The 72,089-nt window shown below is 45.4% G+C and overlaps 1 protein-coding gene across 1 annotated transcript; it reads right to left on the bottom strand.

Moving 5' to 3' along the window:
- Positions 1–34,984: 34,984 nt before the first annotated feature.
- LOC128424373 (uncharacterized) lies at positions 34,985–48,212 on the bottom strand. Its single transcript, XM_053410450.1, has 3 exons — positions 48,142–48,212; positions 40,434–40,546; positions 34,985–36,365 (listed from the first exon to the last, which is right to left on the bottom strand). Exon 3 carries the CDS (start codon positions 36,348–36,350, stop codon positions 35,343–35,345), a length of 1,008 nt encoding a protein of 335 aa, XP_053266425.1. The 5' UTR covers positions 36,351–36,365; positions 40,434–40,546; positions 48,142–48,212; the 3' UTR covers positions 34,985–35,342.
- Between the last annotated feature and the right edge of the window lie 23,877 nt (positions 48,213–72,089).

Below are 72,089 nucleotides of genomic sequence, written 5' to 3'. Positions count from 1 at the left end.
ATGAGCATGATCTCTTACAAGCAGACACCAATATTAGTCTTAGAGGACAGAAAAGTAAATGTTTTGGATTGAAATGGTGTGGTTTCGTTAGAGGGCAGAAGAAACTCTCAGCCAACCTAACTCTATGGAAAGGAAAAGGAAATTCTCATCAAATGCACTAAGCCAAGCATTCCTTAAAACATAATGAAATAATATTTCTTCATTAGTGTCATCACTATATAATATACAACTGTGGGGCAAAAATAAAAACAAAATAAAATAATGGCTTCTTGTTTTAAAAAAGGTATCCAGTAAGAAGTGGGTTTGCACACACTAAGATAAAGGAAATCACGGTGTTTTCCTAAAAAGAGAGAGGGGGGAAGGGAGGAAGGGAAGGGAAGCAAATGATTGATTGCTAAAGCTGTAATTCAATCACAGGATAATCTGATGGTATCTCAACCTGCACAAGATTTCCTCTGGAAGTTTATGATATTATCGGTATCCTTCAGCTGAATAATAGCTTGGTCATTAATCTCTTCTACCCATTATTCTCCACCGATATAATGACAAATGCATAGCCCCCTTGACAAGTTACTTGTGTGAAGGGGCATTGTGTGATTAAAGGGGCTGTGGGGCTGTGCCTCTGCACCCACCTCTGACATGGGGCTTTCCTACACAGACACCCTCCCATCACCCATGCATCAGCACGATTGTCTGGGGCAGGGAATCCAATGAGTGAAGAATACTCCAGATCATGGAATTGTGGCTGTGCAAGGTTCAAGGATGCAGGAAAGCCAATGAAGTTAGGTTTGCCCATCTCAGATGTCTAAACTAATGTCTGGACAGAGGAAACAAAGACAAAAGCTCATCACCACATCCCCTTTTGTTCTGCAATGCCCCTTCACATCAATACCGCAGCTCCCAGTCTCTGGTGAGATTCCACAGTCTTTCTCTTGTCTTTCGGAGAGAAATTGAAATCTTTTTTTTTTTTTAATCTCAGCACGCTTTTAGCATGTAATTATGCTGCTGTTTTAGACGAATTCAATTGACTGCTGTTTTTGATTGCATTGCTTTTATTGGCATTGTTTTATAAATTCCTTGCTGCCGTTATTGCCATGTATATTTCTACTGATACAACAACTTCTGGGGAGAGAGAAAGAGGTGATGCTTTATGTCAGCTATCCCCATCTTGTGTCCTCCAAATACTATGGACTACAACTCCCATAAGCCCCTGGTAACATGGCCGGTGCCAAGGGACCATGGGAATTGGTGTGCAACAACATTCACAGAGAGCCAACTTGGGGGAGGCTCTTGTAAGTTGTTATTTTAAGACTCAGCTAGCTTCCAGGAGTTCAGAAATGGATGAATGAAATATGTGTGTACCTAGGTGAACCTTAGGTAAAGATTTCATTCACATTTAAAGCAAATGTCAAAGCAGGATATGCAATTAATGAGTGACTGCTTTCTCTTTCTTAGCTAATAAAACAGCAAACGTCAATGAACTGTTCCTATTGTGATGCATTTGTGGGTGCCAAACCTCTAATCCCTATAATCCTAGCAAGGGGCCATTAAGAGGCCGGAAGAAAGAGGGCTCTGTGCCAGAGGTCAAATGGTTGGAGGCCCTCCTTCAGCTCTCTAATGGTTAGAAGGACAAAACCTATGTTTTTAAGGGCAGAATTGGCTGTGATGTGAGCTAAAGGGAGAAGCTAAATGCTGGAAAGGAAGAGAAAAAAGCCATGGCTAATTTCTGCTTGAGTCCAAGGCTATGGGAGAAACAATACCCTTTTGAGGTGTTAATGCTGTGAACACCTTCATCATAAAGACACCACGGTCTCTGATGTGCCTCATTCCCAAAAGGAAACACAAACCCTGGGACCCCTGGAGTTTTGCAGCATTTGAAGATTATGGTGGCACTATATAACATTGATCACCCAAGCAGAACTTCTTTAATTTTCATTTTTAGAAAATACACTTCTTGTGGTGCCTTCCAAGTATTGTTGGAATACAAATCCCATCATCTTAGATTTTTGGCCATGTTGGCTGGGGCTGATAGGAAGAAGAATCTGTAGGGTACCACACTGGCTTACCTCTGCTGTATAAGGAAAATTGCTCCGCAAAAATGTGCATTTAGCAAAATTGCATACAAATGTGTATCGGGAGAAATTTGCACTAAAATGCTGGTGAATTTACACAAGAACTTTAAAAAAAATAAAGAATCACAAAAACATGCAGAAATGTAGAGAACTCTAACTTAAAATTGGAAAACTGGAAAACCAAAACGGACAGATTTGCCCATCCCTAGCTTAGAGTGTATATAAGTTTGAATTAAGCAGGCACCAAATGACCCTGGCACTAGTTTTCAGAGCCTGATTCTAGAGATCTGCACACACAGATGGCAATATGATTAATGCTGCGATGGTGTTCTAAAGTGCAATCTGGCAATGTGGTGCCACAACCACCCCTTTCCCATGTTTTGAACTGTGCTTAAAGCCACTCTGGTTTCAACCTGCCAGTATAGCAGGGTGCCTTATCACTTAGCCAAGACATGCATCTGTGGCTAGGCGAGAGAAACTGTACATAAAAACGAGCCCATCACAACAAATCTATATTCAGTAAAGTCAGAATTAATGAGGTTGCTAGGATGGCAGCACATGGGATAAGGGGGAAGAAAAGAGTCCAGCTAATGAACCCTTTCTGATATGTATATGTTTTTTAAAAAATCACAATTAAATATAACTCCACTGGGCAGACTCCCATTAATGTTTCACCTTCAAGACTTTCAATCCCTTCTAATTACTATTAACATTAAAAATTAATTAGATAAAGTCAGGAATATTAATGAAAGATTAAGTAGCTTTTCTTTTAACATAGATCTCCAAAAAGAAGAAAGAAAAAGAGATGGGGAACAATAACAAATGACTTCTCCTTGCAGCACTGTCAAATAGCTTCTTATAGCTGAGATAGCTCTGTCAGTAGAGCATGAAGCTCTTAATCTCAGGGTTGTGGGTTTGAGCTCCAACTTGGGCAAAAGATTCTCACATTACAGGGGGTTGGACTAGACAACCATAATGGTCCCTTCCTTCCATGAAAGTACCCACCTCAGAGCTTTCAAGAAAATTCACCTCACAGATGACGGCTTTTCTCACACTTTTTGATTAAAAACCTTAACTTTCAGTCATCTATACTTCACAAAGCCGGAGAAAAGAATGAGTGAAAAATTAGCACTGATCAGAATTTACATAATCAATTGGAAGGGCTCACTGGTAGAGCAGCTGCTTTGCATGCAGAAGGTCTCAGGATTAGGCCCAGCCCATTGATGATGCAGGGTCAGGTACCCCCATTCAGCAGTAGAAGCCCAAGAGGTGTCACCTACATCACCTGTGCTGCCTGCCCCCTGCCATTTCCAGCAGCATCAGTGAGATTTCAGTGAAATCTGACAAAATCTTGTGAGTTATCACCAGAACCGCTGCCACTACTAGCACTTCATGGACACCGATGCCAGTGCTTCGCAGGTGTTTCCACTGCCGCACAACACAGGTAAGAGAGGCACCAGAGGTGAAATAGCAGCAAGGGAGCAGGGCAGCAGTGGGGTGGAGCAAAACAGGCCACAACTCCCCTACTCAGGATCAATCCCTGGTCAGGGGAGGAGGAAGGGGTGTGGGGGGGCAGTCCGCCCTGGGTGTCACCACTGAGGGGGTGACAAAATGCCAGGCAGCATTCACCACAGGGCCTCCTGCGCGCCTGAGCCATGCGTCTCTCCTGAGAGTGACATGGTGGCTTGGGCGCCTGCAGGCTTCACGGTGCCCCAAACGGTCTGCCCGCCATCTCCCCTTAGCTGTAGGGTGACTGAGTGGGAGGAGGCAGGCAGGCTCCTCGGAGGCCCCGCAGAACGTCCTGCCCTGGCTGGCCCCATCCCTGGGCACAGGGCACACGTGCCACCCCAGGCGCCCGATCCCTTGTATCTCTCGGTAGGGCTGGAAATGTCCCTCATATGGAAACCCTTAAAAGTTGCTGTGGCTCAGTGTAGACAATGCTAAGTTGATGGAGCAGTGATCTGCCATGCCAAAGACTGACAGGAGACAGCAACAGAGGCAGGAAGCGCTCAGTTAGCACCATAGAAGCTGCAATGAGAAAGTTAAAACAGCAGAATTCAAACCTGGAGAAACAGCGACGTTAATTTAGATCTCCTGCAACAACTATGTAATGTCTGCACATTTTAAGACTAAAAATAATTCATCGCCAGCCCTCTTCCACCCCCAAGTCTCTGCAAGATAATCGTGCATGTTTTGAGACTTTCTTATTTTAAAGACATAACCATCTTCCTCCACTTAAAAAAAATAATGTTTTGCCTTCAGAAACATTATCTATCTTGTGATTCATGCCTTGCATTATATGACATTTAAAATCTGGCAGACATTTTTGGCATTTTAGAGGTGGCTGCAATTTTGCAGTTGCTCTATACTAAAGAGTGCAAGCAGTGTCGTGCAATAACCAAACAAACAGTGCCAAGGATGTGAACTCCAACTTCCCAATTCTTACCCTTTTGTCTTCCCACCACCCAAGAAGTACCTCCTAATGCCAAATTATTTTTGAAACATGCTAAGCCTGAACGCAGGAAAGACAGCAATTTCAAAGCATACCACCCAATGCTTAGACGCAAAGATTCTAATTGGCTTGGGTTGCTCACCTTTTCATTACCCAAATCCTTCAAATGCTCTTGGCAAACGTTTTTCTCCTTTGTCTTTAGCAAGTTCAGAAAACTGTCACAGCAGCAAAAGAGGGAACGAGAGGGCAGGGAGAGGCAGGAATGAAGTGTATGATCTCCCACATGGAAGGGAGGTATGTTTCCCTACTGCTGATCATATTTTCTTCAAATTCAGTTTAATCTCACGGGGTTGAAATTATAGGAGCGACTCAAGTTAATTGCACATGCTCATAAAACCACATAATCACAGAAATGCAGGAAGGTCATCCAGGTCACACTCTTTCCCTAGAGCAGGATCCGTCCCGCATCCCCATGCATCCCTAAAGGATAATTAATATTATGGTGCAATGTGACCTGTAATCAACCACAACACTGCCACAACCAGACAATTGCCTGGGTGTGAGGTCATACGAATGAGAAGCTGGGAGGGTGAAGGAAATCTTTCCTAATCCCAGTAAGTCACTGCCAAGCCACATCATACAACTGAGAATCGCATATGTACATGAGGGGAGGTGAACTTTTCACCTGGCTGGTACGTTTATTTGCCTAATACAGGGCTGCTGAAGTTGTGGCGCTCCCGTTGTTGTTGAACTACAATTCCCATCATCTGCAACCATTGCCCGTGCTGGCTGGGGCTGATGGGAGTTGGAGTCCACCAACATCTGGAGGAACACACCTTCCTCGCCCCTGGCCTAAACAGAGTTCCTGTCAAAGCTGGCCTATCCATGAGGCAAGGTGAGCTGCCTTGGGTGACAGGATGCACAGGGGCAGCAAAATCCAGCCTCCAGGGAATACAGCACCCCCCTGCCACTGCTACTGTGGCAGTGACAGCAGTGGCACTCTCTTTGGAGGCCAGATCTGCTGCCTCATTGGTGGTCCCTCTCCCTGCAATGCCACCTGTACTATGGGCTCTTGGCAAATGGAAAGGCCTTCTGATTTTCTCCCACCCTTGTTCCTGATATAGATATTTATTTCCCCCTTCTTCCCCATGTATGTCTTCACTCACTCCTTCTTTCCTGGTGAGAGAGGGACAGGCAGCACAATTCTGTGGTTCACCTCAGGTGTCAAAATGTACTGGGACAGCACCAGTCCCTGCCCATTAAGCTGTACATGTGGGAGCTATGTCCAGGCGTTCAATGAATGTACTATATGGACTGAGGCCTGCTGCCTCACTGCTGTGTTCATTGCATGTACTTCTGGACATCTGAAAAGTCTTCGGCATTTTAAGCAAAATATATTCCCCTGGTAAAGCCACACCAATGTCATCACACACACAACAAAATCACTAAAGGCAGCCCATCGCCTCCAAGTGTTCGTACATCCTCATAAAATCAAATGATGGAACCACACTAAATAGTCTACCCCTGCCCCTTTCTAGACTTCTGTCGTCTATGCTCTGGTAACCTCTAGGTTAGATTACTGCAATGTGCTATACATAGGGCTGCCTCTGAAGATGGTTTAGAAACTTCAGCTGCTGCAGAATTCAATGGCCAGGTAGCTCACCCGGACAAGATGATTTGAGCATATATAATACCAATCCTGGCCTGACTGCAGTGGCTGCCTATGAGTTTCCAGCCCCTATTCAAAGTGCTGGTTTTGACCTAGAAAGCTTATTGTGCCCCAGAACCACAATCCCTCAAGGACCACCTCTCCCCATATGAACCAACCTTGTGATCATCACCATATGAACCAACCTTGTGAACATCACCTTTTCTGCAGTGGCTCCCCAGTTGTGGAATGGTCTCCCCAGGGAGGTTCTCCTGGTGCCTTCATTACATATCTTTAGGTGCCAGATGAAAACATTCCTCTTCAACCAGGCCTTCAGCTATTAATCAATCTATGGTATTTTAAACCGGGGGTGGAGGGGATTATCTTTTTCCAGTTTTACTGTTATTGTATTTTGTGTCTTATGTTGTAAAGCACCCTGTGGTCTCTTGATGAAGGGCAGTATATACATTTAATAAATAATAATTGTCATCTGTTCAGTGTACATGCGTTCAGTGTATTTACTCATGCGATCAGTCCATTTAATTATGCCTGCTGGTGTAAGTTAGCTTTTGGATGGGATCCCACTTGGCAGCACAAAGAGGATGATGTAGGTAACAGACCTGGAGAAACTCATCTTGAACTGCTAAAGATCAGCAACATGTGCTGGGTAGAGAAATTGCACTACTCCACACTGACACCTTTACAAAAGGTTGGAGGACCACTTTGTACACGTAGTCACCAAGAAATCAACTACTCACACAGTAATATGTCAGGGTTGCCATAATTCTGGAATTTCCTGGACACAGCCAGAATACGGCAGTTGGAAGCAGGGTCTGGGTGGAAAACACTGAGATGTCCGGAAAAATCTGGACATATGGCAACCCATGTTGGAAGTCTAGATTTTGCTGACAAAGAGCTCAACAACTTTGTGCAAAACTAAAAGAAGCTCAACAGCTTTGGGGGAGTGACCCCCACAACAACTTTCACTTTTTGAAATACGGGAACTCTATGAAATGTGCTTACAATGAACATTTGCACAGGTAAAATGCATGATTGTCAGGCCAACTTTACTGGGGTTCTTCTGTGCGCATGCACTCACTCTGATGCACACTTGCACACAAATAGCATGAACATCTATGAATAGCTGGAACAGGCAGGGTGGAAGGCAGAAAGGAGGTGGAGCCAGAGCCTAAGGCAGGAAACTCCAATGAATTCTGGCTTTGCCCCTATCCTCCCACCTCTTGAGTTCCACAAGAGCAATCCTGAGACTGAGGAGGAGGAAAATGACAGGCTGTTCTACCTCCTAGGACAGATGTCAGTAAGGAGGCTAGCAGGTGGAGGCTGACTGAGGACAGACTTTGGCTGATGGGGCAGAGTCCCCTTTGCCTTAATGGACCAGCCTCCATCTACCCAGGATAGAATTTACCATCAGTGGTATATGCATGAACCTCATGAAGCTTGAGCTTTGGGACCCTGAAAACATAAGTCCGCCACTGGATATATGTATTAGGCTGTGGTTCTTGTGGGAGCACAAAAGAGGCAAGGAATGTTGTGTTGGTCATGGAATTCAGCTTCCTGAAAATGTCAGGTTTTATTAGAAAAGGCAGATCTCTTCCGATCTTGGTTAAAATTCCAAGATAGATTCCAATGTGTACAATGGTGTGGTTGAAAGCACATGGGAAATGACTTCTGGAACCTAAGGGAGAAATGGATTGTAAGCCAAGGCACCCAAGGTGATTTACAATTTTAAAACAGTACAACCAATGAATGCTACAGAATGTAGAACAACAGAGGCTATTGAGGGCCAGTTGAGGAGATGATGTTATCTGTTCCCTGACCTGGGCTTCTCCTGTTCTTGATATAAGAACTTTGAGTCTTTCCCCTTTCCTAGGATTAGCAAAATGAAAATAAATTAGACAAATGAATTGCAAAATCACAGAAGGCTTTATACTACTTTAGGATGAAGGCATACAGACAATAGGAAGTGCAATATACATTGTTTCAACCAATTAATTTTGGTGAATGGCTTTCCATCACATTTACACTGCATGCCTATATGCATGTTTTTTTGTGTTATGTACTGAGTTGAATAGGATCCAAACTGCAGCAGTCTGATTGGTCCTAGAACAATAGGATCCAAAAGGCAGCAGTCTGATTGGTCCTAGAACAATAGGATTCAGAATGCAGCAGTCTGATTGGTCCTAGAACAATGCAGCAGTATGATTGGTTGGCAGGAACTACCCAATCATGCTCCAGATAGAAGTGAATCCACAACCTGATTGGCTTACAGTAGAATTCCGGAATTAGCCAATCATGTGTAGCCCATTGTGTAAATAATGTATATAAAGCAGATACTTTGAGGGGACTCTCATTCATTCCTCCTCACCACTATGAGCTGAATAAAGAGCATGAAATCACCTTGCGACTCTGAGTATATTTCACTGGCGACGAAGGTGGGATCCCGCTGAGCTGACTGCCACACACAGCACCGCAGCACCGCCACTTGCCGCACCGCTGCCTCGCACCGTGTATCCAGGCTTCAGCTCCGGGACACAAGGAACTCAGAATGGCAACCGACAACAGCTTCTCGCCGTTCAACCCAGCATCGGGAGACTGGGAAGCGTACGCCTCCCGTTTCACCTTCCTCCTAGAAGCCAAAGGGGTCACCGACGAAGAAGACGCCAAGAAGAGGGCGATATTCTTCAGCGTCTGCGGAGAGGAGACGTTTGAAATCGCCCGGGCTCTCCTTGCGCCTGAAGACGTCGCTACTGTTCCATACAAAACAATAATGGAACAGCTGAAGGGGCACTTTTCGCCGCAGCCCTCAGTGGTGGCTCGTCGAAATGCCTTCTACGCAAAGCGGCAAGCCCCTGGGGAAACCATAACTGGGTTTGTGACCTCTCTCCGCCAAGCCGCCCGGTTCTGCAACTTCTCAGAGCTGGAGAACATGCTTCGTGACCGCCTCGTCGGTGGCCTGAAGGATGAGAAGCTGCAACGATGCCTCTACGCTAAGAAGGACCTAACGTTCCAGGTCGCTCTGGAGGAGGCCCTGGCAACGGAAGCTGCCGAGAGGTCGACGCAAGAGGCACGGCCGAGCCAGCTGTCCCAACCGAGGGTCCACCACGAAGACCTCACCGACGACTCAGGATCCGACAGGGAGGAGGTGCACCGAGTACAGCAGCGCACTCAAGCAGCCCACATACCACAGCTGCCTCGACGAGAAGGAGGGAGCTGCGCAAGCTGTGGAGAAAGTCACGAGAGGAGGACCTGCCGTTTCCGCAACGCAGAGTGCAGGCAGTGCAGAAAATTGGGACACATCGCCCGGGTGTGTCGGGCTCGGCCCACCCGACGCCAGGCATCAGATGACCAATCCAAGAGCCCCAGGTCCCGGGGCCCAACGCACCAAGGCAACTCGACAGAGCTCACGGACTTCCAGGTATACCAGTTGCCCCACCCCAACGTAGAGAAAATTTATGTTGACGTACAGATAGAGGGGGCCCCATGCCGCATGGAGCTTGACACGGGTTCAACTCTATCCATAATCTCGGCAAGGACCTTAAGGAAACTGTGTCCTACTGGGGGTCCCAAACTCAGGCCGGCCCCATTCACCCTCCGGGACTTCCAAAAACGTAAGGTCCCCACAATGGGGGTGGGGACCTTCAGGGTGCAATACCGAGGGCGGACGCGGCAACTGGACTTGCTTGTGGTCAAGGGCCCCTACATTAGCTTACTGGGATTGGCATGGTTTGGACCACTGGGGCTAGCCGTCACCGGGGTGAACCACACTAGCTTACAAGAGGACGTGGACGCCATATGCAAGGAATTTCCGGGGGTTTTCGATGGGAAATTGGGACAGTATACGGGCCCCCCCATTGCTCTACAGCTTGACCCCGCAGTACGACCAGTCAGGCTCAAGGCCCGCCGGGTCCCGTTCGCCCTGAAACCCCGTATAGACGAGGAATTGGACCGGCTCGTGGAGCAAGGAGTGCTGGAGCCGGTGCCTAATGCCCCCTGGGAAACCCCAATCGTCACGCCCGTCAAGCCTAATGGTTCAGTCCGCATCTGCGCAGACTACAAATGTACCATAAACAAGGCCCTCACGGCCCATGCATACCCAGTGCCAGTGGTCAGCCATGTTCTTGCCACCCTGGCTGGGTCGAAAATTTTTGGCAAGCTGGACTTGGCCCAAGCATATCAACAGCTGCCAGTAGATGAGGCCACAGCAGAGGCACAGACGATTGTGACGCACAGAGGAGCATTCAGGGTAAAGCGGCTGCAATTCGGTGTCAGCGTGGCACCAGGCATATTCCAGAATCTAATGGACTCTCTACTTAAAGGGATTCCTGGCGTCACCCCCTTCTTCGATGATGTGTTGATTGCCGGGCCCACACCAAAGGAGTTTGAGGACCGCCTCCGCACCGTTCTGCACCGTTTCCAGACGGCGGGTCTCAAGGTGAAGCGGGAAAAATGTCTACTAGGAGTGCCTCAGGTGGACTTTCTGGGATTTATGGTGGACGCAGAAGGGGTCCACCCGACTGGGGACAAGGTACGGGCCATTTGTGATGCCCCAGCGCCCAAGAACAAGACTGAACTTCAGGCCTTCTTGGGACTATTGAACTTTTACCATTCCTTCCTTCCCCACAAGGCGGCGGTAGCAGAGCCCCTACACAGACTCCTGGACAAGCGGGCCCCTTGGGTGTGGGGCCAGCGCCAGGAGGCCGCATTCCAGGCAGTCAAGGACTTGCTTGTCTCAAACTCGGTCTTGGCACACTTCGACGAGAGGCTGCCGGTGGTGCTAGCATGCGATGCCTCGCCCTATGGAATTGGCGCTGTCCTGGGACACCAACTCCCGGATGGAAGAGAGGTACCGGTGGCATACTTTTCCCAGACACTCAACGCAACCGAGCGGAACTACTCGCAAATCGACAAGGAGGGTCTGGCAATTGTGAAGGGAGTAAAAAAATTCCATGATTTCTTGTACGGGCGGCCCTTCACCGTGGTGACTGACCACAAGCCGTTGCTTGGCTTATTTGCCCCTGAAAAGCAGACCCCCCAAGTGCTGTCTCCTCGCGTCCTCAGGTGGTCAATTTTCCTTGCCAGCTACCAGTATGCACTGATTCACCGTCCGGGAAAGGCGATGGGCCATGCGGATGCCCTCAGCAGGCTACCACTACCGGAAACAGGCCCCGACCCAGCACCTGCACAAGAGGTTATGAGCCTGGAGCTGCTTCCCGACCGCCCCATTCAGGCACAAGAAGTTGCACACCATTCCAAGAAAGATAGGGTCATCTCCCGGGTCCTGGACTGGGTGTGGAGGGGATGGCCCAGCAGCAGCCCCGGGCCAGAATTCGCCGGCTACACAACCCGCAAACATGAACTGTCGGCCCACAAGGGGTGCCTGTTATGGGGAAGCAGGGTCGTTGTTCCCCAGCCCCTCCGCAAAAGGGTCCTCACAGCCCTACACGAGACACACCCAGGGGTAGTAAGAATGAAGGCCCTTGCCAGGAGTTATGTGTGGTGGCCGGGGATCGACGGAGAGATAGAGGCCTGGGTCAAACACTGCCAGGCCTGCCAAGAATCCCGCCCAGATCCCCCAAGGGCCCCAGTCCAGTCCTGGGAGTCCGCCCGAGCACCATGGTCACGCCTGCATGTGGACTTCGCTGGCCCCTTTCAGGGGAAAACATTCTTCATAGTGGTGGACTCCTACACCAAATGGCTGGAAGTCGCACTGGTACCGTCCACTTCTACGTCCGCAGCCATCCGGGTACTACGCAGGCTGTTTGCAACCCACGGGCTCCCTGACACTCTCGTCTCAGACAACGGGACTGCATTTACGTCAGGAGAATTCCAAACCTTCACAGCGCAGAACGCCATCCGCCACATCCGTTCGGCACCATTCCATCCTGCCACCAATGGCCAAGCAGAACGCATGGTGCGGACCACCAAGGACACCCTTCGCCGCATGACGCAAGGGGATTGGGAGTACCGCCTTGCCACATTCCTTCTAGCACAGCACAGCACCCCCAGCTCAACGACTGGCCGGAGCCCCGCTGAACTACTAATGGGTCGGCGCCTTGCAATCAGATTGGACCGCCTTCACCCCGATAGAGCTCAGGATGAGGTAGTGGTGGGGGAAGGCAGGAACCCCCGGACCTTCGAGGCCCAGGACCCAGTGTACGCAAAGAATTTTGGGGCAGGCCCAGCATGGGTACCCGCCACAGTCACCAGGGTCACTGGCCCCGTGTCGTATGAGGTGCTAACAGATGGGGGGCAATGCTGGCGCCGCCACTGCGACCAGATACGGCGACGATTCCCGGGAGAAAACCAGGAGGAGGAAAGGTCAGAGGAGTCCCAAGGGAACAGAGGGGCAGTGAGGCCCATAGAGCACGAGGGGCCAGCAGGAGAGGCAGAATCAGTAAATACAGAGAGGACCTGCGAGGCCGAAAGGACACCGGAACCAGAACCACGACTGAGCGAGCCGGTTGCGCCAGACCAAATAGCCCCATCACAGCCAGCATCCTTGGAACACGAGCCAGAACCTGAACCCCGGACCAGGGAACACCCCAGGCCGCAACGCACACGTAGGCCGCCAGCGTACCTCGAGGACTATGAATGCGACCTCCCGGGCAGGACTGGAACTTAGAGGGGAGGGGTGTTATGTACTGAGTTGAATAGGATCCAAACTGCAGCAGTCTGATTGGTCCTAGAACAATAGGATCCAAAAGGCAGCAGTCTGATTGGTCCTAGAACAATAGGATTCAGAATGCAGCAGTCTGATTGGTCCTAGAACAATGCAGCAGTATGATTGGTTGGCAGGAACTACCCAATCATGCTCCAGATAGAAGTGAATCCACAACCTGATTGGCTTACAGTAGAATTCCGGAATTAGCCAATCATGTGTAGCCCATTGTGTAAATAATGTATATAAAGCAGATACTTTGAGGGGACTCTCATTCATTCCTCCTCACCACTATGAGCTGAATAAAGAGCATGAAATCACCTTGCGACTCTGAGTATATTTCATTTTGTCTAAGCACAAATCAGCCAGCATAGTGTAGTGGTTAGAGTGTTGGATTAGGACCTGGGAGACCAGGGTTCTAATCCTTGGGAAACTCACTGGGTGACCTTGGGTTGCTGCCTCTCAGCCTATCTCACAGGGTTGCGGTGAGGATTAAATGTGCCACCTTGAGCTCCTTGGAGAAAAAGGCAGGGTATAAAAGCAATTTTAAAATATATACACAGTCTCAAGTGCATGCAGGGAATGTGCATAGAACAAAACAGGACTGTGGCAGCAAACTTCCATTTAACCATCAATATGTTCTCTTTGTTGGTACAAAATGTTCTGTGTATAAGGTCTCTTTGTGCAGTCCCAAGCCTGGTGAAAGCACTGCCCACAACTGTAGGTACAGCAGCCATGTGGGGCTAAACAGCATCTACAAGGCCACAGCTTTGGGTGGAATTTGTTACCTAGGTGCAGAATCCTATTTGGTTTGTTTGTTAACTCAGTGTACACACAAGGTTGATTCCTGTTTGTTGTTTTCTCTTATTCTCAAGACTATGACAAACCTTAATCTTTGGAAGGCAATTTGGAAATTTTTGCAAAGGGCAGAAGGAGACAAGAGAATTCTCTAACATTTGGGGCTATTGCACCCTCTGTTCTAATGCCTACACACCCAGTACTTTTTGTTTGCTGAGAGCAGGAACTAAATCCATCTGTGCATGCCCACGGGGAGTTAGTTGCTGGCTCTTTTTCATGGAGCACAAAAGAGCAGAAAGCTCACAGCTCCTCCGCTAGATAAAAGAGATGGGCTGAATTGCAAAAAAAAAAAAAGTGGGGGAAATGACCAGTTTCAGATCTTGTGTGCCACTGTGACGCGTTCATCTTCTCCTCCAGAACAAGTGGTAGACAAAGGACCTTTAAATATGTAACTGGTTAACAAGACTGTTAATGTAGAACAACAACCTGTTAATGAAAAATATTCCCCCTTCCCTTTCTCCAGAGTGGTCTCAGGCGCCATCTTTATTAACAAAGTACTGTACTTCTTCCAGGAGCTCAAGACATGCTCCTTCTGAATATCTCTGGTTCAGCTGCAATAAAATGCATATAGATATTGATCAAAATAAATCAATAGGCCTGCACAACCAAGTTTTACACATTCTGTAAAAAATATGTATCTTCCTCTGATTTCAGTGGAGCAATGACTTTGGGGAGTTATTGTGAGGATTAACTGGGATAACCCCATTTGCACCACACTGATCTAACACTGCTGTTTGAGGTGGGATTTCGCTTCCTCTCCAGATTTTCCCAGTCCTGCTGTTCATGGCAGGATTTCTGTAGCTAAAACATAGTGTCTTGTTCCTCCCCTTCTTCCAGATTCCCCCCCCCCTTTGTATCATGTCACTTAAACAGTGGACCTGAAGGCAGGGACTGTATTTTACCTGAAATAAGCATCTTTGGGAGCCCTTATCAGCTGAAGAGCAGGATAAAAATGCCAACATTTACTCACATTTATCTCCTCTTACTCTCAATTAGGGATGGCCAAATCTGTCAATTTCAGGTTCTCTCAGTTTCTCACATGTCCAGGGACATGCTATTTTACTAGAAAAAGAGGTGCCAGAACTCACCTGGGAGACGCCCACCTGAGAGGTGCTGGAACTGAGTTCCGGCGAGTTCCAGATGAAAGAAACACCCTGTGTCCAGCCTTAAGTTTAATTTGCTATTCCTCTCCCAGAGCTACAATTTCCCAGAGTGGTTTAACAATCAGTCCCGCTTCACAGAGAACTCAAGGAATTGTACCTCTGGGGGGAAGAATTGGAGTCTCCTAACAACTCGTAGCACTTTTATCAAACTACAGCTACCAGAATTCTGTGGGGGAAGCCATGACAGTTTAAAATGGTATTGCAGCATTTTAAATATATGGTGTGAACGAGTCCAGCAACGTCAGAAAGGTCAACCAAGGGTACACCATCCCTGACACAGGGCTTTTGCTGCTTATTATCCTTGCCTCCTCCTTCCTCCCCTTCTGCTTCTCAAATACATTTCTGCATCTTTTCCCAACGTCATTTTATGAAGCTGCACAATTATGGTCCTACATAACTTTTTTCCTTTCATGAAATTATCAAATTGTATTGCTTGGTTCTTTTGTCTCTGGTTTAATAGAATTAAAAGTGTTGGATAGCTACAACTAAAATTAAATGAAAAACAAGAGGGGAAGCTAAGAGCTGCCCCAAGAGAACTGGCTGTACAGTGCAGCCTTTTCCTGTCTGGAAAATCAAAAGATTTTCAGTAAACTGTTTGTGTGCTCAGCGTTTTGGCAAGTTTGCCAATAAAAGCAGGGAGTCAACATGTATCATCAGCAGGTCTTTCCCCCCTCCTGTGTGGCTTTTAGCAAATGTAATTGCCTTCAGACAGCTCAGGGGTCAGATAACTCCATACCCTCCAAAATTTCTCCAATGAAAATAGAGACATCCTAATGAAAAGTGGGACATTCTGGGTTCAAACAAGAAATTGGGATGGCTTCTCTAAATCAGGGACATCCCTGGAAAATAGGGAAACTTGCACGGTCTGGAATAAGGGTGCCTTTTCCTAAATAGGCTGTGTTGTTGTTTTTTAAGTTGACAAAATTGCCTGTAGTGACTGGTGCTCATTGGAACTTGGTAGGGCAGAAGACAGGAAGACCAACAGTAGGTGGCACCAGAGACAGGTGTCCCCATCCTCCTTACAAGGAGCAACTCTGAGATTAAAGGAGGAGGAATCTGATAGGCAGGCCATCCTCTGATCTGGTTGTAAGTAAAAAGGCAGGCAGGTGTGGTCACTGTCCCACAACACAACGCACTTGACCAAACAAAGCAAATATGTGTACAAATTCCAAGCAGCTTCTACAGAAGACACACAGACAGGGTATAATATCCTCCGTTTTGATGCAGCCAGCTACACAAATCCCTCGATGACAAACTACTATCTCTCAACCTAATATACAGTTTAAAAAATTGCTGAATGAATAACAAGGGATAACCTAGTCAGCCTTTCTCAACCTGTGGGTCCCCAGATGTTGTTGGACTACAACTCCCATCACCCCTAGCTAGCAAGGCCAGAGCTGAGGGATGATGGGAGTTGTAGTCCAACAACATCTGGGGACCCACAGGTTGAGAACCACATCCTAGCTGAAATGGGGAGCACCTGCATCTCACTGAGAGAACATCTGCTTTGTATGCCTGACATCTCCAGGAAATACTAGGAACATTCCCTGGGTGTCTGGTTGGGCAACCCAATGCGTTGCCCGATGAGGCTTGTCGCCACTGCAGGAGAGCGCAGCAGGCCCCAACAGTTCCCGTTGCACCATGTGATGTCATGCTCACACTGCGTTGGGTTGCATTGCGCCATGTGACATCATGCATGTGGTGCACGTGACGTCACACGTGTGCCAAGCACACCCAATGTGAGGCAGAAACTAGTACACCTGATCCAGTCAGTGTAGACAATATTAAGCAGGAGTGACCAGTGTTCTGGCCCAGAATAAGGCCCGCTTCCTGTGTTCCCATAACGTGATAGACGTTGCCGTGAGTTTAAAAACAAACTGGCTCTTCTTCCCTGCTAGTTGCAATTCCTGCCAGCTCCTTTTGTCCACATGCAGCCTCCAAGGAGGTCGGGGAATTACAGATAGTCTAATGGAGCCAAGCATTCAAAGAGATGGTATACTTTCCAGGGGCAGAATAAGGGGCATTATATCACCCAGGAATTGGCGGGGAAAACCACTTGAACAGTTTTAGCACAGAGAGCTCTTTTCCACGACTCACAGGTGAAAGGACAATGTGAGATCGGCTCAAATTACATGAGGAAGCAGATCCATTCAGCAGGACTTCATTATGTGGTGATGTTCCTGATTCACATGTGGAAGAGCACTTCTGCAGAGCACTGGTGACAAGCACAATGCAGATATTGCTTTGAGCTTTGGTATTCTATTTTCCCCTCCATCTCTTAGCTTCTATTGGCGTGCTTTGTTTTGCTTTGAAAAAGAAGGAAGTTATATTTGCCACAGTGCCGCTTCTTTCAAGGCAGAGCTAGCCTGGAAACTTTGTGTGGTTCCCAAAGTCACATTTGCTTGCCATCATCTTACTGCACCTGAGAAGGCTTTTGGAAGAGAGGGGCTGAGACATGAAAAGCATATGGAACACAGTGGTTCACAGAGAGAATGCTAGACCAGAACTACAAATCTTTAGGGAGCAAGATTTGCAAACAGATTTTTTTAAAAAATAAAAAGTCAGTATACATATCCCACTACTTGTGGAGAGAGAGAGAGAGAAGATACTCAGTTTGTGCCCCATTCCTGGAAGACACTAATTCTGCTCTATCCAGGTTGAACAAATAGTGTAAGGCCATTCTCTCAACCCACATGTGTTCAGTTAATTATATTAATATATCTTCCGCATGTACAAACTGGCCGTGTGACTGAGAACCCTGAAAAAAGCAGGTTTCATCCCCTCAGAAGCAGAGCTTTCTCTGCAATTTGCATCCAATTTTAACAGAAAATAAAAAAGTTAAGGGACTTCTTTCTTTTTTAAGGAAAGGAAATACATTTTTAAAGGTTCCCTACCTGAAAACCTCTGGATGGATGTGCCTGAAACTTGGTAGACTTAATGCACCCTGGAAGAGTTCGTTTGCCTACAAATTTCATCTACTTATGTAAACAGTACAGAACATCATCACAGCTGGTTTTAGATTCCCTATTATAGTCAACTGAGTGAAGGCAGAACTTTGGTTTTAGCAAATCAGATTGGGATCCAAATAACTAACTGAAACTGAATGAAGCTGAGCAGATCTGAAAAAGATTGGGATTCTTCCCAATCAAGCTGAATCTTGGGGTTAGCTGAATACCCCTCATATACAACCATCATTGCTATAGCTTTATCCTCCATGATTTATCTAATTCCCCTTTAAAATCACCTAACCTGATAATTGTCACAACTTGTGAGCTCATTGTTTACCTATGTTGATGCATGAATAACTACTTCCCTTTGTCTTTCCTGAATCACCCACATTCTGCTTCACTGGATGGGCCCTGGGTTCTGGCATTAATGTTGCACAATTGTTTCATCACAACTTGTGGGCTGAATTGGCCTAATGGGTTGTTTTTTCAGCAAGGATTATCAAGGCACTGGGACAGTTTGGGACAGGAGCCCAGACAGAAGTCTAAAACTCATAGAATTATAGAATTGTAGAGTTGGAAGGGACCACGAGGGTTACCTAGTCAAACCCCCTGCAATGCAGGAATCTTTCGTCCAACGTGGGGCTCGAATCCACAACCCTGAGATTAAGAGTCTTATCCTCTACCAACTGAGCTATCCCAGATGCTTGAAATAAAAGGGGCACATACAAAACTGAACAGAGCATTTCGAAGTTTGCGTTTTTCGAATTTGAAATCCTGGCATCGGATAAGAAACACAAAGGACACAGAATGAGGGCAGTGCTGCACTGAACTGCTCCAATGACTAGGCCCAGTCCCTGACTGATGCCCTAACTACCTGGTCCTAAGATCATACTAATGCTATATCAGCACAGGCAACAGACTGCACTGCAAACATAGGACTGGGATGTCCAAATGCATCTCCACTGTCTAAAGCTGCCTTTTCCAAACTGGTTCCCTCCAGCTGATTTTGACTACAGCTGCCTTCCGTCATCCATGACCATTGGCCATGCTAGCTGGAACTAATAGGAATTGTAGTCCAAAACCTCTAGAGGGCACTAGGCTAAGGAAAACTGACTTTTATACAAACTGATTTAGAGCTGTGGATGAAAGGTGGAGAACTTGCGGTCCTCCACCATCCCTGACTTTTGGCCATGCTGGCAAGGGCTGGTGGGCATTGGAGGCCACCAGTTCCCCATCTCTGCTGTAGCTGCCATGGCTTCTTTCCCCTTTCCCTTGTATTCATAGATGGACACATTCATGCTGATGCTCCTGAAGCATATCGATGAAAGAGCGGAGCTAATAATTATAATCTAATTATCTGAGAAAACGTTCTCCTCGCCGCAGGCTCCCTCCCCTTCTGTTAAACGACTTTCTTTCCCCTAAAGTGGCAATCATGAACAGAACAAGCGCAGCATGGGATGTCACAGGTACAAAAAAAGACGGCAGCGTGAAACGGCAGAATCTCCCAGCATCTTCGATAATTGCATTCAGCGCCCCATTGATTATTCTGCAATTAGCAACTGTGTCTCTCCTGCCTCCCAGACATCAGCCATACCCCTGAAGGATGCTGGATGTGGCACAATCACTGCAAGTCACCTGAAGCAGGACAAAAAAACCTACAGTGACCTTTAAAAATAACAAAGTTTTGATGTGCAGAAAAATTACAGTGCCACAGCCTACTCCAGCCAGTAAAATCAGCACACACAGCGCTTGTGGTTCTAGAAAAACTGTGATAATGTTTTTGTTCTGGCTATCTTGCAGTCAGAATATATGTGTTCTTAGTAGCAGCAGGAAGCTCTAGGATGGGTAACTAGTATCACTCCAATATGTTCCCACACATACTCTGACATCTCAGCTTCAGTTTTGCTGGTAAACATGGACCATGTCTTCACAGACACAGAGCCCAATGCTTTTTAAAAAATAAAAAATAAGAAAGATCCAAGATATAATCTGCTTAGAAAGGCACTCAGATATAGCCTTGATTATTCACAAACTGGCAAGATAACTGTCCTGATTTCACCAGAATTAAAGAATCCATCCTGGTATCTGGATGTCCTGTTTTCGGTGCCGACCTCCCGCACATGTCAGCTGGATCCCACAAAAACTCAGCACCAAAATACATGTGTCTTTCATACAAAAGAAGGGAGAGCTGTTGGTGGTGCAAGCCAGGCTGCCCCCGCCAGGCCCAGAGACTGTGCCTCCTCCACCCCACGCTGCCCCCACCAGAAGAGGAGGAGATGAAGAAGAAGAGGAGGGTGACAATGGAGAAGAGGAGGAGGAGGAACTGGTGCAGCCCTCTCTGAGAGAGCTGCTGCCGATAATGGAGACGGGGTTGGGGATGGCTCACAGAGGAGGCAGTGAAATACACATGTCCCGGTTTTAACCAGCAGAATGCTAGAGGGTATGGCTAGAAACTAGAATTGTTCGCCTTAAAGGTTTGAAGATAAAGAGTGCAAGATAGAGGATGCACAGGGATAGTGTGTAGAACTTGGCGCCAAAGTTTCCAAGTGTATAGGCTATGCTAACATTAGTTTTTCTCAGGCATTTTCTCCTCAAGCACCTGAGAGAGAAAGTGGAGTCACGGGCCCCACCCCCACTCACCCCATTGGTGAGAAAGGCCTGAGGCAGGGAGCCTGCTGTGCTCACATAGCATAGCTGTCAACCGTCCCTTATTTGGCGGGAAAGTCCCTTATCCCAGCGCTGTGTCCCGCTGCTGTCCCTTATTGATGATGTCCTTTAAATTTCCTGGGTTTCAAAGGAAGCAGCTCCCCTCCCTCCCTGCCTGCCAGCCGGCCAGGGAGGAGGGAAGCTCCAACTGTGTTGCTTGGCTGCGTTGCTCACCCAATAAGGAGTCTAAGAACACTGGGGGGTGGAGCTTGCATGCCTTGTGCTGATCAAATCGGCCGCGTTGCCTGGGAACTCGCCTTTGCTCAGTGCTTCCCAGCGGAGAGGTGACGGGTTGCTGCACTGTGGGAACCACCACTTGAGGCTTCGTTTGGCTGCTGGCTGGGCTTTCTGCCTTTGGCTCGGAGGGGCTCAGAAGTCGAACATACCTGTGTTCAGAAAATCCCTTATTTTGGCTGCTGATCCCTTATTTTCGAGGCTGCTGGTCCCTTATTTTCAAATCTGTAAGTTGACAGCTATGTCACATAGGCTCTCCATTCTGATTCACACAGGGAGCATGCTGGACCAGATGGTCATTGGCCTGATCCCACAGGCTCTTCTTATGTTCTAATTCAGTCCCATTGGTCTGTCTAGCTCAGTATTATCTTGTTGGTATCAACTATCTGGCAGCCTTTCTTTCCCAGGCCTATTTGGAGATGCTGGAGATTGAGCCTGAGACATTCTGCATGCAAGGCCGATGTTTTCCTCCTGAGTTATGGGCCCTTGCACTCTGGACTGTAGAACTGAGCTATAAGTCTTCCTAGCGTGGGTTTGGAAATGTAGACAGGTGCCCACACACTCCCATAGGATTTAATTTCCTCTGATTCAAAGCAAGCATCACCCTAGGCTAGCATCTGCTATAGTCCCGCTTAAAGGAAAGCATATGTGGGTCAGTTGAGTTATTATCTAACCTTCTCCAGGCACTGCAATTTATTATGGTTGTTATTTTTTAAAAAATCAGTTTACATTAGATTGCCCCAAGGCACTCATCATCACTTGTGGAACAGATAGGGAGCAAGTGGCAAATGGGATTAATGACCAGGATTAAGGTCTGAGTCACTGTGAGGGTTGTTTGCTGACGTTGGCAGGCAGGCAGGCAGTAGTCGCCACTCGTGTGGGGAATCAAATGCAAACATTTCAAGGTAAATGTGCAAATGTGCAATCCAGCGAGCTTCTGTTTTGTTTCATCTTGCTTTAGATCTTGGAACGCCAGGCTGTTTATTCAGGTTTCTGCGTTTACCTGTTGCTGCCATGACTACACTTCCCTCAGCACACCTTAGCTTAGTGCTGGTTGAAGGCACCGGGAAAATGATGGCCGGCTTCCAAATTCACCTGCCTACGTCAATATCACATTGTTTAATGGTGCATTGCACCGTGTGAACTCTTTGGCAGTATATCCTAATGTTTAGAGGAGCTGGAGAACAATTGTGGCCTGTCTCTTCCATCAGGCTTGCTGACACGAAAAACCTGACAGAGAAGCTCCAAACAGAACATTCCTAGCAGCTCAACTTACCCGCCTGTTTAATGCCGAGGCTCTGAGTTTTCTCAGACTTGATTTCTGAGGCTCAAGTATGTAAATAGTACTTCAAGGGAACCACAAGTCAAGCTCAGCAGCCCATTTTTTCCTGATCATCTAGGGAAGGAAATGTACTCATATATTGCTTTCATGTGAAAGGGCATAAACTCAAGGCTGACTTGTTTTAAACGTTCACCTGGTAAGATGGTCTTATGACACCATCCCATATGATAACAGCCTCTTGAAAATCGCCAGCTTTGTTTTTGGATAGCTTTCTGGTTTGGGTTTGTTTTTAGCCATGGTAACTTACTTCTTGCACTTCCATCATGGCTTTTCCTCTAAGGTGGTGTTTATGGTAGGGCTACGCACCAGATTCTATTGAGGCCCAAATCCCAAGCCAGCTCTGGTAGCATCTGGGCCTCATTTGAGTTGGTTGGAGAAAGTGCCAGATCACTACAGGTTGGGTTGAGTAGATCAGAGCCATCCAGGGCTGTCAGAAGGCAGGAAGGAAAGAGAGGCATGATTGAGAAGAAGGCTAATAAACTGCAAAAAGAAGAAACCTATGAGGCAGCTACATCTTTGTAGAGTAGAAGATTAGGCAGGCCTCTCCTCTTTGCCCCCTGAAGCAACATAGGTGTTAAAGGTAAAGGGACCCCTGACCATTAGGTCCAGTCGTGACCGACTCTGGGGTTGCGGCGCTCATCTCACTTTATTGGCCAAGGGAGCTGGCATACAGCTTCCGGGTCATGTGGCCAGCATGACTAAGCCGCTTCTGGTGAACCAGAGCATGCGCACGGAAACACCATTTACCTTCCCGCTGGAGCGGTACCTATTTATCTACTTGCACTTTGATGTGCTTTTGAACTGCTAGGTTGGCAGGAGCAGGGACCGAGCAACGGGAGCTCACCCCGTCGCAGGGATTCGAACCTCCGATCTTCTGGTCGGCACATCCTAGGCTCTGTGGTTTAACCCACAGCGCCACCCGCGTCCCTAGCACAGGTGTTAAGTAGGAGCATAAGAGCCAATTCCTAGAGGTCAAGGGTTCTTTGCCTCCCCCCCAATAAAATATTTGGGGGGACCAGGGCCCCCCAAAGTTAATGGGCATGGCCATTCAAATGGTGTCTGTGCACCGCATGGTATGAGTGATTTTGTGGGGCGGGGCTTACCTCCCCCCCCCCAATATTTTATATAAGTTGGCATCCCTGAGTAGGAGTATCTGTTCCTGGACACATTCCCTCCTGACTGTATTTTAAAATAACGTTTTGAAAACTCTTTTAAAACCCTTAGCCTCACCACCCTCAAATTGCTTCAGGGTTTGGTGGGTGGCCCCCAGGGCAACACTGGGTGAATCGGGCCAATCCAGGGTCTACAGATCAGGGCTATATAAGGCAGGTCAAGGGTCTCCATGCAGTCCTAGTTCATGGAAGTTCCTTCTACAAACACACCTGTTTTATAATTACAACAATCCTGCAAGGTGGATGAGATTACGTACCGTGGTGGCCAACACGGTGATGACCTCCAGGTGTTGCTGGGCAACACCCGTCAACCCCAGCCAGCAGGGTCAGTGGTCAGGGATGATATGAGTGGTAGTCCAACAACATCCAGAGGCCAACATTATACCCTGCCCATCTGGCTGGGTTTCCCCAGCCATTCTGTGCAGTTCCCAATAGAATATTAAAACCATGATAAAACATCAAACATTAAAAACTTCCCTAAACAGGGTTGTCTTCAGACGTCTTCCAAAAGTCAAATAGTTGTTTATTTCTTTGACATCTGATGGGAAGGCTTTCCACAGGGTGGGTGCCACTACCGAGAAGGGCCTCTGCCTGGTTCCCTATAACCTCACTTCTTGCAGTGAGGGAACTGCCAGAAGGCCCTCAGAGCCAGACCTCAGTGTCCAGGCTGAACAATGGGGGTGGAGACGCTCCTTCAGGTATACTGGACTGAGGCCATTTAGGCCTTTAAAGGTCAGCACCAACACTTAGAATTGTGCTCAGAAACATACTGGGAGCCTTTCAGGTCTTTCAGGACCAGTGTTGTGGTCTTGGTGGCCACTCCCAGTCACCAGTCTAGCTGCCGCATTCTGGATTAGTTGTAATTTCCGGGTCACCTTCAAAGGTAGCCCCACGTAGAGCACATTGCAGTTGTCCAAGCCCAAGATGAACCAAGTGGGGATTTGAAGCTAGGTTCCCTCAGTGCCCACTCTGTTCACCTTTTTGCATCATTCTGTTCTGTTTACATATCAGTTGATGCCTGGGCCAATTCACAAAACTACGTTTTGCAGGAGGGATTTTCCCCATGTGCGAAAGTGCCTTTGGCTGAGAAATGATTGCCTGTATGGAATGCGAAGCATATGGTGGACATGCATTCTTGCTGTGATCCTGATTTAATGTGCCCATCGCAAATACCTCCTTGGAATTTGGGTGAGGTGGAGCACACAGACGTCAAAGTTTCTACAATCTATCCAGGTTACCACACGCACACTTTCTGGAAGTGGGCAAATAAAAACACCATAGAGCAGCAAAAGGAAGAGGGGGGGAGCTGGTTGTGTGCACTGTCTTAGTCAACCATCCTTAGTGTTTTAAACTTAAATGCTCACACAGAAAAACCTTTTTAAAAGCAAGAAATGAAACAGAATAGACTGAGACAGAACCGTACCAGATTGCATTGTTCTATTCCTTTTGCAAAACGCATCCAGAAGTCTGGTCCTAGAGTACAGTATGTATCGTCTTATTTAGAACAGGGACGGGCTAGTCTAAAAACAGCATGCGTCTGCACACACAGAGAGAGAGACAAATGTCTTAAAGGCTGGGCACAGCTTACCCTCCCTGAGTCCCTCTTCAGGGCTCTTCTGGCTAAAAATTCTTCAGATGTTCTTGGCTGACTGAAGCTATTTTCCTTGCCTGCCGCTTCCCTGTCTTAACGCACAGATCTACGGAAGCTAATGAATGCCCTGTATCCCAGTGAGCTGCTCTGACCTAGCTATAAAATGCTTTTAGTCAGCTAACTGGATAAAAGAGCTTAAAATAGTGTGGCCTTTACTTTTTTATCAGCTTAAAATTTTCCAGCCAACCGATCCTCTTTATTTATAGTTTGCTCTACTGTTGCAGATGGGCGGTTTTAATTCTAGGCTGATCCTCAGGAGGAGGAGGAGGAGGGGAAACCCACAAGATTTAACTCTGTACAATTCTTATTCCAAGGGCTGCCCCCAAACACCATGGCAGTGTCCAAAGGATGAGCTGTTAACTAGCTTGTTGGCACAGATCCTTTGGAGGGTGGGCCATAAGCAAAGGGATAGAGCCTCTCCTTTGTATACAGAAGGTATCAAGTTCAGTCCTTGACATCTCCAGAAGATTGCTGCTGCCTTAAACCCTGGAGAGCGACTGCCAGCCAGTGTACACAATATTTAGCTCTTATATTTATTGGTGTTCATATCCCACCTTTCGTCCAAGGAGCTCAAGGTGCTGTCCCTTAACCCCATCTCCTATCCTAATAACAACCTGTGAGACAGGTCAGCCTAAGAGACAGCAACTGGCTGAAAGCCATGGCCAAGTGGGGATTTGAACCCTAGTCTTCTGGGGCCTAGCCCAGCACTCTAGCCACTACACCACACTGCCATACGTCAGGTTCCTATGTTCCGAGGAAGACGTTTTTGTGGCTGTGGGTCTTTGAGCAATGCCAGTTGCTGTTTTCTATTCCCATTGTGAGCATAAGAAATGCCTTGTTGTTTGTTTTTGTTTACACCGTAAAAGCTCTTTAATAAACATGATAATGAGGATCCCATGTCGAGAATTTGCCACAGTCTCGCACAGCCATCTCCTCCTCAGCAGTGTGCTTCCCAGGAATGCTTTCCCATGGGAGTTATCGGTTCGGCCCCAAGAAGGCACACCACTCTCATGCGCTTGCCCTCAGGGACATCACATGTCAGCTTCTGCCTGGTACTCTGCAGCATGGCAATGGATGCCAAGGTGTCTCTGTGTTTGTTTGTTTGTTTGTTTGTTTTGTGTGTGTGTGTTGCATTTCTCACATCTGTAATTCAAATGTAAAACTCAAACCAGCTAAAACGTAGCTGTGATTTCAGAATGCCATTGTTCAGCTTCCCAACTCTCAGGGACAGCATACACATGTGCACATGCACAGAGTGCTACAGAGGCTCAGAGATGTCTTTAGTGTGATGTGTGAAAATGATGAGGGTGGTTTGGTTTTTTTGCAGCTATCCCTCTCTTTGCCCTTGGAAGCCTTGTAAGAAGCGGCTGCAGGAGAGAGACTATGAACAATATCATGAAAGGGGGGTTTCCAGGACTAAAGTGAAACTGTGAAACTCCCTTGTTATTGGATGCTGCATGTTGTTTTAATAAACTTGTTACATTCATGGTATTGGTATTTGGGTTTGGAGTTTTTTGGTATGTTACTGGATTTGATATTTTTTGCTATGTTGTTGTGAAATTGTTCCTACATTATTGTTTTGCTGTGTTATTACAATTTCTTTGGTAGTGTTTGTCTGAAATGTATTCTTGATTTCTTTGTTGTAAGCAGCTTTGAGGTGATTTTTTTTTCGTAGGAAAACAGCATACAAATGGATAGATGGATGAAAATACCCCCGGTAGACTGTTGCTTCCATGCTAACCATTAAGCCTGGAATTTCCATCCTTTTGTTACTTACTTTCTACACTCCATTCAAGCATTTTCTCCAATTTACATCTGCTTTCCAACCCCAGACCTGATCTGAGGCAGTTGCCCCATACATACAAAACTTGCAGTGTCATCCTGTCCAATGTAGGCCACTAGCCCACGATTCAGGTTTTCCAGGGTCACTGTGCCTTTGAGTAGAAGCTTCCTTCTCAGTGGATTCTAACTGTTCTAATTGCTTCCTGTTCAGCCATCCCTGCATATTATTGACGAATTGCCTCTTAATTCCTTATAAATTAGTCTGTGCCTCTTCCCCATGGGAAGCAGCCTTAAACTCCTGGTATCTTTTATTTATTTTTTCCTTCTCCATTTTAATTCCACGCTTTTTAATTCCTCTTCCACTTGACTGCAGAAAAGCAATCCGTAGCAACACTCAAGGGCCTTCATGTGGAAACAACCTGCCTTTGCAACTGCCCACTCAGGCCTACATTTGTCTTTATAAACCAGGGACAATTTCCATAGAATATGGGAGTCATTTCCAGAAGACATATACCAGTTGGGGGCGGGAGAAGGGGAGCTTATTATTGTAATAGTGTGAATTTTCCTTTGCTCCTGTTTCTCTTTTGTCCTTTAACCATTTCTAGCATCGCTCCTTCTACCCCTTAGATTCCTGCGCTGCAGAGGGTTGAATTAAATGCCTCTTGGAGTCCCTTCCAACTCTACAATTCTATGATCTGTAAAGGAAGAAAGAGGCTAGGAAATTCTGCTTATGTCCTTCCTTGCACAACTGCCTTGCAAAATAGGGCAGTTGTATCCCAAACTATATGGCAATCACTGCGACCACCCTCCGCCCTTTAACATTTACAGCGTCCAGATGGAAGGGAATTCTGGGGGAGGGGGGTAAAAGTGGAGCATGTCCGGCACTTCTCAGCCTAATTCTCCATGTAATTTATCAGAAACAACATACCCTCCAACCATAGCTGTCAACTTTTCCCTTTTCTTGCAAGGAATCCTATTCAGAATAAGGGAATTTCCCTTTTAAAAAAGGGAAACGTTGACAGCTATGCCTCCAACATTTCTCTGATGAAAATAGGGATGTTCTGTAGCATGCAACTGGCTTTCCCATCCTGGAGGTTCAGAACAACCAGCCCTTTTCCCTGTGAAATGGTATTTCTTTTTATATTTCTTGCTCTGCTCACTCTTGCCTCTGGCTCCACCCAGCAGGCACTCCTTGGAAGGTTGACCAGAAAGGAACCTTGGTCCGCAGCTGGAAAAGGTTGTTCAGATACCATACCCTGGACATCACATTTTCCTCTGCGCAACCCGTTAAGTAAAAGTGATAACTGAAAATTAAAGCATGGCACTTGGTTAATTTAATGTGGTTGTTAACCAATGTCTACCTAATAAGAGCATTCAGTGCTCTTTAAATCATAACTAACTTTTGGTACAGTGGTACCTCGGTTTTCGAACAGCTTAGTTCCCGAACAACTTGGAATGCTGCAAACCCAGAAGTGGGTGTTCTGGTTTTCAAACTTTGCCTCGGAAGCCGAACGTGCTCCTGAGCTTCCGTTTTCACTGTTGCTCCACTCATTTGAGTCCCCCGCATAGTAATTCAGCCTTTTCCCCCTCATGTTTCTGCCCTTGCACTGCTCATTTGAGTCCCCCCCACATCGTAATTAAAGCCTTCTATTTCTGATTGCAGTGTTCTTGGTGCTTTTGTTTTTGCTAATTTTTTGTGTTTTTGTTTGTGTGGCTTTTTTATTTTTGTGTCTGTGGCTTGTTTTTCATTTTATGGTTGAGTGAGTGAGTGAGTGAGTGAGTGAGTAAGTGAGTGACTGTGGAAATGGATAAAAGCCCCCCCATCCAAACAATGACTATCATCCGTGCAGGTAAGGGGGGGAAATAATTTTAATCTTTATCATCTGCAATACTGTCTTATTTATTTTATGGTACAGAACACTGATTATTGCTTTCATTTCATGGATCAATGTCCTTGTTAGATAGTAAAATTCATGTTAAATTGCTGTTTTAGGGGTTGTTTTTAAAAGTCTGGAAAGGACTAATCCGTTTTGCATTCCTTTCCATGGGAAAGTGTGCCTTGGTTTTGGAACACTTTGGTTTTGGAACAGACTTCCGGAACGGATTAAATTTGAGAACCAAGGTTCCACTGTATATGAATACATGGTATTATCAAATTATAGTTTATAGGTTGTATCCAATGTTAGTCACACTCAGATACGTCTACTCTGAGTAGAACTCCCATGTATACATATGTGGATGTCCTATTTTATTTATTCAATGTTTTTTTGCAATTAAAAAAAGCTAAAGAAAGGAAATATAGTTCTTGATTGTGCATTGAAGAGAATGCTGAGGGATAGCTCAGTTGGCAGAGCATGAGACACTTAATCTCAGGTGGGTGAAAAATTCCTGCATTGCAGCAGGTTGGACTAGATCAGCCTTTCTCTCTTTTAAAAAAAAATAATATTTATTAAAGTTTCAAAGAAGTTACAAAAATGAAAAGAAGAAAAAAAAGAAAAAAATACAAAATACAGATAAATAAAAACAATTAAAAAACAAATCAGTCTTTCCATGTCTTATCTTTCATTTGCTTGTTTCCCTGACCTCCTCACACCTCCCTTTTTTGTAGTTGTTTCAGCAAGTCCTTACCATTTTTGCGTTTATCTCGATATTTTATCTTGATATATTGTAACTTTACATTTTTACCTGTTAACAATCCATTTTACATACCACTTTATAACATTATTGCTAAAACCACATAACTTCATTCCAGCATCCTTCTAACATTCCTTAATTTTAGATCAGCCTTTCTCAACCTGTGGGCCCTCAGGTGTTGTTGAACTACAACTCCCATCATCCCTAGCTAGCAAGGTCATAACTCAGTGATGATGGGAGTTGTAGTCCAACAACATCTGGGAACCCACAGGTTGAGAACCACTGGACTAGATGATCCTTGTGGTCCCTTCCAACTCTGTGGTTCCCTCCTGTACCTTTCCCTTATCCGTGATCACCTTCAATCATTCAGAGATTGATTCATTTTTTTAAAAAAAGAGCTTTTAATAATGGGGTCATTGAAAGTCTCTTTTTAAATGGGAGAAATGTTCCATAGGTCTGAAAGCTTTGTCAATTCTAGCTGTTATTCTTGCCAAAAGGCGTGTGCTGCAAAACTATCATTAGTTTTCTGTTTTGTTTTTTTAATGTCCCTGCAATGCCTTCGGATCCAGCACTGGATCCAGCAAAGTTCAATGACAAAAAAGAAGGATGAAAGCTAGCTGTTGTCCCTGATGCCAGGTATTCTCAAGCCAAGAGTAGCAACCTTGGGAACTTAGCCATGCAGCCTTTTGATACTCAGAACTTCGACAATGTGTTGGCTGCCACATGTGATCTCTGGGAAAGAGGCTGCGACTACAGTTTGTTTCCAGCTGGCTTTGCCAGGAGCCAGAAAAGGCGTTGACAGCCGAGAGATGGCAGGCAGCAAGCGCTCAGCAAGCCTGCCTTGCCACACAGATGTTGTCTTAATATAAACCATTGTGAGGCGGGAGTTACAGATTTGGGGATGGGCTTGGGAGGCACAGTTTCAGGTCTCTACAATACGATGCTCATGCAGCAACCTTGACACAAGTCACTAATTGTCAGGCTGGCCTTCGCCACAGAGTCACGGTCAGGCTCATGTCCCCATGACAAACAGGTGGGGTTAGAATGTAATGTGTGTGCATTTACACTGACCAGCCTTTCAGCCCCTCCAAGTGTCCCTGTTTTCCATGGGAAGTCTCAGGTTTACAGAAGCCGTCTCGGTTTCTGATTTGATCCTGGAATGTCCTTCTTTTCCTTAGGACGTCCCTCTTTTCATCGGATAAATGTTGGAGGGTATAGAATTATGTGCCACCCAGCAGCATAGTTAGCCGCTCGGGTGCCTGGTGCGGGGGGCGTGTCCTGCAGCCGGGGGTGGGGCAATCTGCACCCATGGGGGCAGGGCGATCTGCCCATGGGGGCGGGGTGAGCCTCTCCGACACTTGGAGCCTCTCCAACGCCTCCCCCTCAGCTGTAGGACGGCTGAGGGAGAGACAGTAAGCAGACACAAGTCCCACGCTGCCGTTTCAGGTGGCACCGAACCTGTAGGCGTCTAAGCCACCACATCACTCCTAAAAAGTTTCGTGAGCCCAATTTATTTTATTAATTTTTTTTGTAAAAAAACAACACCCTCATTTTGTCAAAAAACACACACCCAGTGATGACACCCGGGGCAGGCCGCACCCCCCGCACCCTCCTTCCTCCACCACTGGCGATACCCAAAGCCAAGGAAATAAGCAACTATACAACCTTTAGAAGACATCTAAAGGCAGCCCTGTATAGGGAAGTCTTTGAATGTTGAATGTTTTATTATGTTTTTACAGCGGTACCTCGGGTTACAGACGCTTCAGGTTACAGACTCCGCTAACCCAGAAATAGTACCACAGGTTAAGAACTTTACCTCAGGATAAGAACAGAAATCGTGCTGCGGCAGTGGGAGGCTACATTAGCTAAAGTGGTACCTCAGGTTAAGAACGGTTTCAGGTTAAGAACAGACCTCCAGAATGAATTAAGTTCTTAAACCGAGGTACCACTGTATATATGTTGGAAGCCGCCCAGAGTGGCTGGGGCAACCCAGTCAGATGGAAGGGGTATAAATAATGAAATGATGATGATGATGATGATGATGATGATGATGATGATGGAATGACCTACCAAGCCAGACAACTGGTCCATCTAGCTCAGTATTGTCTGTGCTGACCAGAAGTAGCTCTCCAGGGTTTCAGGAAGGGGGACACACCCCATCCTGCTTGGAAATGCTAGGGATTATATCTGGGACTTTCTGCACGCAAAACAGGTTATTCCTATTGTGCAAGTGTTTGTGTGAAGCAGTGTACGCTTCTTGACTTGTGCAGCTCAATTGCTATGTACACAAGTGCACAGATTGTGCCTTTGTTGGATGTAATGTGTGGGCACCCTTTGATAATGTCCTTAGTGGGGAGGTGGTGGACAGGACAGAATAAAGTAAAGCACAAATCCTTGGAATATCTCGCTTATCCCTGTGTGGCCATGTGATCAAAGCACTGACCGCAACCTGAGTGTCCCATACAATAAAGACCTCTGAAACTTGACAGGCTTCTTTCAGGCGTCTGGTAAGCAACTGGCTGCTGCTGCTGAGATTTCCTTCCTGATCCAAGTGACACTTCTGTGAGTAAGAAAACATTTTGAAATGCAAAGCAAAGGCTATGAATCATCGGGAACGGGATTTCACCCGCCTCCTGTTAGAGCAAAAACAAATATGATTGCCTCAGAATCAAATCAGAGCCAACTAAAAGAAGGCGGCGGCAAGGGTCACTTCTAAATAAATATATATATTTTTTAAGTGTAGCTGTGTTTCTTCAGACTACAAGTTCATTACAGGTATAGAAGCAACTGTATTGATAAGTGACGGTGTATTGACCTTCACGGTCAGAGGCAGCAATGTTTCTGGATACCAGTTGCTGGAAACTGCAGGAAGGGTGAGTGCCCTTGTGCTCAGTTCCTGTCTGTAGGCTTCCCACAAGCATCTGGTTGGCCGCTGAGGGAAGAAGATTCTGGACCAGATGGGCCACTGGCCTGATCCAGAAGGCTTTTCTCATGTGAGCCATAGGTGTGGTGTTGCGTGGCCATGTGTCCTACACTACAAATGACAGCCCTCTGTTTGAAAGAGTCTCCCATTTGAAGGGCTGGTCTGTTTAAACATAAAGAAACTAAACCTGCAGTCCTGACCCCACAAATAAGCCTGTTGAATTCAATAGGACTTGCTTATTGAATGATAAGGATTGTGTTGGAAGACCAGACAGGAGGGTTCCTGAGGCTGCCCATTTGGTACCTGGACAGCACACAGATCACATAGCTGCATTTCTATTTAAACAATGGTTATTTGTTTTAAAATTTGCCTCTATGCAACTTTGCCTATATAGATGTATGCCCTCTTTTTGGGGGGTGGGAGATGGATAAGTTGCCACTGAAATTCAAGAAGTGAATCAACTTTGTGGTGTCCCCTTTTGTACATTTCGGCATCTCCTCTCCCTGGGTTGGATCCAGAGCAATGGCTTGTTCACACACACTACACTGAATACAGGTACAAGCTGTCCCTAGGCAGGTACAAATGCTTGTCTGAAACAGTGTGCACTTGTTGATTTGCGCAGCTCCATCATAGTGTACGCAGGTACACAGACAATGCACTTGTACATTGATTGTGAATAACCGTATGAGTGTCCAGCTCAGTTACTTGTGCAGAGTGTAGTGTCCACTGTGTGAGCATTCCTCAAATCATCCTCACTGAGGTCCCATGAAATCTATATGAAAGTATACACAGGCTTAAGCGTGACTGATTTGCTCTGGATCCAGACCCCTCTCAGCCAGCAAGCCTTCCAAGTAGCTATATTTGAACCTGTTGAGTTATCAGCAGCCTATCAGGGTTCAGCAGGCACACTAAGGCATGAAGAGCTCTAACCAGTATCCCCTCCCTCTCTTCCTCCCCTGCAGGGAACCCTTGGAATCATGGTCCTGCGAAGACAACTGGTTATCTCTTATCAAATAATATTAACCTTTCCTTAGAACATATCTGATGATCATCAAGGATGATGCCTTCTTCTGGATTTTACTTCCAATTTGTGCTTTAAGGTCAGGCGTCTGTCAAACCCCACTTATTGGAACCAAAACTTCCTCTGATCATAAAAACGCAGAGAGTTTAAGAATTGGCAACAGCTTTGTATGCTGTCTGAAAGGGCGCCAAGCCAGGAATTAGCTGTGTTTTGTCCGCACACTGATCAGCAACGAACCTTGGAAGGTCCCAGTGGTGGAGCACTTTATATTCATTAAGTATACTTTTATCCAGCCCTTCATCTTACAATTTCAGAGCAGGCTACAATTCAGTTTAAGCGGAATGATTGACAGTAGATAATAACATCCCTGAAGTCAATCTTAAGAGCAGTCATAAAACACCCCATGGAGTTGCACTTCTCCTCAGAACAACCTGACTAGTCAATTAATCCTAACATCCCAAAACATAGGTGCATAAAAGTTTCCAGGTTTCACCTCAGTATCACATATCTGGTTAGGAAATATCCCTGTCCGAAACCCTGGAGAGATGTTGCCAAGTGATGGCAATATTAAACTAAATGAGCCAATGGTCTGATTCATTGTCAGACAATTCCCCGTGTTCCTGGGTGTCCTAAGCTGTCCACGCAGATCACAGTATCCTTCGCTGAAAGATGCCTATGACTGCATGTGCTGTATCAGTGCTGGAATTATGATCACAGCGCACTGTCAAAGGAGGAGTTTTGGTACAAGGTCTGCCAGAGTGCCACATCACTCATGGTTCAATGTACCATGCTGTCTGCCCCAACACCACTCTTCCCACATCAGCCTTCTGGCTATTGATAGACCAGACAAAGCCTCTGAAAATTGCCTTTTTCAAATAGCTACTTATGTTATGAAAATCAACACATAGCGGTTTTATTCCTTAACAATGTTATCCTCTCAAAAAAAAACTCGCAGTTTGGAAGCAACCTCATCCAAAAGCACTTATTTCTGGCTTCCTAAGTAAACATGGCCAATCTGAGTCAAAATGATGAAGTGTCATTAAGCAACCACATTCTGGGAAAAACCTGGGGTTTGTGGACTTCAGCATATCCATAAGTATAGCACTGTCTACAAGTGCCATTGAAGTGAAGTCCAGTTCAGAATTATATCCCACACTCCATTCTCAAGCCAGATATGCAAACCCAATTCAATTGTGTCTGTAAAGATGGCAATTATACCTGGGGGAGGGCATGTTTCAGAGGAACACAAATGGCTGTAAAAAGTCTGTTTTGCTATTGCAGTGGTACCTCGGGTTACAGACGCTTCAGGTTACAGATGCTTCAGGTTACAGACTCCGCTAACCCAGAAATAGTACCTTGGGTTAGGATGAGAACAGAAATCGCGCGGTGGCAGCGTGGCGGCATTTGGCTAAAGTGGTGCTTCAGGTTAAGAACAGTTTCAGGTTAAGAACGGACCTCCAGAATGAATTAAGTTCTCAACCCGAGGTACCGCTGTATTTAAATCAGGGGTGACCAACCTTAGTGCCCCCTGGTGCTGCTGGACTACAATTCCCATCATCACTGGGCTGGCTGAGGCTGTCGGGAGTTGGAGTCCGCCAGCTTCTGGAGGCCACAGCTTAGCTATCCCTGTATCTCAGGCTTGTTCTGTATACAGAACTGCAGATACATTTGGCTAGAGAATGAAAAGATAAGAAATACGTCATGTTTCAATAGTAGATTTTATTAATTCCATAAGTGCCAGGTTTTTTAATCATTATTATAGGAGATTACAAAGAGTACAAAAAAGCCACCCCAGTACACCTTATCTCTTGTGTGCCCCATTCTGAAGTTGTTATCAATGCATAGCTTTTAGCTTGATATATGTGGGAACAGGACTGGTACTAAAATGGCGTCCGAGGCTGGACTTAACTCAAGCCATTGACAGGTTTAGAACCATCGTAAATATTGCAATAAGGGGAGGGGCAGCATCTACAAATTGCTACAGTGGTGATAGCGCGGCAAAGCAGCAACTGCATGCACATGAAGCCAATCGCTAAGATGTGTGCAGGGCGAGTTAATCACTGGTGGTCAGTGGAACATAACATTGGTTCCTCAACAGAGATAGCAATGGTGTAGGCAGGCTGATAAAATGTGCTGTGGAGGCTGGTGTAAAACGCTAAGCGCAAGATCTCCACAGATTTTAGGAACTCTGGGAAGAGGACATGAGCAATGGGCATAGCACTCTCCTTGGTCATTCCTATCTCCAGCTCCACGCCTGTATAATTGACACCCTTGCAGAAGATATCCTCTTGCTTGTAGAAACGCACAGTTTCCAGAGGTTCTGAGTCAGGAAGGCTGGTGACGGAGGCGATTTTGTCGATCAGATGGACCGCCTTTTTGAACTCCTCCTTGGTGGGAGGGAGCATCTTGTCCCTCCTTTCTCGGCGGAAGAGGATCTTGCCTTCGTGATGAGAGGTGGGAAGTTTGCAAATCTCCACCAGGGAGGAATTGGTCTCGGAGTACTCCCATACACACTTACTCTGGGCCCTGCGTCCACAGTAATCCCAGAGGCCCTGGTCGTTATCCATGTGGCATCGGTACCCATCGGTTCCATATTTTGCACAACGGTAGTTGTTGTGGCAGGGCAAACCAGTGGGGGTCACATCGTGGAACGGAGAGCAACGTTGCTTACCATGGCCTGTATTGCAGTGAAAACCCTCTTTAGTCGCTCGGCATCCATCAAAACACATTTTGTTGTCCTGAGCATATTCAGCAAAGCCCTTCTCGCTGATCAATCCACAGTAGTTCCATTTCCCATTTTTTAAGTAGCAGTAGTGGTAGGAGCCCCCCCAGAGATCGCACATTGTGGCACATTTTTCACCTGTGTGTCCCAAGCCTTCTTCTAAGGAACAGTAGTCCCAAGATTTCCCGCTGCCACCACTTTGCTTGCACCAGGTATAATCATAGCCGTGAAAGTCACAAGCGTTTGTACATATCCCCTCGTAGCTTGTATGATGAACGACAACTTGGGAGAGAGTGGAAGGCAGAAGAGAAAAGAAAAAGAGTAAAGTCACGGGAACACCCATGATGTTCTTCAGACGCTAAAATGAAAAGACAAAAAATTAAAGTAGCTGTATGCATACAACATCATGTTACATCTCTGTAGGGTTTTCCCCACCCCTCTTTTATGCCTGTCTCTTTCATTACAAATCCATATCCTCCAACATTTCTCTAATAAAAATAGGGATGTCCTATTCAATAATGAAGAAGAAGAAGAAGAAGAAGAAGAAGAAGAAGAAGAAGAAGGAGGAGGAGGTTGTATAGTAACTCATCTCCTTGGCTTGGGAGTCACATAACTCCATACCCTCCAACATTTATCCAATGAAAAGAGGGATGTCCTAAGGAAAAGAGGGACATTCCAGGATCAAATCAGAAACCAGGACAGCTTCTGTAAATCCAAGACTCTCCCTGGAAAATAGGGACACTTGGAGGGTCTGCAAATCCCCTCTAATAAGTTTCTTTTGTAATGCTTTATACTGCTTACACCTTAAAGAAGCATAGCATTACAACATTTTTTTGTCATGAACCAGCCTGAGAATGTTATGAAAGGGTGGTCTATATAAAGGTGTTATATAAATATTAATCAATCAATGACTTGAAATGCACTCCCAGCAGAAAAACTTAACAGGGAGCCCTCATTGGAGACTGCCTAATATCAGAGTCAAACGGCACCAGCTATTTCTGGGTTATATCCAGGGGGAAACAGCTGCTACTGTCATACGCTATCTTGCACTGCCCATATCTAAGGCTGTTCGGACAGCAGGGGCAATAACCCTCCTGGAGGCTCCACAGGAGCAATGGATTGCCCCATACCACAAACCTTTTTGCTTGTTGCAGATGGGAGCAGCAGCAGAGGAAGATGCAGAATAAGCCTAACACAGCCTTCTCCAATCTGATGCTCTCCAAAGATTTTGACTAAAACTCTGATCAGTCTCAGCCAGCATGAGACAATCAGTCTGGGACAATGGAAGTCATTGTTGAACAACATCCGGAGAACACCAGCTGACCCAAGGACCAAAACATATGCACATACTAAGAGTGCCTTGAAAGACCCTTCCAAGAAATGATCTCAGGGCCCAGGAAATTTGAACTTGGATTGGAATGCTTTCTCTCACAAGTCTACCCACCCATTACAGCTGGGGCAGCCAACATAGTGCCTTCAGGATGATCAGTCCAGCCATCATGGCTAGGAATGATGAGAGCTGGAATTCAACAAAATCTGGAGAACAAGCACCATGTTGGCTTTGCAATCTTCATCAGAGGTCTACTTCACATCCAATTTCCAACAGAAGATCATTTGGCTGAGACATGGGACAGGGCCCTTTCAGTTGTGGCACCCAGACTATTGAGCTCTCTAGGAAGTCCCTTCGGCCCTCTCTTCATTGCCATCTCAGGAAGCTGCCAAACCTGTTCTTCTTCCTCCAGGTCTTTGGTATAATTTTTGTCCTCCACCCTGTCCTGTGAGTTTATTACTGAACCCATGGTTTATAGCTGTTTGTTGTTTTTTATTATTATTATTATTATTATTATTATTATTATTATTATTATTTACTCATCTATTTTACTAACACCCTCTTCAGTACTCTAACCATTGCAGCATCCTTCTCTTCAGTTTTGTGAACCATGTGATCACATGAGACTGAGAGCTAATGCTGAGCAAATCCATGATGATTATAGACTTGAATCTAGGTCTCGTATGTCAAATGTGACCCTTTGGAGATCACTGGTTCCAACAATGAATAGCAGTGAGATAAATTAGCTGTGTAATAGACAGTGAATTCAGAAAAGCTAATTCAGCAAAGAATTCCTTGGGGAGGGGAGTAGAGTGCAATCAGCCAGCCAATAGGTTTCCAAATTAAACAGAAGACTATGGAATTCCTTACCACAGTCTAAGCATCTTCCAGGAAAAACAAATAATTTTTAAAAAGCATAAGCATGGAAGGCAAGGGAGTCCAGTCTGTCAGTCCTGGAGGTTCTACAGGCACTATCAAGTTGGGCCCATGATATCTATGTAACCACATAGGACATGAAATAGCAAGGCACAATAACTGGGGAAAGGACCACGTTTTCCTAGAAATAAAGGGCTGTACGCAATGTTAGTCCTACTCAGAGCAGACCCATTGAAATGAAGGTGTGTGACTAATGTAGGTCCATTCATTTCATTGTGTCTGCTCTGAGTGGAATTTAGTTGAATCCAACCCAAAAAAATTGTAGTGCTGGAAGTATGCAATTTCTTTGCAATATAGGAATCTTCCTTAAAGGAAGACATCTGGATCGCCCAGAACAACTCCTGGTGGCAGGAAGGATGACTAAACCTCTCCCATTCACAGTCTCATGTTTTGCATTTGTTCTGAATTTAAGCAAAACACCAAAAAACCCTGAAACCAACTAGCAACTCAGTGTTGATGCTGGTGGGAGCAGATTGTTTGCTGCTTTGAAACTTTCCCTTCCCTTATGCACACAGGTTATATCGAATGTTACTCAGACTCAGAGTAGACCCATTGAAAATAATGGACGTAAGTTGCCATGTCCATTAATTTCTACTCTGAGAAATACTGGATACAACCCACATAACATAATGTCCCTTAAAGATTATTGTCCAGCATATCAAATTGTGACAGTGGAAAGACTTTATAAGTCTTAGCCAGTATCTCTTCACAATAAAGTTGTGGTGTAGATTGCTCCAATGCCCATTTTATATCAGGGGAACAGATCCTGAGAAAGTTAAATTGTTCCAATGTGTTCAAGCAGGTTCAAGGTTGAGTAAGTTGTTTTCTACCCATGTTTTTTAAGTTTAAAGTCCAAGTGGTCAAACTGACCCAGCCCTTTCCCAATTCGGCTGAAGTCCTTTCCAATTCTGACCAGTGGTGCTCCCTGGTAGGCAATGAACTGAGCAGTAGCAGACCAGTCATATGTAAGCATGGGGCAAATCTATCAAATTCACACTTCGAAAGCAGCATGAAAAATGAAACACAGCTATCTTTTGAAATTCACACATATCCAAATTTTGCAATGCAGTTCTCCGATTAAAGAAAGTTTACAAAAATGCATACATTTGGGGAATTCACTTGCAAAAAAGAAATGTGTACATTAGTCAAAGCTGCATACCAACATGTGATTATTAGGAGAAATTAATGCCAAAATACAGATTAATTTTCATGATTAATTTTTTTTTAAATCATATATTGCTGCAGAAATGAGAACTGATTAGCAAAATGAGACATGGAAAGGACCAAGCTGACAGATTCTTCCATCCCTAGTCATACAGAGAGCTCACACCATCAATATGTTAAATTATTCCTGTCTAATGAAGAAGCTGCTAGAAGTATTCTTGATAAAACCATACAGGAATAGGAAAACACAGATATGCACCATGGCATTTGAATTCAATGGCCCCATTTCTGGGGATAATCGTTCAAACTAAGAATGGCTATTTCCGCAGTTACAATCCTGCTAACTATACTTGGGAGTGCAAAAAGAAACCCAACAAAGCAGAAATTAATAGGGGGGGAGTTGTTAGACACTTCCCCCAGAAATAGAGAGCTGTGGTGATGGAGGAAATGCTCAGAATTATATTGTCCCAAACGCCACCAGCAAAACAAGATACGTATATCAGATTAAAACTGCAAGTGGATGAATAATATAAACAGCCCAATCCTCTGTCAACAATCCTTGTGCTTACTTAGAAGAAAGCCCAACTGATGTCAATAGGACTTGTAGCATGTTCCTAACCAGGTCTCCTCAGAGGTATGTTATGTTGAATTCAATGGGGCTCACTTCCTAGAAATGGAGGTTAGGCTTGCAGCCTTACTCTCAAGTATGCTTGTCCAGGACTTGTCCCCCGCATTGCTTTCCCTCATCCCCACTGCGTATTCCTTCTGTTGCTGAGAAGTAAAACACCCTGTGTCCTCCTCATTGTGTTTCTAACCAAACAAGTAGTTTAGTTTTCCCTTGAAATGGCCATAAAACAAAGCTCAAAAATAGGACTTTGTGAGTTTCATTTCTGAAGGGAAGAAACCTGACTAATGCAATAAATCGTCATCATTATCCTTGTCTTATTTATCCTTATTGGCCAGAACTGTGCTAATCAAGTTGTCTCAGGTACTTACTTTTGTCCTCTCAAAACTCTCTCCTTGCTCGCTCTCTGCTGAACCCCCAGGAGCAATGATGAACAAGCAATACTTTTTGCTGTTTATATGCTGAGGAAATTCAAGCCTTTGACCTAATTCAAAGCCAAAAAAAAAATTGGGGAGGGAGAAACGAAAGGAAAACCTTACATGAGGCAGCTTGGACACAGATAGAAAACCAACTCTTCATTTAACTTGAACAGATATCCAGGCAAGGGGTTGGCGGACTGCAGTAGATGGTACAAAAAGTTTCTGTCTACCCGCTACCCCCACTAAACTTTACCCTTGCCCTCCCTAGCACCCTCAGTTCTTCAAAGAAGTTGGCACTTACCTCAGTTCTCTTGCAGGCTGGTTGCCATTATTTGAGAGATTTCATTTATCTGCATCTGTTCAACCATTATGTGCAAACCTTACTACACCTAAATGAAATTGGCTCAATTTTCATCAAATTTATAGTTTCCTAACTGAGCCTCAAGTTCGTGCCCGCACTACCAGGTCTTTACCCTCAATGGAAGTTGTATTTTTCATGGCCACGATTCATTTGTGGCATGCGCAAGTGAAGTGAGCACGTTGCACGAGGGGGCCCAGACCCCTCCTTGAAATTTTGGGGTGCCCTCAGCCCCCGCTTTCCCTAGATGGTCCCCCTGCAGTAGCATGTGCTTAGAAAATCAGCAAAGCAGGGGAACAAAAAAAATAGATTTTTGATATATTTTTTAAAAGCATTGAAGTAGTCATCTAGAAAGAAACTATTTTGATTTCAGCGTGCATGTAACTTTTGTATCATTTTGAAAAAATAAAATGTTATTTTATGGTTTAGTATTGTATTTATTTTGAATCACATATGAGGGGAGTTCATAATATATTCAGTGCTTCAGGACCCGGCAGGTCTTAATCTGACTCTGCTTACTTTCAGTTCCCCTATGGCTTTAAAATCATCTAGGATTCTGACATTTCTCATCTTACTGTCATAAACCACCTCCACATTTCCAGAGAAGTTCATGCTTTTTTGAAAGCCTTATCATCTGTTTAGAAAAGCATGACTTATGGGGGGGGCTGAAAGTGAACTGGTTGCACCCTGTTCCTGAGAACTCTTTGGCTACAAGAGTGCATTTTTAAATGGCATACCTTATTTTTCATTTTTGTTTTCATTCCTTAGAATGACCTGCAGACAAGAAACTTAATCTTACTGTGGCTGGCAATCTGCCCTTCTTATCCAAAAGAAAGACCAAGTGGGAATTTTACTGTTCTAGATATAAGCACCTTTATGTGGAGAAATGGTTACATTTGGGGGTGAAGGGCAGGATGAGAGAGAAAGAGAGAGAGAAGAAAAGCACTGGGGTAAGCTACAGTTCCCAGGATTCTTGGGGAGAGGAGATGTGCTTTAAATACGTATTAAATGTGCTTTAGATATGTGGTGTAGATGTGACCAAAACATCCAATGTTAAAAATTCTGCACATATTTACTAGGGGCATGCATTGGTTCTGTGTGGGGGTAATTGGGGGGTGCATTTCCCCCAACTTGAATTGATAACAGGGGGCCCACAAAGCCTAGTGTTTCATTGCCACTCTTACACAGCCCTAAGTTTTCCTATACAATCATACCTTGGATTCCAAACACCTTGGTACTTGGACATTTTGGCTCCCAAACGCCACAAACCCAGAAGTGTGTGTTACCCGAATGTCTGACTGGGCTTCTGCTGCTTCCAATTGGCTGCAGGGTCTTCTTGCAGCCAATGAGAAGCCACGCTTTGGTTTCTGAACATTTTGGAAGTTGAATGGACTTCCAGAACAGATTCCATTCAACTTCCAAGGTACAACTGTATCTCTGTTTCTCTAGGCTCCATAGGCTTTGCAAGAAGTGAAGAGCTCTAGATTAGTTTTGGCTAAAGTACAGCAGCAGATTGATTTTATTTGTTTGTTTGTTTGTTTGTTTGTAAGTTAAATAAGTTGTTCTTGTTTAACAAATAGAAAAGGTTTTCCGCTGATTTTTTATTGTTTTAATCCCCATATTGTTTGAACACCACTGAGGGATACTAAAGATTAAACAGAATATAAATTAGGGTTGCCAGGTCAGGAGCATCCTCAGACACAGATATTTCAGGGCTCAAACTCAGGACAGGTCCCAGTGATGTCATGACATGGGCCTCAAGAACATATCATTCAACTTAAAAAACAGAAAGCCTAACAAATGAGGAAATATGTCACCAGTTGGAAAATTAAAATAAAATCCTTAACTATAGTGGGTGTTCCCAGGTCCAGCTGAAGGGTGTGGATCATTCCTTGTCACATGCTTAGGTAAAAGTAAAGGTAAAGGACCCCTGGACAGTTAAGTGCAGTCAAAGGTGACTATGGGGTGCAGCGCTCATCTCTCTTTTCAGGCCAAGGGAGCTTGCGTTTGTCCACAGATAGCTTCCTAGGTCATGCGGCCAGCATGACTAAACTGCTTCTGGTGCAATGGGACACCATGACGGAAACCAGAGCGCACGGAAATGCCATTTACCTTCCCGCCGCAGTGGTACCCATTTGTCTACTTGCACTGGTGTGCTTTCAAACTGCTAGGTTGACAGGAGCTGGGACAGAGCAACGGGAGCTCACTCCGTCGCAGGGATTCAAACCGCCGACCTTCTGATTGGCAAGCCCAAGAGGCTCAGTGGTTTAGACCACAGCGCCACCCTTGTCACATGCTTTGGGAGCTTGGGTAGGTAGCCTATGTGCTTCTCACCTGAAGGGAAGCCCAGGCTGCTCATGAGAAGGCTGTTTTAAGAAGAGCAGAAGCTTGCCTGGTGATTTTAGATTGGGACTAAGCCCCACAGAACTCTATGGGACCTTCTTCCACAAAGCTATCCATAGCCTACTGAAGTTCATTTGTCTTTCAAATAAATCCAACCATTCTTTTCAGAAGGTGCCATACATTACACCCAGCTACAACATGACTGCATTTGTAACACATGCGTAGTAATCATAATAGAACTGCAGTATTCCCCCCCCCCCCATATATTACATCCTACAGCAGTGGGAATTTTACATTGTTTCCACCACCATCAAAACACACCAGGTGTGAAATCTACACAGTGGTCCCTGGACCATGATGAAATGGGTCCATAGCAAGAAATTGCACTTTTCTGTAGGTACCACTGTTTGAAGACAGTTCACACTCTTAAAATGGACAGAAAGAAGGATGATCAGTCTCCTTGCACTGAGCATAGTTGATGTTCCTGACCAGCAGTGAGGTTTTGCTGCCCTGCCTTGCCAGGAATTTCTAGTGCATACTTTCTGTTGACTAGGCAGTCACAATTTCAACATTACAGCTAGCATTAAGGTAGAAAAAAATGAAGCGAGAAAAGGAGAACCAACAGCAGCAGGTAAGGTTAGAAACCATTTCTTTTAATTAATGAACACTATGTCTGCTAAGGAACAAAAACAGGTTGCATCAGCAATCATCCAATTGCTCAAACAGAAACTGGTTAAATCACCCAAATGTCCCATTGCTAGAACAAAAGCAGATTTCATCACCGTTCCAATTGCTAGTCCCAATTGCTAGAGTAGGCCTATTAAAGGAATGGAACTTACATAAGTGTTGACTTACCAAGCACCAATTAATGGGTCTACTCAACTTGAGAGTTTCAGGTGGATTTAGGCCAGTATCTCCCTTGCAACAGGAGGTTAAAGGTAAAGGTAAAGGGACCCCTGACCATTAGGTCCATTTGTGACTGACTCTGGGATTGTGGCGCTCGTCTCGCTTTATTGGCCGAGGGAGCCGGCGTACAGCTTCCGGGTCATTTGGCCAGCATGACTAAGCCACTTCTGGCGAACCAGAGCAGCGCACAGAAACACCGTTTACCTTCTCACTGGAGCGGTACCTATTTATCTACTTGCACTTTGACGTGCTTTCGAACTGCTAGGTTGGCAGGAGCAGGGACCGAGCAACGGGAGCTCACCCCGTCACGGGGATTCGAACCGCCGACCTTCTGATTGGCAAGTCCTAGGCTCTGTGGTTTAACCCACAGCACCACCCGCGTCCCTAACAGGAGGTTATTCTGCTGCTATTATGTGGCAAGAAATGCTGTAGATCTCAAATACTAGAGGCAGAACAAGCAACACGTTTCTTTGTTTTAAAGCAGCAGGTTTTGACAGAAGAGAACAGAACTGACAGAACTGGATTTAAATAAAGAACAAAAATACGTACTTTATATTAGAAATACAAGCCATAAGCAACAGTGGTCTCTGTCTTACACATTCAAAGAACTGTCTACAGCTCATCTAATAGTTAAATTCTGCACAAAGCTCTGCTTTCACAAGAGGAGTCAACAAAGAATTCCTATTGTCAGTCCATGTGTTGCCCATATGTGAAAGCACCCTCTCGACATGAGCATTGCTTACCAGGATAGCGAGTGAAGCACTGACAACTTGCAGCTGAAATCTAGATGGAATGTGCTTCAGTAATTCTAACCATTTCTGATCTAGAGGAAGATCTGATTTTCTCACCACTGGCCGAAGCTTCTGAACCAAGTTGAGCTCAACAAATAGCTCATCTGCTTTGACTTCAACACCCTAGTCTGTAGGCACAAATATGGGCTAGGGCTAGGGCCGGCATAGCAGCAACAATGGGAGTTCTCAAGGTCCTACCATTTCTCAAGGTATGTTAAAATCTGGCAGGTATCTTTTGTAATACATGCATGTTGAAAATCAGGTTGCTGTTTCAGACTTAAGAACAATTTTCCTCCAAAAAATACTTGGTACATGGAATTTATCAGTTACTCTGGCACGTTGCACATTGAACTGTGGAGCTGTGGGCTTACTGAGCACTTTGCTTCCAAAACAATAAGAGCCTCGTGAAAAAATTGCATAGAATGATGCTCAAAATAGAGGTAGCACTCTGGGAGAGAAATCTGAGAAGTGATGTCACTAGGTGCCTCGTTGGTCTGGTCCCCAATAAATTGCCACATGGTATCACTTGTCTGCTCCTCCCCAAGCTCAAGGAAATTGGGTTTTATGGCAGGCCACAAGTGAAGTAGCCACTCAACAGCTGGGAAGAGAGAAAGAAAGAGCCATCATAGGATTCTTTCAGTTTCTTGTTTCGAATCTCTTGGAGAACTCAATGTATACTTTATGACCAAGGCCTGCACATCATTTTTACTTTTCAAACAGGCATGTCTGGCAGAATTGTGAAGAACGTGACAGTAGCCGTTTGCCATTACAAGATAACTTTTGTGTGCCTTTGGTATTTGACTAAACATGTGAGAGCCCTATCCTGCAAATGGCATTCAGATGACTTTCTAGAAACGTGGTACCCTTTTATAACACATTCTGTCGAGAACTTTACCATCCAGCACAATCACATATGGGATCGTGCACAATATATTTCTGTAATATGTTTGTCTGTACTTCCTGGGGAGTGTCGAGGGAGGGGTTCTACTGTAATGGTTCATCATCATCGTAATTTTTAAAAATCAGTAAAATACATTTAAAAGATTGTGGGCTGGGAAAAGCTGGATAAATTCACATCAGAACTGTGACCCAGTTTTTAACAGGAAGGGTAAAATAGTTTTTTGTCTGCCAAGGGTGTTAGGTTTTTCAACACATGCAGTCATCAAATCAAGGCTAGCCACCTTTTTTTAAAAAAAGTTACTCCTTAGCCATACAATAATGAATAATTATTCCAATTTAGCAGTATAGGAGAAAATTCAGTGGCATATATATTTACAACTCTCTCTTTTCTCTTATGGACATGCATTATTAATTAGGCAAAGAAAAATGTAGGGTCCAATTCAAATCAAATGGCAGCTTTTCTACAGGGTCTCGGAGGAGTTTTTCAGCTGGATGAGCAAAGAATTGCTCTCCCATTAACATTAATGAGAGCTGTGCTTCTGATCCCATCTCAGCATAAAGACAAAAGCCCACAGTTGGGCAATACTTTCATTGGAACCAATCAAAACGTCACAAAATAGAGGGGAAGCTTTGGGGTTTTCCAGAATTCTTCTTCCTCATAGTAGAATGTTACACAAAGTTGGGGGAGAGGTACAAAAATTAAACTGGATGTTGTAGCCATGAGAACTCGGGGTCCCTCCATATGACCTATTTGTTGAGCATTCACCATCCTGATTTCCTGGCACAAAGTTCACGTGGAGGTCAGATTATATCTAGTCTTAATTTGTTTGTGGGGCAGTTATATGACAATAGGCATTCATCCTGCATCCATACTGATTTGCTTGACAAATGTTTATAAGTCTTCCTGTTAGTGATACAGCCACATCACTGCTGGTGCGGAAGTCAGTAATGCATTTTTTTTAATGAGTGGTCTCTCACATGTGTGAATATGTTTTGGCGGGTGGTATCTATTGCCACACCCGTCCATCCATTTGCACCTCACCTGAGCACAACCTATTTTTTTTGTTTCCAGTGACCCAGTCAGTATGAGTGCACCTACCGGTATTTCCACTTATTGCCTCATTCTAAAGGCACAACAGTCCAGCTCGGAGGAGCTATTCTCAAAATCTCAACACATGTAGGATATTGCCTTGGGTAGTGCATCAGAACTTTAATTTTTCTTGTGCGATAGCTCTGTATCCGAATTCTACACCCCACACGAATCTTGTTCCAAATGAAACCTCTCACACTTGCTGTTCCTGAATGAAAAATCCCGAACTTAAGGGGAAGATACAGATATATTTGACACCCCGCCCCGCCCCCGCCCCCGCGTGCTAATTATGCTATCCATGTATATCTTGATATCTTGATCATTTTGGCTGCGATCCTGAGCACCCTTACTACTCAGTAGGGCTTAATATCTGAGTAAGCCCACCTAAAATTGCATTATATGTCTACAGCTATTTTATCATTGAGAAAGGTTACCCAACAACTTCATACTTGAGTATAGATTAAAGAGACTTCAATGGCAGAAAAGCTGATATGTATCCTATAAGAAATTAGAAATGAACCCATAATTTGCTCTGAGATACTTCACCTGGCCTTTAACACTGTGTGTATGTGTGTGTCCAGTGCCAAGGGCCTTCTGGCGGTTCACTCGCTGCGAGAAGTGAAGTTACAGGGAACCAGGCAGACAGCCCTCTCGGTAGTGGCGCCCGCCATCCCATCAGACGTCAAAGAAATAAACAACTATATGACATTTAGAAGACATCTGAAGGCAGCCCATTTTAGGGAAGTTTTTAATGTTTGATGCTTTACTGTATTTTAAATATTTTGTTGGAAGTCGCCTAGAGTGGCTGGGGAAACCCAGCCAGATGGATTATTATTATTACTATTATTGTGTGTGTGTCTCTGTGTGTGTCTGTGTGTACATATATATAGATATTTATATCTATCTAAATACACAGAGAGAGAGAGAGATCCTTGTGGTGATGATAACAACAACAATTATATATATAAATATATATATATGACACTGCACTTTCGCGAGTTCACCAACCCATCACCATTTTATATCTAAACGAGCACCAAGCTGCAAGGAGGCTGATGTAAAAAAAGAAAAGAAATTAAGCTACATCATCATGGTCATTTTGAAATCCTTCTGTGGGCCCTGCATATGTCCTGGAAACAGGAGCACTATAGTGCTTGTCAACAGCAGCAGCCTGAACCTTGTTTGTCACTAGATTAACTAGAGAGCCCACAAGGACAAGGATTCAACCCTTCGTGCCCATTAGGCCTGTTGTGAAAGGTTTCATTCACTTACCAGCTGGCAGGGTGGAACACAATCTAAAGATGGGAACAAGCGCAATGTTGAGAGCCAGACTGGCCTCCCTGCAATCTAAAACCAAAGTGGCAATTAATTATGGATGGAATGCGGCCAGGCGCTCCGGCATTATAATCCAATGAGACCACACAGAGAAAAAGGCAGCACCGCATCACGTCCTGGGCACTCAAAGGGAGAGCGGGGTTTCTAGAACTCCCAAAATAGTAAGAAAACTGACCAGCAGACCATTATCTGTCTTGGATTAAGGCAGCATGGTCATAATTTGGTGTGTTTTCTTCTATGTCTTGGATTTATGTAACGGTTTTTCATTCACCAGGTAATTTTCTTCCTTCGAGCAGCCAAAAGTTGACCTCTACCCGGACCCACGGGGGAAAATCTCACAAATTTAGTATGGCATACGCTTCTGTAATAAGGGACGCGGGTGGTGCTGTGGGTAAAAGCCTCAGCGCCTAGGGCTTGCCGATCGAAAGGTCGGCGGTTCGAATCCCCGCGGCGGGGTGCGCTCCCGCTGCTCGGTCCCAGTGCCTGCCAACCTAGCAGTTCGAAAGCACCCCGGGTGCAAGTAGATAAATAGGGACCGCTTACTAGCGGGAAGGTAAACGGCGTTTCCGTGTGCGGCTCTGGCTCGCCAGAGCAGCGATGTCACGCTGGCCACGTGACCCGGAAGTGTCTCCGGACAGCGCTGGCCCCCGGCCTCTTAAGTGAGATGGGCGCACAACCCCAGAGTCTGGCAAGACTGGCCCGTACGGGCAGGGGTACCTTTACCTTTACCTTACGCTTCTGTAATAATACATTTGTTACTTTTTAAGGCTCTTGTTTTTTGCTGCAACTGACTAACGCAGCTGGAAATGGGTATAAAGAGTCCGAGACGACTGGAGAAGAGGAGATTAAGGAGTGACATGAGAGCAATTTTCAATATCTGAAGGGTTATCGTGCAGAAGATGGAGCAGGCTTGCTCTTTATTGCTCCAGGGCAGGACTTAGGGGCTCCTCCAGATGACTTGTTTATTGAGTATTCATCCCAATTGACTTGCACACAGTTTACATGGGGATTAGATTATATCCGGTCTTTATTGAGCATCCGTTCTGATTTGTTTGCAGAAAGTTTATATGTATTGAGGAATGTGCAGTCCAAAGTGAGGTGGTTCGGGCCCCCGATGTTAGACAAAGAGGCCAGTCTAGAGGGTGCATGTTTATCCTGTTCTCTTCATATCCTCCACTTAATTCAAGGAGCTCAGAGCAGTATGCTAGCTTTGCAATGTCACTTGCCCAGCACCTGCTCCCGCAAACAGAGCTTTTTCCCCCCCACATCGGAACCCACCTCGGACTCGCAATATAACTGGGGGAAGAACAAAAGCCCTCATACCACTTTAACAACCATGAGAGAGTTCCCCCAGTGAATCCTGGGAACTGTAGTTTGTTACAGGTGCTGGGAGTTGTAAGGGGAATTATGATGATGCTGGTGATGATGATGATGTTAATCTTTATTAGTCGCTTGTTACCAAGGCAGGTGCACCATCTCTATGGGGCTGAGGCCTCTAGAACCCCCCCCCCCCAATGTCCACTAGGATGAGGCTTAAAAAGGTAAAGGGACCCCTGACCGTTAGGTCCAGTCATGACTGACTCTGGGGTTGCAACGCTCATCTCGCTTTATTGGCCGAGGGAGCCGGCGTACAGCTTCCGGGTCATGTGGCCAGCATGACTAAGCCGCTTCTGGCGAACTAGAGCAACGCACAGAAACGCTGTTTACCTTCCCACCAGAGTGGTACCTATTTATCTACTTGCACTTTGACGTGCTTTCAAACTGCTAGGTTGGCAGGAGCAGGGACCGAGGAACAGGAGCTCACCCCGTCACGGGGATTCAAACTGCCAACCTTCTGATCAGCAAGTCCTAGGCTCTGTGGTTTAACCCATGGGATGAGTCTCAGCCCCCCCCCCATATATATATATATATATAGAGAGAGAGAGAGAGAGAGAGAGAGAGAGAGAGAGGGGAGGCCTGGCAGGAAGTCATCCCAGGCTGTACAGAGGTGGGAACACAGCACAGACCATCATGGCCTGGCGGAAAATGTCACATCAAGAGGAGGCCCGATTGGCCTCTCCCAATATGACAGTCATCACACATGCAACGTACAACACGCATCACATGTGTGATGTCAGCCCCACCCCACCCCCGCCCACCCCCAATGTCAGGCACAACTCAGTGCCTGTGTACCAAGGTCTCTGACTGACTTACATTTGAAGGCATAAACGTAAATATATTACACCCTCACAAAATTGTATAAAACCTTTACATTCTCATAGACACGCCTACAATTCATTTATACACCCACACAGATACACACAAAACATCCCACACCGGGAAACTTTGACAGCCAACTAACAGAAGATCCCTTCAAACCAAGGTAATCTTCAAACAGAGCAGGGATGGGGAACATGTAACCTCCCAGATACTGCTGACCAACAATTCCTATCATGCTTGACCCTCAGGCCACACTGGCTGAGGCTGATGGGACATCTGGAGGACCACAGGATAGCCCACCCCGCCCCCACCTTAGCCAAGCTGACATTCTTTCTATCCCAACACAATGTCTCCATCTTTAATCTGCACAATAACCACGCCACCTTCGCCACCCCCTTTTTTCACCTTCCAAGATCCTTCATTGTTGCAAATCTTAGGACAGCGAGCTCTGCACAAGAAGTACATCTTCCCATCTGCATTCACTCATCCTGTTGACTTTTGGCATTTGCCAAACGCTGGGCTGCTAATGCGAATGCTAACCAATGGGTTTATAATAGCTGCCAGAGAAGAAAAGAAGTGCTAATGAGCATTTGCTCCTTTGTCATATCCCTGGTTTTTTTCCATGAATTCTGCTATTTGTCACTGGCTTCTATCTTTCGGCGGAGGACAATTGTGCCAGCTGCTATCTGAATGGGGACTTTCCAGCTACATTTAAAGAGAGTGTTTGTCTTCATTAGGGTTTTGTACAAATTCATTCAGAGGATACGGTCACACTGTTCCTTAGGCGGACCCTAGCTCTGAGCTCTCACACTGCTTAGACCAAACATTACAACTCACTTTATGATCTTTGTGTCACTTTCCGCCTGTGTTAAATTCTCCCCATGATGCACTCAAACCATGTTATCCAAATAATAGATTCAAACTAATAATTTCTTGGAAACATTTTTTTTCTAGTTTTAATGTTTTTTGGTCCTAGCGCAGAGCTGATTTAGCCATAAGATCAAAATACTACTGCTTAGCAACATAATAGACATGACATAAACAGGATGATAGTACAGAACTTCCAACACATAGTCCTTGGAGAAAGAGGAAGGAAATAGGATAAGTGAAGAATAAAGGAAGTTCCATTAACCACTGTAAAGAGGAAGCAATCTAGCTATTTGAAACCTTTGGCATTTTCAGCATTTTTCAAGAAGCATCACTTCTTGGGTCAAAAAAATGCTCAAATCACATTGCAACTTCTTGTTCGCAACCATGTTCAAAGGGAGAAGGACAACACAGTCCTATGCATGTCTTCTCAGAAATAAGCCTTACATTTACTTATTCCCTGTTTTTCTTCCACGATAGAACTCCAGGCAGTGTACTTGGAGTTCCAAAGTTGATTCCCAACTGGTCACTGCTTCTCTTCAACAAAGTTCAGTGGTTCAGCTAGGGATGGACCCCATGGCCTCAGTACAGGTTCCCACAAGGCAAGGGGCCCCAAATGACCACCCAGGAAGTAGCAGATAATACAAGCATCAGCCAAGAGGCCTGGCATTTGCTAGTCAGTCACCACAGCATCTTTTCCCTTAGAAAACATTTTAGGTATTTTGTATTGTACATTGCTTCAATTATTTCCCTGGTTTTTCCTCATTTGTATTTTATCATGTTGAGTTGCTTTGAGATTCCTTTATATAAAGAAGAAGAAGAAGAAGAAGAAGAAGAAGAAGAAGAAGAAGAAGAAGAAGAAGAACTTATAGTCATGGTTACAGAGGTTGTTGTCTTTAAAATGTATTTTCCTTTTCTGCAGCAAATGGGACTTATTCCCAAGTAAATGTGTTTAGCATCACAGCAGCAGAAGCAAACTCCACTTTCTTCCTGAAGTCATGATTTAAGTAAGTGTAAAATGTAAAACTGCAAATTATCAGAGAATTCTTTTTATGACAGGGTTGTCAGACTTCTTCCCCCCACCCCCAGCCCCCAATTGTATTGACAAGGTTGCTGGCTGCATCATTTGCATTTAGTCTATCTGTACGTCTGGGAGCAGGCCCTAGAACATTCTTCTAGAAAATGGAAAATTCAGTAAAGAGGCAACTCATAACTGAGAACATGTCATGTAATCCCTGCTGAGCAAATTGGGAAATGGAGACTGAATGGAGAAATGGTACTTACCAAAGTTGCAGCTGTGATTTTCATGAATGAAGTACTTTTAGAAGCTACATTGATCATGGAAATAATAGCAGAAGGGTATCCTTAAAGATCCACTTCATAACATTACATTTCACCCAACTATCCCTGAATCCAGATATGATCAAGAAACCCTATGGTGAAATCTTGATGAGAAAACCCTAAGGTGATGTACCTTCACTGCTCTATTCCATTTTTACTTTGAAATATTATTTTCCTTTATTTCCCTCCCCCATTCAAAGTAAAAGGGAACCAGCAATGAAACTCGATTAGAATATGCATATTGCAAATGAAATTGAATCCAAAATCATCTGTCACTGGGTTTAAAGCTCTGCATAAAAATGTAAACACCATAAACCTCAAAACCGGATGAACTTGTTTTGCCAAAACCACACTGAGAGTGATGCAGCAGCCTGATCTTCATCTGCATTTATAATGCAGATCCCACTGAACTGATGGGACATAACATTGATATGGAGGGACGCAGGTGGCGCTGTGGTCTAAACCACAGAACCTAGGGCTTGCCGATCAGAAAGTCGGCAGTTCAAATCCCCGTGACAGGGTGAGCTCCCATTGTTTGGTCCCAGCTCCTGCCCACTTAGCAGTTCAAAAGCACTTCAAGTGCAAGTAGACAAATAGGTACCACTCTGGCAGGAAGGTAAACGGAGTTTCTGTGCGCTGCTCTGGTTTGCCAGAAGTGGCTTAGTCATGCTGGCCACATGACCCAGAAGCTCTGTGGACAAACACCGGCTCCCTCAGCCTATAGAACGAGATGAGCGCTGCAACCCCAGAGTCGTCCGATACTGGACCTAATGGTCTGGGGTCCCTTTACCTTTACCTTTAACATTGATATGGAGATGCTCATCAGCATGATCTGGGGCCTCTGGTAGTTGCATTAGTGGCTCACAACTAGAAATGGACCCTGGCATTTGACAAAGAGTCATTGCCAAAGGCAATTTGCAACTGAACAGATGTTGAGTTACTATTAGAACAGGCATGCCCAACAGGTAGATCACTGCCAAGATCACTGGCTCCCCACAAAGAAGCTCAACAATTGTGGCTCCCCTAAAAAAATCTAAACATCTTTGTCCTGCACCCCAGAATACCGGGGCCTCCCTTTTCCCCTAAAAAAGCTCAAAGCTCAACGACTTTGACCTGAACCCCCCTGAAACGGGGTAGATCACTACCAATTTTTAACTCTGAGGGCAGATCGCAGTCTCTTGAGAGTTGGCCACCCCTGTATTAGAACTTTAACTGAGAGTACCCAGTCCTAAATGCATTTGCCTCAAGGCAGAGTTCTGGGCTCCAACATGCACAAAGACCAGGTGTGGAGAAACTGTGTCAGCTGGAGGGCCACATTCCCGCAAAGGCAACTTTTTAGGGGGGAGAGGGCACAGAGGTGGCTAGGGCAGTGGGCACCACTCTTCTCTTGGTACAATAGGCTGCAGTCCAGCTACACACAAAGGTCAGGCATTCCTACATGTAGAACTCTCTGTCAGACAAGCAAGAGGCGTTATCACAATTTAAGGGCACAATCAAGCACAGGAGGTGAAGGGTGGAATAATAATAATAATAATAATAATAATAATAATAATTCCATGTGAATTAGCATATGCAGATCTGCATCCTCTTTCCCCTTCTTTCTTTGATGAGTTTGCTTTTGGCAATGCACAAGTAATCATCCTATCCAGCAGATCTCTGTGCCTCTTCTTATTCATTCTTCAAAAATACCAGCCACAGGTTCTGATTGCTGAAATTTCCATTTATCCACTGGAGTCCCCCTGAATGCACGACAATAGACTGGAGCTATAATTTGAAATAAGTACAGTTAAAATCAATAGGATTAGCTCCAATATAAAGTGAAAACAACTAACAAAAAAAAACTTAGTGGGAAAGATTTATATGGTTGTTTGGAGTATATCAGCATTGTCTAGCAGATTGTTTCTTATGACTACTTCTATAGAGGCATTTAAGTTTCTTAAACAGATGCCGCACATATGTATACTATATATTGTGATGGGTTTCCTATCAGATTTCTGCTAACAGGGTTCTCAGTGTGGGTTGGCTTGAGACAGGGTTGGGTTGACATCCTTGAGATGTCATCACCTTAACTAAAGAGTGATAATAGCTGATAACATTCAGACAATGTGCTACCATGGGAAGGAAGATGGCCCCAAAAGGCAAGACAATGGTCAAAGGAGATAACCTATCCAGATTCCACCACCATCTAGCTGGGGACTAGCTGCAGGGTAGGGCAGGCAAAGATGTCTGCATGTGAAAAAGAATAATAAACCCTGGTTTGAATACTGAATATTCCTTTGGGAACCTTTCTCAACCCAAAGGGTGCATTCTCTTCTGTGCAGCCTTACAAGATCTACATGTCAATGCTGGGTGGAGCCAGGAGCAAAAGTGAGCAGAAATACAGATTCAATTGTTACCCTTGGACAATAGGCTCGGTCCTTCACACCCTCATGTAGCCCTCCTTCGAGGCAGATTAGAGGCATGATCAGAGTTCAATAATGCTTTCCAGTCAGGTAAAAGAAAATTTTTAAAAAATATATGACCACTTCATTTTATTGGTTTGGTTCTGCAGTTATCCCACTTATTTTTGAACTACTGCATAATGTATTCCGATTTGGGGTGTAAAAATATCCTCCTTGAGCAGCCTCCTCTGGAACAAGCCTATTGATTTCCAAGTGTAAATGGTTTGAAAATGCCAATCAAAAACCATGCACTGCCACATATGGCATCTTTCAAGAGGTGGAAGTTTGTAATATTGAATATAACTCCTCATTAGCATTTTCTTTCAGTTCACTTTTCCTCATGCATTTAATCCCTTTATCTCCTTTATTTGCAATATGCCAAATATATTCTCATCTTTCAAAAGTGCAATTATAATTTCCTGTCAGGGGGAGAGAGAAGTGGGGGTGGGGGGGAGAGATTAGCAGTTTTCCACACCAGCTGAAGCAGATGCCTTTGGAAAAACAGCAGCTGTAATTTGAGGATACAAACTGTTTTTTCACATGTTAATGCCGTTCATAATACAAGCCAAATATGCCTGTTACAAAAAAAGGAGCTTGCAGGCTCTTTTCTTTCTGGTTATCTGGGCCGCTTTGCGCTTTTTATCTGGCCCTTCAACTAGAGAGAAGCAAACAGGGCTTGACTTACCAAACAGGAAAACATCAGGATATTTCACTTTGTTTCATTTCAAAAGGGTTGCTATGGAAAAGGTTCCAAAAAAAGGCAACCAAAATGTTTGAGGGCCTGCCCTGTGAGGAAAGGTTGCAGCCTTTGGGACTGCATAGTTTATAGAAAAAAGCAAGTAAGATGCTGCATAACAGAAACTTATAAAAACACACATTGCATAGAGGAAGTGGATAGAGACAGGTCTTTCTTATTTCATAGCACTAGAACTTGCAGACATTCAGTGCACCTGAATATTGAAAATTCAGGAAAGATAAAAGCAAATATGACTTCACGTAGTGCAGAATTGAACTATGGAACTCACTCCCACAGGAGGCAGTGATGGCCACTGAAGACACAGTGATAACAGCAAGAACCTTTATTGAACTAACAGAACTGGACAACATGGGCAAAGCAACTGCATATATACATTTCTGAAGGCCTGGGCCACTCCCACTCCCAAAGTGATTGGCTATCTAAACTTCCAAGCTGCGAATCATAACTCAGAGTTTAAGAGCCAGTGTCAGAGGCCCAAATCCTGAAATGTTCTGTGATTGGATATCATGTATTGAATCAGAACACAGGAGCTCAGGAGCCCCTTGAAGGAAAAGGTACAATAAATAAAAACCATAAATTAAGAATACAGGAGCTCAGAACCCTTAGTCCAGACTCAGTCTCAGGCAGACACAGATCACTGAATACATAGCAGCCACCAACTTGGAGGCCTTAAAAGATGATGCATGGAGGATGAGGCTATCAGCAGCTATGAGCTATGAGAACAGGATGCTGAACTACTGTAATCATGAATGTGCAATATGGAGGAGCTCTGTGAAACTTCCTTTGAAGTCCTGAATCGAGTCACAACTTTTTTTTGGACAAACTCCGAAGTTGTTGAGCTTCCTTCTTCAAAAACAGTAAAAACAAAAACCCCACAATTTTTCGATTGACTTGCCTAAGGACAAAGCGCCGCCTTTCAGAAATTCCCACCAGACATCGGTTGCTGTTGTTGGGGAGGGAACCACTGTCCTAGAAAAGCACAGAAGAATCCTTTCCCTTACGGCATTTTCTAGTTTTCTAGCAACTTGCCTTGCCCGGCAAAATGCAATCTTTACATTTTGCTGCCACACAGGGCAAAACAAGAGCAATTCTACCAATTTGGCCACACTAAATCCTCGCCCACCACAGTTCCTATTAACATTAAGGAGAGAGAGGGGGAGAGAGTGCCAACATCACATCCTATTTGGCCCAGAAATGCTTTTTTCTTTATTTGTTGTTTTTTTTTAATTTCCTTCTATTCTTCCTTTTGGGATAAGCCTTTCTTAAAGTGGCTTAAAAGGGGGGGGGGTTAAGAACAGACAACTGAGCCACACTCAAATAGTCCCATGTAGATCATGTGAATCCTTTCTATGCTGGAGCCACATCCAGTGCCACAAAGTCATAGGTAGGTAGCTGCCTTAAAGTGAATCAGACCATTACTCCATCTAGCTCAGTATTGTCTACACTGATTGGCAGTGCCTCTTCCAGGTGGGATCTCTCCCAGCTCTCCCTGGAGACACCGGGAATTGAACCTGTGACCTACTGAATGCAAAGCAAATAATAATAATAATAATAATAATAATAATAATAATAATAATAAATGTCCTGCAATTTCAGCATCTCATTCAGTAAGGTAAAGGTAAAGGGACCCCTGACCATTAGGTCCAGTCGTGACCGACTCTGGGGTTGCGGCGCTCATCGCGCTTTATTGGCTGTGGGAGCCGGCGTACAGCTTCCGGGTCATGTGGCCAGCATGACTAAGCCACTTCTGGCAAACCAGAGCAGCACACAGAAACACTGTTTACCTTCCCGCCGGAGCGGTCCCTATTTATCTACTTGCACTTTGATGTGCTTTCGAACTGCTAGGTTGGCAGGAGCAGGGACAGAGCAACAGGAGCTCACCCCATCGCGGGGATTCGAACCGCCGACCTTCCAATCGGCAAGTCCTAGGCTCTGTGGCTTTACCCACAGCGCCACCCGCATCCCTCATTCAGAGTTGTTGTCAAAAACTCCATGGTTCTGGTGAGCTTCTGAGAAAAAGCTGTTGGATGCTCCCAAGCGAATCAGGCAACAGCATCAGATGTGTGTTTGCGCTGCAGTTGACAGATGTGTGGCCTGCTTCCGTAGCCTATTGTCAGACATAGCCTTGGAGCATTGCTCTGGCACAAGAACTACTGGGATGGACAGGCCCTGCAGCGATGATGCAGCGGTTTATGGCTTCCCAGAAGATGAGAGGTTCATTTGCTTTGATCTCAATGGATTAACAAAAGCCTACGCAGGCAAAGCCATCACCATATTCATTCATAGTGCACCTCCTGTATTCTGTATAGACTTGTGCCCTGAGGAACCAAGCAGAGGCCAATAAATTACTTTGCCAGGACCAACAAGCATCTGTCAGTCAGCAAAAGCTATCAAAGTACTATCATCTCTTTTGTCATTTAGAGGAACGGCTGCTTTTCCTTCCAGGGATACTGCACATAAAGACAAATTGCTAATTGGCTTCATTAATGCCATGACGAGCAAATCGGAAAAGACTTGAAGAAATGGCCCCTTCCACTTTCTGGGTTTTATTTTATTTCTTTACAGGATGGAAGGCACTGTGGGTCAGTTTCCTATTCAAGTTTGAGTAGCAAGGTAAAAAAAATAATGAATAAAATTGGGCTTATTTCTTTGACGCCTTCATAAAAGAATAGAGACAGATAAAGGCGAATGGAGTGCATTTCTATTATTTTCTAGGTTAATGAATGGGAAATCATTCCAAAGAGGTTCTTATGTGTGTGAGGGGGTGATATGTTACCTATTAAAAGAACAGTTTTCAGAAGGCTGGAATCCCAAGCACATTTTTAACCTCTTTGCAATTTGTCAAATCTTGAGCAGTTACCAAGTGAACTAGGATTTGCGATGGGGAAGTGTCTTTTCTGGCTGCCAAAATGTTTTTTTTCAAGAGATTGGAAGAATGGCCATTATATTCCAGGTGTATCCGTCTTAACAACCAGCAACCCAACTTTTTGAAAAGCTGGTGGCAGATAGTTAGACGCACTCAGAGACCCTCTGCAATCCAGCCAATCTAAAGATTATGGGGGAAATAATCCCAATCACTGCACAATGTGGAGAACTGGCATGGGAAATGTAATTCTGCCAACTCCATCCGGCCTAGGGGGCGGGGCCTGCACCCACTGCCACAGCATAAGAGGCCTGACAGAGAGACCTCCGGGACACGGCTGCTGCTGCTGCTGCTGCGCGTGTGAGTGTTTGGGAGGACTGCTCCCTTTTCTGCCAACTCCATCCGGCCTAGGGGGCGGGGCCTGCACTCACTGCCACAGCATAAGAGGCCTGACAGAGAGACCTCCGGGACACGGCTGCTGCTGCTGCTGCTGCGCACGTGAGTGTTTGGGAGGACCGCTCCCTTTTCTGCCAACTCCATCCGGCCTAGGGGGCGGGGCCTGCACCCACTGCCACAGCATAAGAGGCCTGACAGAGAGACCTCCGGGACACGGCTGCTGCTGCTGCGCGCGTGAGTGTTTGGGAGGACCGCTCCCTTTTCTGCCAACTCCATCCGGCCTAGGGGGCGGGGCCTGCACTCACTGCCACAGCATAAGAGGCCTGACAGAGAGACCTCCGGGACACGGCTGCTGCGCGCGTGAGTGCTGGGAAGACCGCTCCCTCTCCTGCCAACTCCATCCGGCCTAGGGGGCGGGGCCTGCACTACCACTACAGTTTAGAGGCCTGAGCAGCTACCGGCAGCAATGGATAAAATGGTTGTAAATGTTTTAACCGCTTTTAATTTGCAGCACCTTAAATGGTGGTTGTTGTTTTTTATAATATTATATTATTTCATTATTTTATTTTTGCTTGGGGTGGGATAAGCATTTAGTCAGCACTATTGTTTCTTGTTTTGTTTTGTTTTGTTTTGTTCTGTTTTGTTTTATTATTATTATTATTATTATTATTATTATTATTATTATTCTGTTAAATTATTATATAGTTTGTATTTTGCTTTTTAAGGGGAAGGGTCATGGCTGCCTGGGAGTGGGCCTCAGCCAATAGATTGGGTGGGGCAGGTTCCACAGGGGGGGATGTATTGGGACACCCGATCTCAGTGATCACGGGCAGGAGGAGGAGTTATGCTAAGACCAGACCATGTCATTACCGAGGAGGCTGGTTTAGTCGTTGTTTGAGGACTATCCCTGCCTCCAGGTCTGGTCCTGACCGGAAGGATACAGTAATCAGCAAGGGAAACCCACATGACCTGAAAGTGTTACTGTGCAATGCCAGGTCAATGATGAATAAAACCACTGCCATCCACGACCTGATTGTGGATGGAGGATTTGACCTGGCATGTGTGACAGAGACCTGGTTGGATGAAGCAGATGGGCCTGTCCTTGCCGCTGCTTGCCCACCAGGTTTCTCTTACGCACAGCAACCCAGGTCATGTGGGCGGGGAGGAGGGGTTGCAGTGATTTTTAGGAAGTCATTAGTCTGCACCAGGCGTCCTATTGGGAAGACCCAGTTTTCTGAGTGCATGTTCTGGAAGTTGGGCAATAGGGGCAGTACAGGATTCCTACTGGTGTACCGACCTCCCCGCTGCACCAAGGATTCCCTGCCCGAGCTGCTTCAGGTCGTGGCGGATATGCTCCTGGAGACACCTAGCTTGATTGTCCTGGGGGATTTTAACATCCATGCCGACACGACCTTACAAGGGGCCGCTCGGGACTTCGTGGAAAGCATGGCCTCCATGGGGCTGTCCCTGAATAAGTTTGGCCCAACTCATAGCCGTGGACATGCCTTAGACTTGGTGTTCACCTCTATGGATGTTGGTGATCTGACACTAACTAAAAGCGAAACGAAAGAAGTGCCATGGTCAGATCACTTCCTGGTGCAACTGGACTTCTCCGCAACCCTTCCCCTCTGCAGGGAGGTGGGACCGATTCGGATGGTCCGCCCCCGCCACTTAATGGATCCAATTGGCTTCCAGAGAGTGGTAGGGGATGCTTTATCCCAAGTTGATGGCCTTTCAGCTGATTCCCTGGTGGCACGCTGGAATGCGGAGTTAACCAGGGCTATTGACTGTCTGGCTCCGAAGCGCCCTCTCCGATTGCATGGAGCCCGGACAGCCCCGTGGTTTTCCCCGGAGCTGAGGGTGATGAAACAATCGTTGAGACGGCTAGAGCGCCGGTGGCGGAAAACTCATTCTGAATCAGACCGGACACGGGTTAGAGCTCAACGTCGAGCCTACCAAGTGGCAATGGCGACGGCGAAGAGGGCCTTCTTCGCCGCCTCCATTGCATCTGCAGAAAACAGCAGCAGGAGACTTTTTCAGGTGGTTCGCAATCTATCGGAACCACCTGTACCACCGGGGCCTGGTAGGGACCCCAAGATCTCCTGCAATGCTTTTGCCAAGTTTTTTGCAGATAAAATCGCTCAGATTCAGAAGGAGGTAGACTCCACCGTGGGAGCAGGGCCAGGGCGGGAGAGTGCTAGAGTTCTGTCTGGTCCTGTTACATGGGATCAATTCCAATCTGTTACCTCCGAGGATGTGGACAGGCTGCTTGGACAAGTGAAACCGACCACCTGTCTCCTTGATCCTTGCCCATCCTGGCTGATAAAAGCAAGCCGGGAAGGGCTGGGCGATGGGCTCTGCGGGGTGGTGAATGCTTCCCTCTGTGAGGGAGCCTTCCCAGACCCGCTGAAAGAGGCGGTCATTAAACCGCTTCTTAAAAAAACATCTTTAGACCCGGCCAATTTGGCCAACTATCGCCCAGTCTCAAATCTGCCATTCTTGGGCAAGGTGATTGAGCGGGTGGTTGCTGAACAACTCCAAGCACGCCTGGAGGAAACGGACCATTTGGATCCCTTCCAATCAGGATTCAGGCCTCACCATGGGACTGAAACTGCCTTGGTCGCGCTGGTTGATGATCTCCGGCGGGCTAGGGACAAAGGTGAGAGCTGTTTCCTAGTTCTGCTGGATCTCTCAGCGGCCTTTGACACCATCGACCATAACATCCTTCTGGACCGTCTAGAGGGGCTGGGAGCTGGGGGCACTGTCATACAGTGGTTCCGCTCCTTCCTCCTGGGCCGTGTCCAGAAAGTGGTGGTGGGGGATGAGTGTTCAGACCCCTGGGCTCTCACTTGTGGGGTGCCTCAGGGTTCTGTCCTCTCCCCCATGCTTTTTAATATCTATATGAAACCGCTGGGAGAGATCATCAGGGGGTTTGGACTGGGTGTTCATCAGTATGCGGATGACACCCAGCTCTACCTCTCCTTTAAATCAGAACCAGTGAAGGCAGTGAAGGTCCTGTGTGAGTGCCTGGAGGCGGTTGGAGGATGGATGGCGGCTAACAGATTGAGGTTGAATCCTGACAAGACAGAAGTACTGTTTTTGGGGGACAGGGTTGGTGTGGGGGATTCCCTGGTCTTGAATGGGGTAACTGTGCCCCTGAAGGACCAGGTGCGCAGCCTGGGAGTCATTTTGGACTCACAGCTGTCCATGGAGGCGCAGGTTAACTCTGTGTCCAGGGCAGCTGTCTACCAGCTCCACCTGGTACGCAGGCTAAGACCCTACCTGCCCGCAAACTGTCTCGCCAGAGTGGTGCATGCTCTAGTTATCTCACGCTTGGACTACTGCAACGCGCTCTACGTGGGGCTACCTTTGAAGGTGACCCGGAAACTGCAATTAATCCAGAATGCGGCAGCTAGACTGGTGACTGGGAGTGGCCGCCGGGACCACATAACACCGGTTCTGAGAGATCTGCATTGGCTCCCAGTACGTTTCCGAGCACGATTCAAAGTGTTGGTGTTGACCTTTAAAGCCCTAAACGGCCTCGGTCCTGTATACCTGAAGGAGCGTCTCCACCCCCATCGTTCAGCCCGGACACTGAGATCCAGCGCCGAGGGCCTTCTGGCGGTTCCCTCATTGCGAGAAGTGAGGCTACAGGGAACCAGACAGAGGGCCTTCTCGGTAGTGGCGCCCGCCCTGTGGAACGCCCTCCCATCAGATGTCAAAGAGATAAATAATTACCTGACATTCAGAAGACATCTTAAGGCAGCCCTGTTCAGGGAAGTTTTTAATATGTAACGCTGTACTGTTTTTAACACTGATTGGGAGCCGCCCAGAGTGGCTGGGGAAACTCAGCCAGATGGGCGGGGTATAAATAATAAATTATTATTATTATTATTATTAATTATATGTAATCGTTGGCTATACTGAAAATCTTTTTAAAAACCTAATAGCCATCAGACGTCCATCTGACACAAGCCATGTCACCAAGGGAAATGCACAATTTCAGTGGAAACGTTATAAAAATAGCTAGCAGAGGCAGGAAAGAGACACTATAGAAGGGGCATCCCATTTCACCCTCAAAAGAACTTAAATGAGCTACATGAGATGCCCAATAGAAGGTTGTTCCCTAAGGCTAATTGTGGTGTGTGTGTGAGAGAGAGAGAGGGGGGGGGAGAAAGGGGGGTTATCTCCATCAGAATCCCAGTCAGGGAGAGGAGGGTTAAACCTGCCTCATGCACTGTGGTCCCAATTGCATTACCCCATGCCTATTATTAAATGTTACAAATCCTAAAGTGGTTTCTAATGGTATAGCTAGACTGTATATCTATTGATCTATCGCTCCAATCTATATGCACACATACCTGGGAAGCAGTCCCATGGAATTCAGTGGGACTTAGTTCTGAGTATTCAAGTAAGAGATTGAACTTTTAGTGTCATGTCTCATTTGGCCTGCAGTTCTTTCAAGATGGGAATCCAGACTTTAGAAAAGTGTGAACTCCAGGCAGTAGTTTAGCAACTAAGGGAGCAATTGGGAGGGGGGCAGGTAAGCCCCACCCCACATAATCGATCACATGGTGCAGTGCAGGCACACCATTTGAACGGCAATGCTCATCAACCCCCTCAAATATTTTAGTGGGGAGCGAAGACCCCTTGGCCTCTAGGAATTGGCTCCTATGTATCTGAAGGACCATCTTGCACTAAGGGGGTGGGGAGAGAGAAAGCAGCAGTCATTCTTTTCTATTTAAAAAAAAAGATGGTGTATTTCTTATTCTGGGGGGGCAATTAAATTGATGCTTACTGTTGTAATAATCTTGTCTAATCCACTTTGTGAGGTCGGCCTGAATCTAAGTATTGTAAATTAGTAAATATATAAATAAGTCTGCTTTCAAAAGGACAGGGAATTATTTGTTGTTTGGACACAGAACTGTATCTCAACTTGTATGGTAAACTAATGACTAATCTGGAAGATACATAAACCCAGCAAGCCATTCAGGATGAATGCAAGATGAGTGCTCATTGTCCTGTAACTGTCCCCACAAACAGATCAGTAAAGACTGGATGCAATCTAACCTCCACAAAAGCTTTGTGCAAGCAAATCAGGACAAATACTCAATAAAGAGATAATCTGGAGGGGCCTTAACCGCACAAATGATAAATAAGCAAGGCTGTTTGATGGAAGTGGTGTTTGGATTTGATATCCCGTTGGATATCTTCAGGGTTCTTTAATGCAGAGGGGTAGATTCCAGAGCTTCTGTTTTCTGTGAGTCTGTTTTGTGAAGAACTTGCCTGGTTTGGTCCAAAGGTGACATATATTTTAAGGTCCCTGGGAGACTTTTCACCATGGTGGGGACTTTTCCTCAGCAGAGCTCATCCATTTCATGCGAAATCTGTCACTTGAAATGTTTGGCCAGTATGCTGCCTCTGGCAGAAGCCTCACAGAGGCCTCCCATCTGCCCTTTCCCCTCCCTTTCCCGAGTCATTTATATGCAGGCAAGCAGAATTATTTAGCTGTTATGTATAATAAGATGATTGAGAGGCTTGGAGACCTGCATTTCAGCAGGTCAGACGCCGCCTCCTGAGGGGGCCCCAAGCGGATTCACATGCAAATAGCGAAAGGTTTGAGTGCAAGTGGCAAAGAGGCAGGAGTGGAATTGCTGTTGACGCGGCAGAGTCCCACACGTCTGCCTATCCAGGAGAATAAAGGAAGCGGGAACATTTACACAGGCGAGGCAGGCCTGAGCATTATTCATGCCCATCACCTGTCTCCACCGCAAGCCGGGCAAATCACAATCATTGATTGCTCAGGCACTCCTGCTGGAGGCAAACGCAACAAGCAGAGCAATAAATTTCAATTCCGCTTTGCATTTGTGAGTTTAAAGGACAGCGCTGGCTATTCCAATCACCGCCTGTTAAGCAAAAATTCTCCTGCCATTGCCTGTCAGTCTGGTCAGTTCCAGCTCTGTCTCCCTGGACTTAAAGCAATCCTGTTGCGCCTTGGGGGCAGAGGTCCAGGACGCCACTCAACACACTTAGCACCCCACTTTTCGGGGTGAAGATGTATCCTTTCCCCCAGGCTTTCAAAGGACTGACATGATTTTGTTCTGCTGTTAGTGTGCTGACAAATCTTCCTGTGGCTGCTATGGGAAGGGTGTGTGTGTGTGTGTGTGTGTGTGTGTGTGTTATGGCCACTGGGCCCATCACCTCCTGGCAAATAGAAGGGGAAGAAATGGAGGCAGTGAGAGATTTTACTCTCTTGGGCTCCATGATCACTACAGATGGTGACAGCAGCCACGAAATTAAAAGACGCCTGCTTCTTGGGAGAAAAGCAATGACAAACCTAGACAGCATCTTAAAAAGCAGAGACATCACCTTGCCAACAAAGGTCTGTATAGTTAAAGCTATGGTTTTCCCATTAGTGATGTGTGGAAGTGAGAGCTGGACCATAAAGAAGGCTGATCTCCGAAGAATTGATGCTTTTGAATTATGGGGCTGGAGGAGACTCTTGAGAGTCCCATGGACTGCAAGAAGATCAAACCTATCCATTCTTAAGGAAATCAGTCCTGAGTGCTCACTGGAAGGACAGATCGTGAAGCTGAGGCTCCAATACTTTGGCCACCTCATGAGAAGAGAAGACTCCCTGGAAAAGACCCTGATGTTGGGAAAGATGGAGGGCACAAGGAGAAGGGGACGACAGAGGACGAGATGGTTGGATAGTGTTCTCGAAGCTACCAGCATGAGTTTGATCAAACTGCGGGAGGCAGTGGAAGACAGGAGTGCCTGGCGTGCTCTGGTCCATGGGGTCACGAAGAGTTGGACACGACTAAACAAAGTGTGTGTGTGTGTGTGTGTTTTGCATGTGTCTGTCTGACAAATGGCCATCCAACCCCTGCTTAAAAACAGTCCACCACCGTCTGAGATACTCCATTCCACGGTCAAACAGCTCTTGTTGACAGAAAGTTCTTCCTAATGGTGATAATGGTATATATTGTATTTTGGTTTATGTATTTAAATGCAAGTTGCTTGGAGGCCTTGGTAACAAGTGATCAGAGGCGTAGTATGGGAGCGGGGGGGACACGCATTTTTGAGGGGGCACAATCAGGCGCCCCCACAACAGGCATAGAGCTCCGGCAGCTGAGGCACAGTGGCAGGTGGGTTGGTCTAGTGGGCAGGTGGATGGAGGCAGCAGGCGAGGAGCCTGTTGGAGGCGGGCTCCATTCACCCTCTGTGCAGGCCCTGCATACGCCTCCCTGGTGCGCCCCACTCCAGCTGCCCAGTCCATCAGGGGACACAACACTTGCCCCGCCCTGGGTGCCCGCAACCCACGCTACACCACTGCAAGTGACTACACTACTGAATCTAACAACAGAATGAGCACAAGGGTCCCAAACACATCTGAGCTGCGTTACCAGTGGGAAGGCTCATGGCTCATTTATGGCTATTAGCCATGATGGCCATGTTTTGTCTCCATGGTCAATGCTTCTGAATACCATTTGCTGGAAACCACAGAAGGGGAGAGGGCTCTTACATTCAGGTCCTGCTTGGGCATCTGTGTGCCTAGGAAATTGCCTTATAGTCATTCCCTCTCGCTTAATATTGTCTACAATGACAAGGATTTCAGGCAAGGGACATTCCCAGCTCAACCTGAAGATGCCTGGAATTGAAATGGGATCCTTTTGCATTGGACGCAGGTGTTCTACTGCATTAACTGCAGCCCTTCCATGGGGTGGGGAACCTGCTGTCCTTCAGAGGTTGCTGGATCACAACACTCATCATCCCGGACCTCTGGCCAGGCTTCAGACCAAAAGTTTCCCCATCCCCTGCTCTTGAAGTACAGAGGAGTTTTGTAGGCACTTGCATGAGAGAATGGAAAAGGAGGTTGGGGGCTTCTGTCCTCTCTGAAGCTAGCCTAGCCTTTATCTTCTGTGTTCATGCTTCTCTTCCACCTACTAGAAGCCTGGGTTTGTCCATACATGCACATGGGGAATAATTTCCACAATGACGACAGTCATAGGAAGAAGCTGCCTTTACTGAGTCAAACCATTGGTCCCTCTTTCAACAACTGTCTACACTGAGTGGAAGCAGCTCTTCAGGATCTTAGACAGAATTCTCATCCAGCCCTACCTGGAGATGCTAGGGACTGAACCTATGAAAAGCAGATGCTCAAAACCACTGAGCTCCAGCCCCAACAGCCAAAGTTGCTGCTTGCAGACTACCAGTTGGCCACATCAGATTTGGAGGTGATGGACAGAGGATGTGAGTTCGCTTTCCAGGAAGCTGGTGTTTACCGAGTCTGTTCACCGGCCAGTTAATTTGAATTTGACCAGTTAATTAATTTATGTCATTTTTGTATGTGTCTATAAAGGGTGGAGGGGAGGAAATCTTTGGAATGATGCTTTGGTCCAGTTCCAAACTAAGCTGGTGTAATGACAACTGCTTTCTCTTCGGAGAAATGGGATGCTTTATCAAAGGAGAACACATTCGAAAGGCACACCCAGAGCAGTTATTGGAAGAGCTCTGGGAGCAAGAAGTTGGAATCAAGAATGAACGATAATCTACAGAAATACAACATTTGGAGTTTATTTCTTTGACAACACTCAGAACTACAACATAAGTTCTCCTTTTAAAAAAAGCAAAAAAAAAAAAGCAGGTATGGTCTTTTCCGTTTTGCATTACACTACCTGAAATCCTTGCATATCCTTTTGGGTTTTGTCCTTGATGTCAACTCAGAATGGATTGAATTGATTAAAATATTTTTTTCTTTTCTTTTTCTTTTTTTATTACAGTTTGGATTTAAAAAACAAAATGTACAGGAACACCATTGCAAAATTGGCTTGTAAAACTGAAAGGGGTGCTGGAATGACCTGAAAGATATTCAGCTTCTAGACTTTCTTCAATATCTTTCGTCATAGTTCCCTGAGAGCATGAGAGCTGGGAACGGCATAGCACAGGTCACCCCTTCAATTCCACAGGAACCTTACTATGGAGTGTGGACAAAAAATTGTAGGAAGCTGCCTTAGACCTGGTGGTCCATTTGGCTCAGAACTGCCAACTCTACACTGGCTGGTGGCAGCTCTTGAGGGTTTAGGATCAGACACTTTTCAAGTACCATGAAGGTTTCTCTCATGGGCACAAATTAACCCACTTAATGCAATGCAAACTTCCTTTGAACAGTAACAAAAACAAGCAAAGAACGGATCTGAGATGTTCATAGATCACACTGGTCATTCATGGTACATTTTCTTCCTCCTTTCAATTGCTTCTATCCCACCTGCTTCATTCAAACAGGATTGTAATGCAATGCATCCAGGTACAAGTGAACCCAAAAAAAGAAAAGAAAGGGGGTTAATGCTGGCCAGACATGTCCTAAGGAGATTAGTTTCACTACAATGGATATTAACCGAGTGATATAAATTGCATTGGGTCTTGTACACAGGTTAAGCTGGTTTGGCTGTCGAGGGCAGTTAAGATCAACCAGATGCAGGAGATTAGGTTTGCCTAGTAAACCCTCCAGCCTCTGAGACGGCAGAGCCCTTGCCTTTGACCCCTGCAGCACTATTTAAACAGCAGAGACATCCCAATCTGTTCTCTCTGACAATAGGCTCCCAGCCAGGCTCCTCATGCGCCTAACTCCCCTTTGTCCTGGATAACGTAATGCAGAAAGGAAGCCAAGGCTGCCGCCTGACTCGGGGTTTTCTTTTTGTTTTCTGCTAGAAACCTCTCTTGGGGAACAAGACTTAGGTCGCCTCCAGACTCTCAGTGTTAGGGAGGGAGAGGTGAGAAATGTGGTTCCGTTTGCATTTAAAGGCGAACCTTCCTAATTTGTATTTCACAAATCAATACGCCAGCCGGAATGCAGCCCTCCTTCGAAATTTGCATTTCTCCAGATTTTGCAATGCAGTTCTCCTGCCATGTAATGTGTACAGTTATTCAGTTTTTCTTTTCATACAAAGGCCTGGGTGTGCTGGAAATATTTTTTACTGGCAAATAAACAGGAGTAACTTTTTCATTTATTTATTTATTTATTTTAAGTTAAGTCTTTACTCCTTTAGCAATGCCCTTTTGACCTTTCAAAAGTGCCCTGTGCCAATTACAGTCTCGGGATAATGAATCCATGGGGGGGCACCCACTGGCAATGCACCCCCAAACCTCCATAGGCATCTACTGTGTCCACTTCTAAACGTCTGCGAAAACTTTTCTATTCCACAAGGCCTATGGAGGCAGTTAAGAATACATCTTTCCACCATAGTTAATTATTGTCTGTTTATAACTTTCTTTTATATGGTTTTTATTGTATGTATTATGTGTTCTCACTGTAAATCACTTTGATATATTTCTTCTCATGATACAGTGGTATACAGACATTTTTATAAATAAAGAACTAGTTTGACAAACGGCTACTTAGGGATTGTTCTGTTTCCTGGTACAGAAGAATAGCATTTTGAATTGGATGTTTCTTTTTTAAAAAAAGATATTTATTAAGATTTTTTATAATATTACAATAAAATAAAAAAAGAAAAAACAGAATAACAAACATACAGAATAAAGAAACTTTTTAAGAAAAAGAAGAAAACACACATACATTTTCAATTACTTGTTTTCTTTTAACTTGTTTCCCGGACCTCCTCATACCTCCCTTTTTTGTATTCCACCCCAAATTGTTAGTTCAGCAAATCCTTACCATTATATTATTACCTATTTATAATCCTTTTTTTCATATTCTCTTAAAGCATTACAGCTGGAAACCACTTAATTTCAATCCAACATCATTCTAACACACATTAATTTTACAATATTTCTGTAGATAATCTTTAAATTTCTTCCAATCTTCTTCCACCGACTCTTCTCCCTGGTCTCGGATTCTGCCAGTCATTTCTGCCAGTCCCATATAGTCCATCACCTTCATCTGCCATTCTTCCAAAGTGGGTTGTTCTTGTGTCTTCCAATACTTTGCAATAAGTATTCTTGCTGCTGTTGTAGCATACATAAAAAACGTTCTGTCCTTCTTTAGCACCAATTGGCTGACAATGCCCAGAAGGAAGGCCTCTGGTTTCTTCAGAAAAGTATATTTAAATACCTTTTTCATTTCATTGTAGATCATTTCCCAGAAAGCCTTAATTCTCGGGCACGTCCACCAAAGGTGAAAGAATATACCTTCAGTTTCTTTACATTTCCATCATTTATTGTCGGGCAAATGATATATTTTTGCAAGCTTGACTGGGGTCATGTACCACCTGTATATCATTTTCATAATATTCTCTCTTAAGGCATTACATGCCGTGAATTTCATACCTGTGGTCCACAACTGTTCCCAGTCAGCAAACATAATGTTATGTCCAACATCTTGTGCCCATTTAATCATAGCAGATTTCACCGTTTCATCCTGAGTATTCCATTTCAACAGCAAGTTATACATCTTTGACAAAATCTTAGTTTTGGGTTCTAACAGTTCTGTTTCTAATTTTGATTTTTCCACCTGGAAGCCGATTTTCTTGTCCAAATTATATGCCTCCATTATCTGATAATAGTGTAGCCAATCTCGCAGTTTGTTTTTTAGTTTCTCAAAGCTCTGCAGTTTTAGTCTATCTCCCTCCTGTTCCAAAATTTCCCAATATTTCGGCCATTTGGCCTCCATATTGAGCTTTTTCTGAGCCTTCGCTTCCATTGGTGACAACCACCTTGGGGTTTTATTTTCCAATAAATCTTTGTATCTTATCCAAACATTAAATAATGCTTTCCTGACAATATGGTTTTTAAATGCTTTATGTGCTTTAATCTTGTCGTACCACAAATATGCATGCCAACCAAAAACGTTTGAATTGGATGTTTCACTGTGGCCACAACCACAACGTATATTTAAAGCACTCTTATCCCACTTTAAGAGCTTTCCTCTCAAAGAATCCTAGGAACTGCAGTTTGTGAAGGGTGTTCAGAGTTGTTAGGTAAGGTAAAGGGACCCCTGACCATTAGGTCCAGTCAAGACCGACTCTGGGGTTGTGGTGCTCATCTCGCTTTATTGGCCAAGGGAACTGTCATACAGCTTCCGGGTCGTGTGGCCAGCAGGACTAGCCACTTCTGGCAAACCAGAGCAGCGCACAGAAATGCCGTTTACCTTCCTGCTGGAGCGGTACCTATTTATCTACTTGCACTTTGACGTGCTTTCGAACTGCTAGGTTGGCAGGAGCTGGGACAGAGCAACAGGAGCTCACCCTGTTGCAGGGATTTGAACCGCCGACCTTCTGATCGGCAAGTCCTAGGCTCTGTGGTTTAACCCACAGTGCCTAGGAGATCCTTAACAAACAACAGTTCCCAGGATCCTTTAGGAGAAAACGTGATCCTTAAAGTGGTGCAACAGGGCTTTAGATGTACAGTGCAGGTATGATTTAGGGATTCGCTTTTTCTGAATCGGATTCTGTCCCTCCTTTTACACAAGCAAAAGCTTTTTAAAAGAAATGCTTCAAGGAAGTGAAGACTCTTCTTTGCAGCTGTAGGTGCTGGTGCAGACAAGTCTGCAATCGGACTGGCTGGTGTTTTGACCCACAGAGTTTGCCGGCCGTGGTATTACCATAATTACAGATTGCTGTCCTAAAGCTCTAAGCGGCTTCTGCTGCTTCTGACACAGATGCATGTTGACTTGCAGCTCCCACTGTAGTTAAGTTTCAGTTTCCAGGCAAGGATCAGCCTTCCACGGCATATTTCAAATCTTGCCATAGCACTGAAAACAGCCAGACGCATACAGTAAGCGATTAGGCGGCAGCGACTGAGGCCATGCGCAGACTTAGCCCTTCCCCGCAAAATCCAATTCCTCCAGCTCAGAGAAAGTGCCCCGGTTTCACTGCTTTGCTGCTCCGAGCTTCATGCTAGGATTTAATATCTGCCTTGTGGCAAATCAGCTACTCAAATAGCTCTAGAGTTATCTAAAGGGAGCTAATCGGATGTGGTTCCCAGGCAATGTGTCTTGTCAGGCAGTGCTCATGCTTCAGTTCCTCGCTGTGGCTTGGTGTGCAGATTGAGCACGTACCAG

The sequence above is a fragment of the Podarcis raffonei genome, chromosome 12 (genome assembly GCF_027172205.1).
Source record: "Podarcis raffonei isolate rPodRaf1 chromosome 12, rPodRaf1.pri, whole genome shotgun sequence".
Classification (NCBI taxonomy): domain Eukaryota; kingdom Metazoa; phylum Chordata; class Lepidosauria; order Squamata; family Lacertidae; genus Podarcis; species Podarcis raffonei.
This window is presented reverse-complemented; position numbering and strand designations above follow the sequence as displayed.

Excerpts from the sequence above, each read along its gene's own strand:
- LOC128424373 (XM_053410450.1), bottom strand. The coding sequence starts at position 36,350 with ATGGGTGTTCCCGTGACTTTACTCTTTTTCTTTTCTCTTCTGCCTTCC.